This window comes from Ranitomeya variabilis, chromosome 6 (assembly GCF_051348905.1).
Source record: "Ranitomeya variabilis isolate aRanVar5 chromosome 6, aRanVar5.hap1, whole genome shotgun sequence".
NCBI lineage: Eukaryota > Metazoa > Chordata > Amphibia > Anura > Dendrobatidae > Ranitomeya > Ranitomeya variabilis.
In genome coordinates this window covers 320,778,891-320,839,838 of record NC_135237.1, presented here as the reverse complement: position 1 = coordinate 320,839,838, position 60,948 = coordinate 320,778,891, and the positions used below count along the sequence as shown (strand labels likewise).

The 60,948-nt window shown below is 40.9% G+C and overlaps 1 protein-coding gene across 1 annotated transcript; it reads right to left on the bottom strand.

The window, feature by feature from the left end:
• Positions 1 to 5,502: 5,502 nt before the first annotated feature.
• Positions 5,503 to 54,154, bottom strand: SERPINB5 (serpin family B member 5). Its single transcript, XM_077269760.1, has 7 exons — positions 54,015 to 54,154; positions 49,187 to 49,357; positions 29,981 to 30,118; positions 19,094 to 19,211; positions 16,516 to 16,658; positions 10,832 to 10,999; positions 5,503 to 6,058 (listed from the first exon to the last, which is right to left on the bottom strand). The coding sequence occupies exons 2-7, from the start codon at positions 49,352 to 49,354 to the stop codon at positions 5,654 to 5,656; spliced, it is 1,140 nt and encodes a 379-aa protein (XP_077125875.1). The 5' UTR covers positions 49,355 to 49,357; positions 54,015 to 54,154; the 3' UTR covers positions 5,503 to 5,653.
• Positions 54,155 to 60,948: the final 6,794 nt, after the last annotated feature.

Genomic DNA, 60,948 nt, shown 5'->3' with positions numbered 1-60,948 from the left:
ATCTCCAGACTGGATTGGGGACTTTTTTACAGCATTCCAGTATTCTGTAAAAAGGCCCTAATGATGAGTATATGGGAAAAACCTTCCACAGGTTTCCTTTAAACATGGTGTCTTGGTAGATTTCAACACTTTCGTCATAGGCATAAAAGCAGGTTGTTCCCAATCAGATTACTTATTACCTTGATGCCAATAATAAACATAATCAATTCTCTTAGTGACATAGATCAATATCCAGTTTCCTGTACATGTTCTTTTATAGATGAGAAGGTCTGATATGCCATTCAGCTATACAGCCTCGTTGTTTTATTAGAGATAGTCATACTACTTGTCTGAATTAGCTGTTGCTCAATAAATGTAACTAAATTTAGAGCTTAATGTTGTTTATGTGATGAGTAATTCCTTGTTTTGTAATGCTACTTTAAAAAAGAACAGGGTAGATTCCGTGGGAAATAATGCATACAAAATTATTCCAGAGAATTAAATGGGTTTAAACATTACAGTAAAGATATTAGTAAGATCAATATATTTATTGCGATTACTTTTTCTTTAGAGTATGGATGCCAGAATCCCAGTCACCAAGAAAATGTAGCAGTGTCATGTAGTGCAGCAGTTCTTTTAGAGAACGTATTCTTGCGGAGCAAAAAATAAGCCTAAGTCCAACTCTGTTTATGGAAAAATAAAAAACAAAATGGGTCTAGGAATATAAAAAAATCTCCCCCAAAAGATTTTTATATTTTTATCATATTGACCTGATGGATAAAGTTATCAAATTAGTTAAATAGAGAACAGTGTTTAAAAAAATCCAGAGTTGTTATTTCTTTTGTAAATTCCACCTTCAAAAAAGTGCTAAAAAAGCAATCAAAAAGTCATATGTATCAGTAAATGGTACCACTGAAACTTACGTTTTATCCCGCAAACATTAAGTCATCATACACTCCATTGACAGAAATATTTAAAACATATGGCTCTCAGAACATGGCAACATAAAGATAAATAATTCTTAATTAGTCCTTAATTAGTGATGAGTGAACCCATCGATGTTTGGGTTTGCCGGGTTAGGCCAGATGTTTTAAAAAGCATGGTTCTGGACCTGAACAGGACCCCAGACACCCAACCCCATATATGTCAATGGAGACTCAAATTTCAATGCTGTAAAATGGTCAGAGTAAGGGTTAGGAGGCTGCCAAAGGAAGAAAAATTGGGGTAAAAGCAGTACAATTGCCTTGCAAAAAAATGTGGATAGGAAAATGACTTAAAGGGGTTACTTCACCATAGCAATCATGGTAATATACGAAGTAAAAGAATAACATAAAAATGTTAACAGTGGCCCCACAGGGACCGAGTCATTCCAGTTAAAAATCTCACCCACAGAGCATGGGGGAGAGTATTTTCACACAAGCAGCTTACAAACTTCACACTCAGACCATGGGGCACAGTACCCCCATAGAAGCTGATTCAAATTTAACCCACAAAGCATGGGAAACAATACCCCCACATAAGATTAGACTAACTTTCAGCCACAGCGCATGGGGCGTGATACCCCAAATGTTCAAACAGTTACTCTACAGTACAGAGTGTATTGCAAATGCATCTGTAGAAAACATAGTACGTCCCGAATCCCGAAGAGTTTACCTTGAAAATAATACTGTTCGAAGCAATCAACTAGGCCTGAATTAGGGCCTTTAGCACCAGTCTGGTTTAGACGAATATGCAAACTTTTTTGGATGGGGTCCTTAAAATTTAACCCACAGATCATGGTGCACAGTATCTCTGCAGAAAAAGTTTAAAAAATTCAGCCTCAGAGCATGGGGAACAATACCCCCACAGAAGATTTTTTAAAATTTAACCCAAAGAGCATTGGTCACAATACCCCCATAGACACTGATTCACACTTCACCCCAAGAGGCAATGAAATTTTGTGCTGGAAAACGGTGCTAGTAAGGGGAAGAATGAGGCAAAGGGAAGCAAAATGAGGGTACAATTGTCCTATAAATAAATGTGGATAGGGAAAATTGCTTAAAGGGGTTCTGCTGTGAGGGAGTGGATGAAGGTTTTTGCATCCCTCTAAAAATGGGAATAGCATCTTAAAGTAAAGTAAAATAAAAAACCTTGAACCAGGAGGCCGAGGTCCAAGTGGAGATGTATGTGTAAGAGATGAAGTAGAGTAGGTAGCCAACACAGTTTTTTTTGTTATTTTTCTCTTTTTATTGTATATTTTTAACTTTTTAAGGGGATTTAATGGAAATTACACAGAATAAAATATAAAACCAAACAATTATATTTAACCAGGAGGCCGCGGTTCATTTAAGCATGAGGTACACATTGTGATGTGGGTATAACAGTTGTGAGGCAGTGACAGGTGTTATATGCGAGGGTCGCTATGTGTCCCCCAGGATGCGTACAGAAGTGTTTTGAGGCGGCGGGAGTGCATTGCAGTCACAGGCATAGCTGTGATTGCAATGCAAAATAAAAGTAAGTGTTGGTCTTGGGCAAGCTATTTGTCCAAAGCAGATTTAAGAAAACCTGCCATGGGCTTTTATTTTTGAAGCGAGCTGCATGATGGTAGTGGGGCGGTCTGCTTCCTCCCGGGTAGGTCTTCCATGTGGCCTATGGCCACAGGTTCCCTGTAAAACCTTTGCCTCTGCCTAGTTGTTCCACTGAGACCCTGCTGTCAATTGGGTAAGCCATTGGCAGTTTTTCTACCAGTGTTTACTTGTATCCAAACATTTTTCGATCCCACGCCTGTGATGGAAGTAATGAGGGTACGTTGTTCTTATTGCGGGGATGCTGCAGGGTGGTCACCCAGTAATCTCCACTGGTAACAATACGGGCAAATCGGAGGTTTTTGTGCATGCCTTACAGCATGTATTGACTTATGTGTGCCCGGCTCCCCAGGGGCAACAGCAAGCTGTCCTAGGTGGGAGGTATATCTTCTGGGTACTCTGTATCCTCCCAGCCACGCTCCAGTGATGCCTGTGGGCTGATCTGAGCTCCACTCTGCTGTGAACACGGTTGTTCCTCTACCTCCTCCTCATCATCATCCTCCTCCCAAACTGTCCCCTGCCTGCACAGTCAGGTACCTGGCTGATGTTGGAACAGTAAGCAACCCTCTGAGGAGGATGTTAATCTTAGGTCATTAGAAGAATGGAGGGAGGGTACGGTTAGGGTGGTAGACTGAGATGAGGGAGGAGATGTAGAGTGGTGATGTAGCATGGAGCGCTTTGTGGATGAGATTGATAGGTTTATATTGAACTCTGTACAGGATGGGCAACCGGTGCAACAACTGGCACAGGTTAGAGGCATCGGTGTAACGGTTGGCAAGGAATATAATCCTGGTTGCTGCATTCAGAACGGACTGGAGAGGGTAGAGTTTAGTAAGAGGAAGACCAATTAGTAGAGAGTAGCAATAGTCCAGACGAGAATAGGAAAGAGCAACAGTAAGAGTTTTTGCATAGTCGAAAGTAAGAAAAAAACTAATTCTAGAAATATTTTTGAGGTGTAGATGATATGAGCAAGTGAGTGATCGGAAATAGGGAGTGAATGAAAGATCTGAAATGAGTATGAACCCAAGACAGCGGGCATGTTGCTGGGTAGTAATGGTAGAACCTTCATAAATTACACTGAATTTTCCAAGTTTTTATAAAAAATTTAATTTTCATTTACTTTAATTATATATATTTTTAAAATTACATTTTTAAATTTTGCCTTATATATGAGTCATTATACAGGAAAAAATGTCTTAGGTGTGTCTGTGGGAGGAAGAAAAGATCTCTGGTGTTAGCAATCTCAGCCAGAAGCTGAGAAGGAGAGGACTATAATCTGAACAGGTGAGCCCGTCATGGTGTTTGTTGCCTGCTGGTGAATGAACTGTTTATTTTTTTCTATTTATTTTTTCTATTATACATTTGTGCCCAGAAGAGTCTGTTTTGTTTTGTAACCACTCAAGATTTATGAAAGTAATAAAACTTCACATGTTTGGACCAGACTGCATTGCCTGTGTGAACATTTACAGCTGCTAAAGAGCTTGAAATCCTTATAATACGTGCAATTTTCTTCCTGTATATTATATATTTATTAACTTATTATTAATTTATTATCGATGCATGAAAGTATTGGCATGAATTATAATAATTCCACTCAGATACGATATTTTTTGCATCACGTGCCTATGGAATTTTAATTAATTTTAATTTACGCAAATTCTATACTCTTTCTTCAAAAAAATATTTGTGCGGCAAATTGTAAGTTCAACCTCTGGGTTTAACACTCATAAGAAGGTAATAATAATTTCTCAATAGTGTATTTTGCTTGTACTCTAACAGGTTGAATGACAAAAATTATGACTGAACGATAAAAAGAATTAAGCCGTGAACCTACCGTATTTTTCCGACCATAAGACGCACTTTTTTTCCTCCAAATTTGGGAGGAAAGTGTGGGTGCGTCTTATGGTAGGGATGTAGCATGTGGGGAGGGGGTCAGCAGCGAGTGGGATCCCACTTCAGGAGGCAGAAAAATGTCCCTGCTGCCCAGAATCAGCCCTGGGGAAACCACATGGTCCCGATAATTAAGTGCAGTGAATATTCATTAGCTGCTTCCCCGCCCACCTATCAGCTGAGCTGTGAGCCAGGAGCAGCAAATGAATACTGCACTTAAGCAGGGACACACATGGTTTCCTCAGGGCTGGATTCCTGCAGCAGCTGGGGAGATCTGTGTGTCCGGGGGAGGAGGAGTCAGCAGCAGGGGGCCAAGGGAGAGGAGATTGCTGCATACCTGCCTGGGCTGGATGCTGAGTGCTGTGCACAAGGAGGACCTGTGTGATGTCAGAAGTGGGCGGGCTGGAGCATCACATGGCAGCTCAGAGCCCTCCCTCTTCTTGTCATCATCACAGGTCCTTCAGACTCCCCACTAGAATCTGCAGGCTTCCTCTTATAACCTGTGCTGTGGAAAAGCAACAAGAGGGAGCGCTCTGTGTGTGCAGTCATGGGATGCTTTTACCTCACCACAGTGGCTGGCTGGCTGGCACAATTAAGAGGTTAGTCTTTACAACACACAATAAAGCACTCTGCCACTCCTTTGGTGAACTATAACTCCCAGCATGTCATAGGATATGCAGGACATGCTGGGAGTTATAGTTCTCCCATGGGATTTTAAAGCAGCACTCTAGTGTTATTTTGCAGTGCTGGAGTGGTGCTTTCAATATAAGCCCTGTGCCCCCATTCTTATACTCACCCTCCAGCATCTTCATATAGTACTTCACAGACACAACACTGGTCCCGCAGCTTCCAACATAATAACATACTATTATATATAATAACACCACATATAATAGTATGTTATTTATGTTATTAAATATTTTACCACATTTTGTTGCTTCAAATATTTTTTTCCCTATTTTCCACCTCTAAAACCTGGGTGCGCCTTATAGTCCGGTGCGTCTTATAGTCCGAAAAATACGGGTATGTATTTTTAGTGATGGATGCAAAGAAAAACAGGCACTTTCAATTTATTACTGTATTTGTTGTTTAATGAAGAACAGCACCAATGGTTACGTGAGCAAAATATCTAGATGCATGCATATATGAATATATGACCTGCAGGTTAGTAAATGAAAAGAAAAAATACTAAAAGGCACAATCTTGTATCATCGTATTAATTAAGATAAAACTGTAGGGCCTGTATACCGGCCATAAAGGAGATTACTCTGTGTTTTGTTGTGTTTTACAGTGAAAAGGAAAGGATGGTTAACATTAAATTCTGTTTTGGTCATTAGGACTCTCTCTCGTATCACATCCGCTGCTTCAGTGCCATCCTCTCCTATGTCTATGCAAGCTTCATAAATTGCTTCTGACACAGATAGACCCTTCTTCTCTGACAATCCAGAAAAATCAGCCACCTCTTCGTTGAATGCATCATTCATGCCCAGGCTTTTCAGATTGTCCTTTAAGTTATAACGGCTTAATATCTTGAATTTAGGCAAACTCAACTTTACTTTACTGTTGGCCATCATGCTTGGGTTAGTCCAGTTGACGTAATTCTCATAAGTCAGTTCCTTTTCCAACTAAAAGTAAAAAACGCAATATAACATACTTTCAGCCATGCATAAAAAAATTTGCAATTTATCTTCTTATTATTCTTTACAATTAGAAATCCTGAAACTAAGGCCGGCATCACACTAGCGAGTTTTACGGACGTATGAGCGCATAAACTACGTCCGTAAAATACGCATTGCACACGGCCCAATGAATCTCTATGTCCCAGCTCCTATCTGCCGTATATTACGCATCCATAATATACGGTCTTGTACGGCCGTAGAAAATCGCAGCATGCTGCGTTTGTCACCGTAGTGCGCAAAAAAATCGCCAATGAAAGTCTATGGGGGCGAGAAAAATATGGATTACACACGGACCATGCGTGTGACTTGCAAGAAATACGCACCGGTGTTAGAGAAAAGCCGGTAATTCAATTGCCGGCTTTTCATTTCTCCTTCACAAACCCGACAGGATATGAGACATGGTTTACATACAGTAAACCATCTCATATCCCTTTTTTTTTGCATATTCCACACTACTAATGTTAGTAGTGTGTATGTGCAAAATTTTGGCGCTGTAGCTTGTAAAATAAAGGGTTAAATGGCGGAAAAAATTGGCGTGGGCTCCCGCGCAATTTTCTCCGCCAGAGTGGTAAAGCCAGTGACTGAGGGCAGATATTAATAGCCTAGAGAGGGTCCATGGTTATTGGCCCCCCCTGGCTACAAACATCTGCCCCCAGCCACCCCAGAAAAGGCACATCTGGAAGATGCGCCTATTCTGGCACTTGGCCACTCTCTTCCCACTCCCGTGTAGCAGTGGGATATGGGGTAATGAAGGGTTAATGTCACCTTGCTATTGTAAGGTGACATTAAGCCAGGTTAATAATGGAGAGGCGTCAATTATGACACCTATCCATTATTAATCCAATAGTACGAAATGGTTAATAAAACACACACACATTATTACAAAGTATTTTAATGAAATAAAGACACAGGTTGTTGTAATATTTTATTAGACTCTTAATCCACCTGAAGACCATCGTCCTGAAACAAAGTTAAAAAAGCAAACAATATTCCATACCTTCCGTCGTTATGTCCCACAATGTAAATCCATCTGAAGGGGTTAAATCATTTTACAGCCAGGAGCTGTGCTAATGCACTTGCTCCTGCCTGTAAAACCCGGGTACTGAATGTAAAGCAGGGTGATCTGTAGTTACCTTGAGTTGCGGTGATGTGCCCTCTGCTGGATGTCCTCATGAACTGGAGCCTTGGAAAAGTTCCCACGCTCGAGTTCATATGAGGACATCCAGTAGAGGGCGCCTCACCGCAACTCAAGGTAACTACAGGTCACCCCGCTTTCCATTCAGTACCCGGGGTTTTACAGGCAGGAGCGAGTGCATTAGCAAAGCTCCTGGCTGTAAAATGATTTAACCCCTTCAGATGGATTTACATCGTGGGACATAACGACCGAAGGTATGGAATATTGTTGTTTGTTTTTTTAACTTTGTTTCAGGACGATGGTCTTCAGGTGGATTAAGAGTCTAATAAAATATTACAACAACCTGTGTCTTTATTTCATTAAAATACTTTGTAATAATGTGTGTGTTTTATTAACCATTTAGTACTATTGGATTACTAATGGATAGGTGTCATAATTGACGCCTCTCCATTATTAATCTGGCTTAATGTCACCTTACAATAGCAAGGTGACATTAACCCTTCATTACCCCATATCTTGTAGATTGTGAGCCTTCACGGGCAGGGTCCTCTCTCCTACTGTACCAGTTATGACTTGTATTGTTCAAGATTATTGTACTTGTTTTTATTATGTATACCCCTCCTCACTTTTAAAGCGCCATGGAATAAATGGCGCTATAACAATAAATAATAATAATAATAATAATAATAATAATATCCCACTGCTACACAGGAGTGGGAAGAGAGTGACCAAGTGCCAGAATAGGCGCATCTTCCAGATGTGCCTTTTCTGGGGTGGCTGGGGGCAGATGTTTGTAGCCAGGGGGGGGGCAATAACCACAGACCCTCTCTAGGCTATTAATATCTGCCCTCAGTCACTGGCTTTACCATTCTTGCGGAGAAAATTGCGCGGGAGCCCACGCCAATTTTTTCCGCCATTTAACCCTTTATTTTACAAGCTAGAGTGCCCACATTTTGCACATACACACTACTAACATTAGTAGTGTGGAATATGCAAAAAAAAAGGGATATGAGATGGTTTACTGTATGTAAACCATGTCTCATATCCTGTCGGGTTTGTGAAGGAGAAAGAAAAGCCGGCAATTGAATTACCGGCTTTTCACATATCTCACGCTGAATTAAATATAAATACAGAATATATATATATGTTTGTCTCAATGACATATATATATACTGTATATACATACTGTAGATATGTTTTAACAAACATTTGAGCACATAGATCCATTAGATGTCGGTTTTGCAAGCCTGCAAGAAAATATCGCAGTACGGATGCCATACGGATTACATACGGAGGATGCCATGCGCAAAATACGCTGACACACCCTGCCTACGGATGACATACGGATCACTATTTTGGGAACATTTCTGCGTATTACGGCCGTAAAATACGGACCGTATTTACATACGCTGAGTGTGACGCCGGCCTAAGACTGTAGTGAAGCAATTACTTTTGTTGAATCAATTTCACCCTTCAAATTAGTTTATTAGGCGCTAAGTGTCTTTTAAATTTGCTTTAATAATGTGTATTTCCAATCCAACTTCCTCCTTTACAATTTTATCTCATATTTGTATCACAATATTGCTTTGTCATATATAAAGGCAATGACATTTTTTTATGAAGATATCATGACATGACAAATATGCAAGAGGAAGCATCCGATTTCTATAAGGAGCCCAACTGCTGTCCCTATATGGCTAGATTCATCCACATTGATTACATTTGGTGTATACAATGGCAAAAATGGGAGGTTAAGTACTACTGGCCATGCGTATTACCTTACTGCAAACCTGGCAAACATTTAGTAAAGGAAATCTGTCAGTAGGATCAACCCTCCTAAGCTGTTTATATGCGCATGCAGGACTTAGGAAGCTGAATAAAATGATTTCTTGATGTCTAGGATCTGATATCTTATTCCAGAGAAACCTACATTTTTCTTATATCTAAATGAGCTGTTCAGGACTATGAGCAGGACACAGATCACCCAGAGAAACTGCTTCCAGAGCTTAATTTTAATAAAAGAGGGAGTTATCAGTGTGAGCCCTGGAACTAACACAGTACAGGAGAGCTGAACTTTTTCTCCTTGCAAATGCATTTGCTGCAGCTTTCACCACTCTGCTGTATTGTACCACTGGCTACCTGTGAGAAAGCTGAAGCTGAGAGGAACCTGCAGATGTGTAGGTTATAATTGAAACAGCTCTGCAGCGAGATCAGGAGAGCAGAGAGCAGCCATTACAAATCACACCCCTTTTAATATAAACTAAGCTCTGGAGGCAGATCCTCAAGGACATCATTTTCCACCGATTGATCTTGACAGCACATTTACATGTAAGAATTTATTTATTTATTTTTTCTGGAATAAGACATCGGATCACAGATATCAGGGTATAATTTTATTCAGCTTCCTATGACCTACATGCCCATATAGACGACTTAGAAGGGTTGATCCTATGAACAAATTCCCTTCAATTGTGCTACCACCCTAGACTAACAGGAAAACTGTCATTAACTTTTCCACTACCTTATATACCAGGAAAATAGCCAATAACCCCACTCTTACCTCAGCTGGTGGTATGAAGCCATAACTTGTTAAGGTAATCTGCACTTTTTTTTACATCTATTCTAGTCAAAAATAGTGATTGATGTCTACCCTGAGGAGAAAAGTTCCATAACATTTTCTTAATGACTCTTCCACTTATCATTTGCTCAGGGGTCTTTCTATAGATGAAGTGCAATCCATGTTGAGTCACCTTATGGCATGATGTCCTCCGTTAGCTAAATTATCTATAAACAGCTGTGCATGTTGCAGAATGCTGTCATTGTAAGACAATTGTCGGGGATGTCTCATCCCTACCGATCTGGTATTGATGACTTATCATAAGGGTGGGTCATCAATATTAAAGTACTGAACAAGCCCTTTAATACTGCTATATATTTTTGATTGTTGAAACACTACAAAGAAAAGCAAGCCAAGGCTCGTCGTCTGTCATAGAGTTTCTGTTTGTGGTACAGACAAGCCATACACAATTTGTTTGCATTACTTTAGCATTTTCAAGGGGCTTGATAAAAAGCCTTTGCAATTGTCTAATCATTTTATGGATAGCAAATCAGTTGTGGACCCCAAAAAAGATATTTTTTTCACTTCCAAATGAGAGGCCATTACAGTGTGACAGACAATCTGGTGGGGGTGCAGATATATATATAAAAAGGGAGTGGGATAGGGATTGGTTGAATGTGGGGTGAAAGGGTAAGACTGAGCTTGGAAAAGTAGGAAGGAAACTTTGCAATTTACATAATTTCAAAGTAACACCATTTGAATTTCAATAGAAAAGGGAAGGGCAGAAAGCTGAATAGAAAACATTTGAATAATTCATGTAGGTTAAGGTTATGTGAGGATATAAGAGATGAAGTGGAATTTTTGAAATTAACTACTGATTCATTGCCATTATACATGAAATCATAAGATATCTACTAAATATATTTTACTTTTAAAATAATAATATAGTTTATACTGAGAAGTCAATATATTTTTTTACTTTACTGTATTTCCTGTGATAATAATGTATCCTACATTATAAGGTTACCTTTTCGAGTCCAGTAGAGTCATCTTCAATGCTTTTTGGCATTATAATGAGCATACTCATTTGCTTGCCTGCAAATGGGATATCCAGGATCATCAGATTCTGTTCATTCACTGTTCTAATGCCAAGTCGGGCCTCTAGCTGCATCATTTGAACTGGTTTAGTTTCAGTCTAAATAAGCAAAGTGACAAGTTTGCTGATTCTTTTATGATTCTAATCAATGATTATTATTACACTTTATTTACTAAGTGAAAACACAATACAGAGTACATTAGATTACATTAGTGTGTGTAGATCCGCTTGAAGCACATACGACGTCTAAATGGTTATATTTTACAAGGCTCCTGCTTCAACCAATGATCATGCAGTCTCCCATTATACTAAAACTGGCCATACACATCGCATAGAGGTCAGACAAATTTTCATTCAGGCAGACAGCTATGTCTACCAATTCCCCCATACATATGAGCACTCAGCTTGGCCACAACAGATGTACAGTATGAGGACCCAGCAATGCATATCTTATAAAGAAGGCTTTTAGAAGATGGCAAAGTCAGAAAAACTACCTGGAATACAGTGACACCTACTGGTATCATCCTCAAAGGGCTTTTCTGGAACTGACAAAAATTAAGCTAAGTGCAGGAAATAGCATATCACTACAAAAGAGTAAATACTTGCCAGATGAATCTTATGTATCTTTTATTTCATCTCTTTTGTGCTCTCAGCCTGTCTCTGTTACTTCCCTGCAGGGTTCACATATTGTCTACCCAGGCAAATGTGGTCGAAAATCAGTTACTTAATACTGTGGTAGGTGCCGTGAGACTGCTGATGACATTTATTTGCTTTAAATATATGAAAACTTGGCATTCAAATGTGATCAGTAGAGATGAAATTTTATTTGTGCCAATTTGCAGACAATAAAACGGCATTTCGGTCTACAACTTGTCCTTCATCACGCCGCTAGATTGAGGAATACCTGCTTAAACAGTGCAAGGCAGAGCTATAGGGTATCCACTGCTATACAGGATGAGCGCTCACATTTCAGTTTGTAGTTGGTTTCTCTTGCGCCTCTATTTTCATTCAGAATTTGTTAATTTTGTTCTTTATTTCCACTTCTAATAGCAGGGTCCTCAAAGGAATTCATTAGCTGCTCAATTTTTCCTGGCAGTATATTTCCTATCTCATAATGCTCTAGTTTAAAGCTTCCATGATAAGTGTAGCAATGCATCTACCAAATATGTGTTTTCCTGTTTTTGTAAGATCCAACCCATCTCTACCAAAGAGTCCATCACACAGGTAATTCACTCCATGGTCAAGAAACCCAAAATGTTGGTCACAGCACCATCGACGTGGCCAGTTGTTCACCTATAGAATCCTGTTCTATCTCCTTGGTCTATGTCCATCCACTGGGAGGATGGATGGGTAGTCAACGTGCCTTCCTAGTTCCTTCACTTTTTGGCCTACGTCTTCAAGGTGTCTATATATAGTTTCCAGGTCCTTTTTTTTTTGCTATGTTAATTATTACTACGTGTATTAGTAGACCTAGGCGGGTGTCTGTAGCACTGAAGAGTATTGATACCTTATCAGACCCACCTTTGATTTGGGCACCTGGAAGACAGCACACTTCTCATGAGGTAATGTTCGATTGGCAGATAGCAGCTTCTGTTCCTTTCTGTTTTGGCTCATTTTCTTCCTTCAAGAGGTTTCTGATTTCTTACTGGAGTGTTCTTTGTGGTCAAAGCACTTTTTTTTATGTATATCTTCATAGTTGTCCTGTGTGAGAGCCTGGTAGCAGTTTTTCAGTGGCATGGGTGCTGACTGCCTCCTCATCCTCATGCTTCTTTGGGTCACATGCTTCCATTTCTCTTCTTCTGCAGGTACATTGAAAGGTGCTTATCTTCGAACATTCAGAATAGTTATTTCTACTCTGTCATTAGCTTCTGCAAGAACACTGAAAAGTTCTTCTCTTTCAACATTTGGAAGATATTCTTCTGCTCTGTCAAGGAAATCCTCATGTTCTTTGATGGACTTCAACGTAGCTATTCTCTCCTGAAAACTTTGCACCTTTGTTGTAGCTGGGTTGTAGATGAGTCAGTAGCGTAGCTACTGGGGGGGCAGAGGGGGCCATTGCCCCAGGCCCAGTCACCTGAAGGGGCCCACCGGGAGATCCACTGCCGAGTCTGAGGTGTCAGGGAGAGAGCAGCACAATGCCGGCTGCAGAGCCTCCCTCCGTGCAGAGTGCATGTGGTCTCACCCGAGGAATCTCTTCCTGGCTGGCAGCAGCAGCTGCAGTTACTTTCTGGCTGTGCAGTGTGTGCACGCTGGGTTTGGCTGAGTCACGCAGGGTCCTACTGCCCTCCCCGCATCTATCTGGACACTTCCTGGTTCTCCTCACTGTCTGCCTGAAAACTTCATCAGTAAGTGGGGATGGAATTTATTAGAGTAATTCGATTTAGGCATATCATGGTCACTGTGGGGGTGAATGTGAGAGGATTGTGGTATTGTAGGGGCTGAAGTGGGAGAGGAGGACAGGGCACTGTGGGGTAAATGTGAAACGATGGAGGTTATTGTGGATGTGCAGGGGGACAGGGCACTGTGGGGGTGAAAGAGAGGATGGTGGTATTGTGGGAGGGGGACAGGGTACTGGGGGGTGAATGGGAGAGTTTGAGGGTATTGTGAGGGCTGATGTGGGTGAGGGGGCACTGGGGGGCTGATTATTATTATACTGTTTAATGTTATGAGATATTCACTCCATCATATGTGAGGGTATGTGTCCTCGAGCTGTATTGGCAGTGCTTTGGACGCAGCAGATACCCCGCTCCGCCCAAAGCGCTGCCCCCTGTTGTACGCGCGGTGATTCCGCATATATTCATTGAACACAGGTGGAATCACCGCATCCTATTCATAGACCGTTTTATTTATCTTGTGGAGACGGAGCATCTCCACAAGATAAATAGACATGCTGTTGCCTAGAAAGACGCGCCACATGTCCGGTTACGCAGGTCTGCCACCTGCGTCTATGTATGCATAGTGGAGATGGGATTTCATAAAATCCTCTCCACTATGCTGTACCATCTGGAAGCTGTGGTTTGGACACTGCGGATGTACATAGCGTCCAATCCCCAGCAAAAACCCAAGCAATACGCCCCTTGGAAACATGCCCTAATAGTTGCTGTCTTGGGGGCTGGAGATGGGGAGGTCGGGGGCTTTTAATTATTGTGAGCTGGGTCTTTTATAAGTATTAGTTAAACAAGCATAGCAAAGAAGGTTAATATTACTATAACAAGCATAAGTATTAACATAAGGGCGCAGACAGACACTGTATAACTTATGCGACGATCGCATTGAAATCCTCGGACTGGCCCTGACACCTCTCCTGACATAAGCTTGACAGAACGATAGATTACTATGCAACTGTCAGCCTCAGGTCAGGAGAGCCGACGGTCAGTCCGAGGATTGCGATGCGATCCTCACATGAGAAATACGTCCGTCTGTCTGCCCCCTAACAAGTATAACAATACAGTAACCACGGGCTGCATTCTATGTTATAAGAATACATTGCTTATAATTAAATTATTAAAGGGAACCTGTCACCCTCCAAAGGGTCTACTAAGGTAATAGAGCCAGCCACCTTCAGCAGCACTAAGGCTGCATTCTGTGAAGGTGGCTCTTATGTTTTTGATCCCTAATAACACTGAAATATTCACTTTTATAAATTGCGTGCCATACCTGTATTGAGTCTGGGGGTACGTCTTTTGTCCCCGGACACAACCGCCTCTCAGCCGTCCATCATCCCACCGTGCTCCGATGCCTGGGCTCTCATTTTTCAGGCATGCGCCGTGTGCGCTGCCCTGGAACTCACATCAGCTGATGCACTGATATCGCACCTGTGTGTAGCGGAGGACCGAGATCCCGTCCAGCAGTGTGTTATGATTTATTCACACTGCGGGGCTGGGAATCTGGCACTGTGCGATCTACTTACATCACTTGATATAAGTTCCAGGGCAGCGCGCACTGCGCATTCCCGAGAAATAATTGTAGAGCGCCGGTGAGGGCACAAGACAGAAAGGAGGCGGTGCTCGGTGGGATGATGAACGGCTGCGAGGTGGCTGAGTCAGGGGGAGAAAATGTACCCCCCGGACTCAATACTGGTATGGCGCACAATTTATAAAAGTGAATATTTCAGTGTTATTAGGGATAAAAAACATAAGAGCCGCCTTCACAGAATGCAGCCTTAGTGCTGAAGAAGGTGGCTCTTTTACCTTAATAGGCCAAATCATGATGGGGTGCACCTGCCGTCATGAGACCCCAAGACCACTGGTGTGATCAGGCGGTCATGCGACCACGTTTGCTATTTGCAAACAAGTTTGACTTCTCTCAATAGAAGAAAATCGTCACATGACCTCCTGCTCTCATGAGCGATGCTGGGGCCATTATTACTGTACATAGGGGGACTCCTAAATATTAGGTAGGCACTTACGAAGCATTGAAGCCTAACTACTGGGTGGCAGATAGTGCTGTAGCGGCTGTCAGTCTGTCCCTGGGCATCAGTTACAGCCACCACTCTCTATACACAGAGCGGTGACTGAAAAATGTTGAAGTAATAGTATACACAGTTTGTCAGTCTGGGCCAGGTGGAAAAGATGGGAAAAGTAAATGGATCCACCGGAAAGAACGTCCTCTGTAAGTCACCATCTATAACTGTACTGTGATCTCTCTATGTCATGCAGGACTGGTATCTACCACTATATGGTATTACCGTATGGCGGTAATATCAGTGCTGTTTTTGTATAGAGATTTAGTTTCAATAACAGTGCGGTCATCTCCTGAGGTTCCCCTATACCCACCGTAGTTACAATCATGGTTACCTGGCTAAGGGCCACATGTGGACATAGACAGAAAAGGGCCCATGTGCAAGAACAATATATGGGCCCTTTGTAGCCCAAGAACTTCTAAAAATACAAAATTGCATCTTATTTAGAGGTAGAAATGGGCCCCCTTAACTCTTGGGCCCATGTGCTGCCACATACGTAGTTTGCACAAATGATATGTCCGCCTGTTAGGGGCCCACTCACATGTTTCGCCCCCCCCCCCCCGAGCTGAACCCCTAGCTACGCCACTGAGATGAGTATACCCCTTTAAAGTCTATGGTTGTGACCTGCATAATCCATGGTCTACGACAATGTTCATAACCCTATCTGACACTATCATGGTGAGTCTGTAGTTGCAATATGAGTCTATGACAGTATTAACAATTTAACATGCAATGATGCACTTTGACACCTTCAACTTCAATGGCTTGCCATTATTGTTGACATGTATCCCTAGCCTAAAAAAATAAAAAATCAATGCTCTGACAATCATGACTTCAGACAATGAAACAATCTATTTGAAAGGGTGCACTGCAGATAGCAGCAGCTGCTGATGGGTTTAGGTCATGGTGTATTGCCTAGACTATATATAATTTTTATCCAATTCCCAGCTGAGAGCAGAGCTGAATATGCACCTTGCCACTGAATGTAAAAATAGTTGTTTAATTCACTGCAAGCAAATAATGGTGTGAGGGACTGAAATGCAAAGTCAAATAGAAATTTGTGTAGCGCTCAATCATACAATTAATGCACTTTATTTTAAGAGAAAATAGAAAACCTATTAAAGTTTTAGAAAAATTAATATAATGTTCATACCTTGGTTACATGGAATTCGCCTTCTTTTGTTTCGGATTCATTGAATTTATATAACCAGCATCCTTTGTAGTATGCAGCCCCCAACAGTACCATAGTGGTATTTTCATTCAAAAGTCCCTCGGTCAACACATTTTCCCCATTGTCTGTAGAAATAGAACATAAAAACAAAGATAAAATTGAAAAGGTATTCTCAAGTTTCAATGTAATCCTCCTGACCACAGGATAGGGGCAGGGATAGCAATCGGTGTGACCATGACCATGTCCGTGGAGGAGGGGGGCCTGTCAGGGTCAGCATTATTTTCAACTAGGGGTACGTACTTGGATGCAATTCCTATTGAATCTACTGCAGAGCAGAGAGCCTCTGGCTCCCAACTTTTCACTTACTCTTACTCTACAGTTCAGAAGCCTGCAGCTGCAGAGCAAGCAAGCATAATGACATGACATGCCACCTGCCATCATTATGTCAGTGTGAGGAACACTGGGGGAACAGACTGTTGTGGCACTTATAGATCAGGCGTCTCAGCCTGGTAAATGGGCCATACATAGAAAAAATTTGAGTATGAAGGGCTGCATTATTTGTGGGAGAAAATGACAATTTCCATGATACCATTATTTTTCTATATGACTTTTTCATCATAATTTATTTTTCATTTTAGCCATTTTTTATACTTTTTAATGCAATTTATCACTGGCACTTGCAAGCCGCTTTCTCCCTCTGGACATCCTACTGCCTCTGATGGCCTTCTACTGTAGAAATTGAATGAGGGTCACATGATGCCTCTGTGGATATGGTGGAAGAGGAGAAGAAATGCTAGCACAGGCTTCCAGCATCCATTGTTTCAGATGCTGGGGTCATCTGAAGGCAACTGTCTATTCTGTGAAGATACGAGATGTGCAGCATCTGAAACAACAGATACTGGAAGCCTGTGCTAGCATTTCTTCTGCGATGTTGCCATCAGTGTGTCAAGAGTGGGAGAAGAGGGTTGCATTGACAATCCAACACAATGGGCAGCACTTTGAACACATTTTATAAGTGGTCATAAACTTGTAAATAACTCATGAAATAATAAAGTTACGTTAAAACGAAGCACATCATTGTTTTTCTTGTGAAATTCTTGAGACGTTTGATGTGTTACATAACCCTCTTCCCATTGGAAAAAATAAAGTTGGATCCAAAATTGCCGACTTCAAAATGGCCACCATGGTCACCACCCATCTTGAAAAGTTCCCCCCCTCCCATATACTAATGTGCCACAGGATGTCATCGCATGAAGATGGGAGGCGCCGGACCCGGACCTGCAACACCCATCGGACCCGACCGCCCCTGGGTAAGTATAATCTAACTTGTTTTTCTTATCTTTCACGTTACAATGGGGGCTTATCTTGGGGGGCATCAGAATGCTGTAGATAAGCCCCTGATGGCGGTGGCCGCAGTTTATAGGGCCAAAATGAGGTGACAGATTCCCTTAAAGAAGACATGTTTCTAGGTCAAGAATGGCCAGTTTTTACTATTATTTTATTTCCGCTTCTCTCCTGAGTAGTTTGGGAGTTTTATTGTTTTTTTCCTTAAAATGACAATGCAGTTTAATGCTAATGTTTTTGATCTCTATCGATGGGGAGTTACATAGGAATTAACACAGTTGAGCAACCTGAAGTCGCGCTCCAAGAGATTTCTGTGAGACACACCAATTGATAAACACCATAAAAATTGTGAAAAAAAATTAATAAACATACTGGAAAAGTATATCAGATTAGAAGAAAAAAAAAAGAAAATGCAATACTCACGGGAGCAGCAGGAATAAAAGCACCAAAATCTTTTGACCTAGTGACATGGCCTCTTTAAATACAATGCCGAAGGGTATGCAGCTCTCTAGCTGTTGGTATGAATGGCAGTTATTGGTAAGAAATGTATCCAAATGCTAACAGCCCCCAAGAAGGGAGAGAAACCAGCACCTTCTCCAGAAGGAGAGGAATTTTACCGCATTCAGAAAAACGCTTTTTTTTTTTATTGACAGACACCACAATGGGACTGTGATAGACTCCATTGGAAATTACTAGGGTCAGACCCTGACGGCATCTCTCATATAACACACTTGGCAAAATGTCATGGCTTCCCTTATAAGGAGAGGTCAGGATGCACATGTGATCATCGCCTTATCAGTGCATATAACCTATATTTTTTGCTCTCTACTCAAGTATCAAATAGTAAGACACCACTGTCACCAAATTGCCTACTGTCTAATTATAATGAGATTATTTTGCTGACCATGTCTCAGTCTGCACAATAAAACTGAAAAATATCCTTTATACAAAAACCTGACTTGATTCAAATATCCTTTTCTGATACTTTACTCTTAATGTGTCCTTCTAGAACTGCTCTTTTACTTTGTACCAGGATGTGTTCAGTATTAATTTGTCCTCCGACCACTTAGCACAATACAGTGACACATATTTTCTTTTTGGCATAGATCTGAATTTTAGTTTTACTGAATGGAGAGTCAGGACAAAAAATGTGCAGCAAAGAATGAGATGATAAAAACCCAACTTATTAATGTCAATATGAAAAGAGGAAACCTACCAGCAGTGAGGTCTTTTACAGATGTATTTATCTGATTTCTGGCTTCTTCTGCTCGGCTTTTAATGTCAATTATTTCTAGTTCGGATGGATATGGTTTCTTTGTCGAATTTATAAATTCCTAGGGAAGAAAACAGTATTTCTATAATATTTAATCTTTTTATGATACGTTTAAAATCTTGACACACAACTCTACAAATTTTAAAGGGCTTATTGATGACAGAAGAAAGGGTATTTTCTTAGATTGGAGAGCACAATAAAGAGGTTTTCAAATGAATGGTCATTTGGTATAATAAATCATCAACATCAGATTAGTGGTGGTTCCAATATGGTCACTCGATCAAATATTAAAGGGACCACTACCACTATCATTTTAACCCTTTCATGAAAAATGTACAAAGTTGTGCGGTGTAAACAACAAAAGGGAAACATCTATGGGTAGATGTTTCCCTTTTGTTGTTTACACTGCACAACTTTGTACATTTTTCATCAAAGGGTTAAAATGATTTGCGTAAAACAATGTACACTGACAAAATCAATAGAAAGCCAAATGTATCTATATTCTTTTAACTGTAATAGAAATGATATTTCTTAATTTTAAACAGTTTAAGGCTTCTTTTACACTTGCCGTGTTTTTTGCGGCCCATTATTGCGGGCCTTTTTTGTGGGCCGTATCGCTGCAATTTTCAAGGTCTGCCGCAATAAGGGACTGCAAAAAACTTGCGGATCGTCGTTTCTCAGGATTCCAATACTATGGAAATAGTATCGTAAAAAAAAAACTGCATTCTGCAAAACCGGAAGTCATGATGTACCGCAAAAACAAGTGCAGCGCCCCAGAGTCCTGGTCGTTGCAGTAATGTAGTAATGTAGTTCTTCCACCAGGGGAGTGATATTACGTCTGATGGCAATAAAGGAGATCTTCCTACCAGGTATCACAAACCATACACCACACTTCACACTCCAGACCACCAGGGAGAGCCTTGCTCCTATCTACTAGGGCACTCCTCACAGAAGGGTAAAACTGGTGGGCTGGATAGAAAGTTAGAGAGAAGCTGACTGGGCTTGGCCCAGGCAACACCTGTCAGGAAGACAGGGGGAAAGGAAGAACATCGGAGCTGCAGACAGAGGGTCCCTGTCAAGGGTGGGATCCTGACAGAGGCCTAGCAAGACAGAAAGATACGGAGCTGCACCTGCCCCACGTGCGGCAGCATCCTAAGAAAGGACACAAAGAGAATTGTGTTGTAGAGGGTGAGACACAAAGTCATAGCACAAGGAGATAACACCAGAAGGAGTTCTGCCCTGTATAGGCTGCCTCCTTCTGAGGCGTGTAGCCGGTGGCCGGAACACCGAGGGAGTAATAGTCTCTATGCTTTACTTCAAAGACGAGCAGGACAGTCAATTCCAAGTTGGCTGCCTGACCTTAATACCTAAGAAGACACGGTGGCAACATGTGGGGGTCGGGGTGTCTCTAGGGTCCCTATAAACAATCCTCAGGCCATCAGTCATATGGGTTTGTCCTATCAACACCATCTGGGGGACAGAGAGGAAGAAATAACATTTAGAACATCTACAAGAGCTGTGAGGACCTTACCGAGAAGCTCAGCAGGGAGGTACTACAACACACAGGTGCTAGAAGGAAGTCTACTGATTTCAACCTGGATAAGGGGACTCTGGATTTGCCTTCAGACCGGCTGGACTCTGCCTACCCTGTGGTCTGTACCCTGGACTGTGGATGCTGAAGTCTTCAGTAAAAGGTAAAGAGACTGCAACCTTGTGTCCTCGTTATTCCCTGCGCCTTACATCATCCACCATCTCCATCTACACTTCTGGGAAGCCCTGGGGATACACTTCACCTGTGGGAAGGTATACCATCTAGCTGCCATCACATCACCCCAGCGGACCCCTAAGCAGTGTCGGTCACCCTCACCAAATACCACAGGTGGCATCACGAACAATATCCCTTTAAAGACCTTTCCCTTTCAATACGGACGTCCCTAGGGCCACGGACCTGGTCAGCCACCGTAACATCCCCCAAACCGAAGGACCTGGTACTGAGTACCCCATTGCCCTACTCTGGGGGCGATCCATCTTGGCGTCACGAACAGGATCTACTTAAGCCTGAAAATCGGGTCATGTGTGCCTAAGAACTGTGCCAGAACTGTATTGGAACTGTGATTTGCTTAAAGACTGTGTATTGCCATTTGCCGCCAAAATTCCTGCCAAAACAGCCGCCATTACAGCACCACGAGGAGCGCAGACGAAGAAGAAGGGCGTGGAGTTGTGGGCGTGAACGAACTGAGAAGCGCGAAAACAATGGATGCCCAGCGCCCAGTCCAAATATCTCTGTACCTTGAGGACGTGTCCGTCAGCAGCCGAGATCCACCTCCTGATCCTCAATGGCGGGCGGAGACAACAAAAATGAAACTGCCCCAGAAGGAGAGAGTGGGAAAAAGACCAGGAAGGAGCGAGCCACGTGGAGGACGCCATGGCCAGCCGCCCGGAGCCAGAGCGTGGGGTCGGAGCAGAGGACTCCCCCAGCCACCTGGAGAGACACCATGGCCAGGCATCACCCGTTGGCCCTGACTTCCTGCAGGCCAGCATGGAAGAGCTCAGTGACCAACTCCTGCGGGCGCAGCTGAGCACTGAGGCCGGGTGGAAGAAGACCTTCATCGGGAGCCTCACCAGACGTCTGTTGGCAGCCTCGTCTGGTCCGGAGCAAGAAAGAAGTTCCAGCGCTCTGAAGCCAGAAAGGAAGGCCCTGCCTGAAAGCGAGATGCTGCAAACAGAGATGACAACGCCGCAGGACAAGGCCCTGCAACCAGCGTTCCAGACCCCAGCGGAGACGGAGCAGACCGGCACCGGAGGAACCGCATCTGAAGCAGGTATGAAGAACGACCCTGCCTTGATGACCGACACCACTCCAGCGACTGCTCGTGCCACCGCTATTGACTCCGTTCCAGTGACTGATCTTGCAGCAGCCGCTCCCTCTGCTGTAGCAAATGCCCATACTCAAGCTACGCAGACCTCCATCGCTGCGCATGATATGACAATCCACGAAAGACAAACCAATGGTGTTTATCTGGCACTGGGTGTAACCCTGGATTCCACCCTTCCCAGGCCAAAAAGGGTTATGTGCCAGGTAAAGCCCTTGCAGTTAATTAAATAAACCTCAAAACACTGAATGTAAATAGTTAACTGTTCTTTCTTTGCCGCTTGAACCCGTCTAGGGTTAACTTTTAAAGGGATCCCCTGTTTAAAGGGATCCTATGTTTTTGCACAAGTTTTTCTACTTTTACCAAAGAACTGCACAATCATGAACTGTGCATGATCACAAACTGTGCTTGTAAATAGTTTGCACCTTCTTAAAGGTTCTCTCTATTGGTTTTACATAGGAGGCTTTTACAGAGACTGCCTCTTAACAGAAACTGCTGTTAATTATGCTGTAAAAATAACTGCTTTGCTTTGCAGACCTGAATAAAAACCTGTTGGTGTGGCAGAACTCCGGGTCAGGATTACACATCTTGTAGCCCACCCAAGACCAACGTTCGGGGGTTCGTAACGGGTCCCTCATATCATATCACGTCATGTTGCCTTTAAGTAAACTTGAATACGAATGATGTGATTACTTTGCACTACCTCTGAAAAGACTTGGGTTTCCTCTTAAAGGGGATGTTTATTTGTTGCACTTTGCTCAAGAGTGATAATGTTGTCTTAGATAGTTAGATAGTAATAATGTTTATACATAGCTGATAGTATGTAGTTAAGAATAGGAAATGTTAGATGATGTACTTTAAATAAAATTGAGGATAAAGAAATTGGAAGACACAGTGAACCCGTAGGAAGGGGGGGGGGGGTGAAACCTGTTTTGCATTTCAATAGAGTGAACCCATAGGGGTTAGAGAGTCCGCTAGTGAGCCTTAGGAAATTAGTTAAAAGACTTTGCACTAAGAGAAGAATAACGGTTTTATGCTTTAATAAAGAAAATGTTAACTTATTGTTTTGAAATTGCACGTAGTAGTTAATAGATAGTATACCTATACGGGTAATAGTATTTCATAGTTAGTTAGCGCATCCATAATTAGTCATCTACAGAAGTAAGCTGGCAATGTAAATATGTTTTTGTTTTGCAACGTTCAAGTGTCCTCATCTGCCATAAAGGGAAGCATTGTTATATTAATTTGTTTCATAGCATTCCAAAAATTTTGCATGTCTTTTGTTATAACCTGTAATTGTTGTTTTCTTTTCCCAGTCCAGGAGTACTGGATTTAATGGGGGGGAGTGCAGCGCCGCAGAGTCCTAGTCATTGCAGTAATGTCGTTCTTCCACCAGGGGGAGTGATATTACATCTGATGGCAATAAAGGAGATCTTCCTACCAGGTATCACAAACCATACACCACACTTCACACTCCAGACCACCAGGGGGAGCCTTGCTCCTATCTTCTAGGGCACTCCTCACAGAAGGGTAAAACTGGTGGGCTGGATAGAAAGTTAGAGAGAAGCTGACTGGGCTTGGCCCAGGCAACACCTGTCAGGCAGACAGGGGGAAAGGAGGAACATCGGAGCTGCAGACAGAGGGTCCCTGTCAGGGGTGGGATCCTGACAGAGGCCTAGCAAGACAGAAAGATACGGAGCTGCGCCTGCCCCACGTGCGGCAGCATCCTAAGAAAGGACACGAAGAGAATTGTGTTGCAGAGGGTGAGACACGAAGTCATAGCACAAGGAGATAACACCAGAAGGAGTTCTGCCCTGTATAGGCTGCCTCCTTCTGAGGCGTGTAGCCGGTGGCTGGAACACCGAGGGAGTAATAGTCTCTATGCTTTACTTCAAAGACCGGCAGGACAGTCAATTCCAAGTTGGCTGCCCGACCTTAATACCTAAGAAGACACAGTGGCAACTTGTCGGGGTCGGGGCGTCTCTAGGGTCCCTATAAACAAGCCTCAGGCCATCAGTCATACGGGTTTGTCCTATCCACACCATCTGGGGGACAGAGAGGAAGAAATAACATCTAGAACATCTAACAAGAATTGTGAGGACCTTACCAAGAAGTTCAGTAGGGAGGTACTACAACACACAGGCGCTAGAAGGAACGCTACTGATTTCCACCTGGATAAGGGGACTCTGGATTTGCCTTCAGACCGGCTGGACTCTGCCTACCCTGTGGTCTGTACCCTGGACTGTGGATGCTGAAGTCTTCAGTAAAAGGTAAAGAGACTGCAACCTTGTGTCCTCGTTATTCCCTGCACCTTACATCATCCACCATCTCCATCTACACTTCTGGGAAGCCCTGGGGATACACTTCACCTGTGGGAAGGTATACCATCTAGCTGCCATCACATCACCCCAGCGGACCCCTAAGCAGTGTTGGTCACCCTGACCGAATACCACAGGTGGCGTCACGAACAATATCCCTTTAAAGACCTTTCCCTTTCAATACGGACGTCCCTAGGGCCACGGACCTGGTCAGCCACCATGACATCCCCCGAACCGAAGGACCTGTACCGAGTACCCCATTGCCCTACTCTGGGGGTGATCCACAAACTTCCGTTGTTTTTGTGACCCCATTATTTTTCAATGGGGGCCGTGTCCATAAGCTGGGAAAAAGATTGAGCAGGGTCAATCTTTTTTTAATGCCGTAAATATGGCCCTCATGGCCATACGGCACACCTTGAAATTATTGCGGCCTGTTTTTGCGGCCCTATAGAATTCTACAGGGTCTGCAAAAACGGGCCGCAAAACAACGGCAAGTGTAAAAGCAGCCTTAGGCCATATTCAGACATGGCAGAGCACTGGCAGATTATGACCCCCATTCATTATTTGTCAAGTCATTTTTTTCTCTGGCATGCTTTTTTATACTAGTAGATTTTGTGCAATATTCTTTAAAATAGGGGAACAATGTTTGATGAATTGGTGCAGATTCAAAGATGCTTATTTTTTTTGCTTTATTGTGCCTTTTTAGAGTAAAAAGTCACATGATCCCTCCAATAAACTTTAAGATGTTGCAAGTTAGTCTCCTACTGTGCAAAAAAAATCGATAGGTTTTGTATTCCAGTGAGGTATTAAAGTACAATTGTGACAAAAATGATTATATTTGAAAAGAATAATTTTTAGAATTGAGAGTCCTCAGTGGTTGATAGATACCTATTAATGGCTAACTGAAAAGATGGTAACAAATTGCAAGCTTTCGAGACTACTCAGGCCTCTTCATCAGGCATAGACTAATACAACATCTGAAGAATCTCATATTTATACACAACACAGCACGAACTGTCATTATGGGAGAGTGATAAACAGTTGTATCCATAAATATTGGCACAGTTCATAGATAAAAAGTAAATGTTTTATTGTCCTCTGATTGGGGTCTGGTTCTGTGTTATGATGCCCCATAAGGTCTGAAGTGAACATTCCTTAATTGATCTAAAAAGACATAAATCCATGCGACACATTCATTCCTGCACTAAGTGTGTCAAAGGTTGTCATAAATTTATACTCCCAAATTCTCCTGTATCTCTGAGATTTGAAGCTGTCTTTCAATACAAGTAATCTCAGGTCCATGGTGCTATGATCAGGCATACAAAAATGTTTGGCCACAGGTAGATCCATTCAAATTTCTCTTATTGTGTGGCGGTGAGAATTTATCCTTGTTCTCAGTTGTTGCCCTGACTCCCCAACATACAGACCCTCAGCTGGACATTTGGTACATATAATTAGGTACATCACATTAGATGTGATGCAGCTGAAAGTACATGGGATCTTGTAACCACTGAGGACTCTCAATTCAAAATATTATTCTATCCACTGGCTAACACGGTATAAAGATATATATCTTTTCTGTATATATGAAAAGTCGCAAATGATCAGTGAATTAGGCTAATGTATCCAGATAATATGAACTATTCCATGATGACAAAACCAAGGAAACCTAATAAAGGGCTCACTCACACTAGTGTATAAATCAAACAAGTACAATCCAAAAAAAAAAATCAGATTGCACTCGGACCAATGCTATGCAAATCTGCTTATTTTTATCTCAGTTGTATTAGGCATAACAAAAAAATTGCAGATCTGCACGGCCTCATTGAATAACTATGGTCAAAGAGCAATCCGATTTTTTATCAGATTACACTCGTCCAATTATATGCTCGTGTGAGCGAACCCTTAGAACCATTTTTACTCAAAAAAACAAGATGCAAAAGCCATGATGAATCTGCTCCTATGTTTCAATTTTTCTCATATACTTGATAAGGGCTCGCTCCAACTTGCAATTAAATCAGACGAATGCAATCTGATTGGAAATCGGATTGCATTTGTACTAATTTAATCTTATGCATCTGTTCTCAATAGCGTCTTTTTTTTCTACTCCGATCGGATCGCGATAGGACAGGGAAAAAAAGTGCAGACTTATATCGGTGCATGCGATTTGAATTTGGCATGCAATTGCAGCATGTTGTGTTTTTTTTCCGGTCCTATCGGAGAAGAAAAAAAAAACGCCATTGGGAACAGAAGCATAGGATTAAATTGGTATGAATGCAATCCAATTTTTAATCGCAAGTGGGAGGGAGCCCTTAGACTGAAAATACATTCTCTTTTCTTAAAATAATCACTCAAATTTATGTTACACAGCAGATATTTTAAAAAAAAATCCTTGGCTGTTTTTTTTTAAGCCACTAGGTGGTGTTTCCAGTACAGATAAATTGGAGCCGTAACAGCTGAATAAAGAATAACTCCATTGTGGCAACAGGAAACAACGGTTTAAAAATATGTTGGCAGTGCTCTGAAAAGAAATAAAATAATATTGACAAATCACATATGTTCCGAAAATGTTAGAAAGGGCCACCACATAATAAGATCCGTAAGAAAAATAGTGGCAAATATCTATACTAAATCCTGAAATCACAATGCAAATACCAATTAATAATGGTGTAGTGTGAGGAGTCCAATATATTAAAAATATAAATGCTTAAAGGGGTTAATCGTGATTGGGGGGGGACTATTTGCTATGTGGCTAAGAACTTACAGGCAGGTATTTGCTAACTACTTGCTTGTTTTGCCCTGCGATGATCTTTTCTAGCTTAGAGCGGCCACAGACCACCCCTGCTGGCAGGTCTGCTGCTTCCGGTAACATCGCATCGTCAGAGCAACTTCTTCTTGTCACAACACAGCTGTCGGGTGACCCTGGACCAGGGGCTCCTTCCCTGTCCTTAACACTAGGGGGCTCTCTAGCTCGCCCTATTACTCAAGGAAACTTCTGAAGGTGAAGATGCCGGGGTCTCCACCCTTGCCTTATCTCCTGAGTCAGCTATCCATCTGTTCTCTTCCCCCACCCAGGGGAAGAGAACACAAACAAGGGTTAACAGAAAACTCTAGGCATACAGGAGACCTGTGGAAGCGCTGACGTAAGCGCGAAACGGCCGTCGTCACATCCTGCTCACCTCCCTTCCTGTTCCACTGCCCTGGCCATGAATGAGATGTTTCTACTGAGGCTTCAATAAAGATTTTGCACCACACCTGGACCGGTGAGTGTCGCCGTATTTTTCTTCATATTCCTGGATGCTTCTTTCTTCTTTTCATATGAGCACCTCTACCGTGTTGTCAGTTCCATGCTCACTACCGGAGGGACCGTAATCAGTCATTGATCCAGCAGCAGCGGTGCGGCTGCATTTTCTCTTCATGGTATGGATACAAAATATTCACTCACATATACAGAGGAATGCACCAGGGAGTGAGGGTTGGGGAATAAACCAAAATAGAGAAGGATAAGGAATTACCACACATACAAACTACAGATAACTCCTCCAAAACTCCTTTGCATATGAAAACCTCTCCCTCCTGAAGCCATGCAGCGAATGCTAGCTCTGATAAGGATTTGCATCAGAGCCTAGATTATAAAGGGGAAATAAGTGGCTAACTGAGCTCAGAGGTTTCCAACATGGCCAATTAACCACTGTTCTGTCAGAAGGAATAAACACCATTAAAATGAAGGAGAAATGCTCCTTCTCAGTGCCAGAGTAGGAGCAATCAAACATTGCAGTCTTCTGGCTCCACACTGATCTGGTAACCCTGTGAGACTTCTCTTCCACTCTGCTTTGTCGATGAAGCGTCACTGCTAATATCATGCTAATTCACAGCTGGCTCCCCACGGCCTAACTACAGGAAGCCAGCTGTCATTCGGCATGACATCGGCAGTGATGTCTGCCAATAGAGCAGACCTGTTATGGACTGACCTGGTTTGGAGTGGTGATATTGCAACCACTAGGGGCAGCACCTGCAGGTATCAAAGTCAGGGAAGCCAGAGGTCAATATCAAGAGCAGCAATGTCGTTTGAAGAAGCAGCAGGAGTAATGAAGCTTAACTAGGGGCCTGTAGCTCAATAATCACGTAAGGAAGGAGAGCAAGGCTAGGATTAAATACGGTGAGCAATCAGGATGAGCCAATCAGGAACTCAGGGTGGTGATCAACAGGAACTTGGGGTGGAGACCATCAGCAACAACATAGGTACAAGTATTTGGATAAGCACGGACTGCCGTCTGGTGCACAGGTCCTGCTGGATTCAAATCCAGACAAGACCGGAAGAGATCTGTTGACATGAGGTCAAGGAAGCTAAACAATGACAGACTGGAAAAGATCATCACAGCACAGAATAGTCAGGTAGTTAGCCTGACAGTAGGTTCTTGGCCTCATAGCAAAAAAGGAACAAAACAAAAAAGGACTATATTTAGGTCTGGGATACCTGAGACACATTAAAGCTTTACTAACCGTTTTTCATTATTTAGCTCCAGCTCCAGTGCAGAGCAATGCAGTGATTTGTATACACTTGGATGGACTACAGCTGCCACGTAATAATTAAAGGGACACTCTCAGCACAAATTGTTCAAACCAAGCAAAGGCATTCAGTGCACCCTTAGAACCCTTAGTGATCCCACCTACTTTTTTCCATGTATCACTGCCTTAATCTGGCTTTATAAAGCCAGAGCTGTCAATCAAAACAGGTGGGTTGCAGAAATAGATGAAAGATAAGTAGGTGGGAAGGTGCACTGAACAGTGTGGCCATGGCAAGGAAACACCAAGTGCCTTTACTTGGTTTGAGCAGTCATTTTATGCTGACAGACTCCCTTTAAAATAAATCAGTAGTGCTACAAATAGTCATAGTATACTCCCAGCCCAAATCATACAAGGTGTCAATGTAGTCCAGCAGAAGATACAGTGCGACATCTGGTGGTCAAATATTAATATTACAAGCAAATACAATGTTACAGGATGGGATTTATACCACATGGATATTGCACCAATGCCAATCAAAAGTCTTAGTGAGAAAAAAAAAGTAAATAACTGGCAAAACGCACATGTGAATAGAAGCAAAACATACTCCTGACCCATGAATACCTCCAGATGAAGGCTTTTCTATGACAACTAACTGGCAGGACTGGACTGACTTGTGCTACCAGATATAAGCACTTCCAGATACACTGAGCTTAAAGGGGACATTAAACTTGTGCAGCTGACCAGTACTGTATTAAGATTTTCACTCCACGAATTTGATAACACTGACCTAGTCGAGGGATAGGTCATGAATTTTTCAGTCCCAAATAACGCTTTAAAGAGAAGATTTTGATAACATAATGTTAGAACAAATATGTTTATACAAAAAGGGCTTCTTCATTTTGGAAAAGCCTTTTTAGATAAATGAAAAGGATCTGCTGGTCGAAGGGCGGCTAGTAGGAATTACACAGCATCGATTGAAATCAGCCCACATGTTCCAGCTTGTGTAGCACATCTGTGCTCTGGCTAGTAGAGTGGGGGACCCTCGTAAGGCAACTGGATAGTGGCTGTTAGAACAAAACCCTTCCCTCTACATTAGTCATATGAACATTTGGATAAACACGTGTACTCACTTTAGTGGCGCTGAAGCAACTGTCCACATAGAGACGCTTGACTATTTTTAAAGAGGATGAAGCACCAATTCTATTAATGTCTGACGTCAGCGTTTGAAATCCAAAGTCATAATCCTTGACATTTTCAAAGTGAAGAACCTGTTAAGAAGAAATGTAAAATAATTTATTTTTCATATTAATTCACACAAGTAAATGCAGCACAAACATTAATATATCTCTAAAGGGATCCATTATGTTTGGCATCACCTATTGAGTATCCCTCTTATGCTTTCTCAAGTATTGAACTTTAAATTAATCTTGTATTTTTGACAGCAAGCAATGATCAAGGTTCTATATGTATTTAAAGCACCACTCCAGCATTTTTTTCAGCGCTGGAGGGGTGCTTTAAATCTAAGCCCACTGCCCCTTGTCATATACTCACCCCCCAATATCTTCACTTTTTTTCAGTGCCACTCCTATTCCCCCGTGCCATCTTGTGACAGCAGGTTCTGACTGGCTGGAAGTCAGAAGCTGCGTCACAGGAACTCAGTACATTTCTACGAATGCCAGAAGGAGGCCTTCATAGACTTATATTGAAAAGTAACCTCTTGCGACTTCCGTGAAACACTGAAGCTACGAGCAGGTCACTTTTTGTCAGAGTCCGATGAGAGCGGCACTGGAAATGGATGAAGTCGGGTCAGGTGAGTATCAGACAGGGTGCAGAGGACTTACATTTAAAGCACCACTCTAGCGGTGCAATAAAAATAAATGCTGGAGTGATGCTTTAAGCAAAGTTGCATGCAAAAACTATGGTGTTTGTTCTGGCATCTAATTTAAACATAAATTCTTCAAAGTGGACAGCACAGAGACCAGTGGGGTATATTTGTCAATAGTGTGTAAATTTAATGCCACCATACACATTGGATGACTGTTGGGTGAACCATCGCTTGACAGATTGTTCAGCCACCAGCCATCCCAGTCAACTCTGCCATTCACAGGAGTGCTTGGTCGGCTGAGATCTCCTGTATGCTTTAAGAGGAAGCCAACCCCAGACATGTCTGAAGTCATCTTATTTCCAGGAGAACAAAGCAATCGGCAGTAAGAAATCGAACATGCATGATCAATATCTTTCCCAACAATCAGTTGTATTGGGCCCCCAACATACATTAGGCTAGCGGCCAAATCCATGTATAACTACAGGCTCACCCAACATTAGTCTAAAGTGTATAAAGGCCTTTAGATAGTGTAAACTCTGATGAAACAGTCTAAAAATATGCGTCAGATTTATCATATTTGTTTTATGCTGTTTGATAAATTTCATCTTTAAACTGTCCAGTTTCAGTTCCCCTATACTAACAGCTTATTAGATAGCTTACTCTGTGTAAAAACAATTGCATTAAAATGTTGTCACAGTTTTAAGCTATGCCCATTTTTACATTCCACCTCCTTTTGACATATCTGCACCCCTTGTGACTATTACTGCCAATTGCGTTTCTGCCCTCACGGTACCCCTTTCTGTATTGGGAAAGGATAAGGTGGCAGGCATTTTGTGGTGTAGCATTGTGGTTGACGGTGGCTGGAAGGTAATGAATGTAAGGATACGTGGCAGCTATTTTTCAATGCAGCATCTTGAAGATACATTTTATGTAGGCTTTTTGCATGGCAGTGAAACTGTCAATGATGCACAAACACTGCTTGATATTGAACTCTACAGTTAATTATATAAATACCACAATTTCCAAATTCATTGCTGTGACTGCCATTCGTCACACAATACTTGTGTCTACCTCCTTAGATCAGTCATATTAACAAACCGGAGAACCAAAGGAAGTTAATTATATTCTAGATGGAGGCCCGATGCTATCGCATCGGGAGGGTGGTAATGTCATGATGGGCAGGCTTTGCAGCGTTGAGAATCTCTCCCTCATGTGCTCACCCACCTATCCACTCTCTCTTTCCTCATGTGCTGACTTCTCCCGTCTGTGCTCTCTTCTTTGACCTGTCTGCCCCATGTGCTATCCCCCTTGTCTGCTGTCTCTCTCCTTCCTGTGCTGTGTTCTCCCCTCATGTGCTGTCCCGCAAGAGCTCAGTCTCTCTCACCCCTGTGCGCTTTCTCTCTCCCCTATCTGCTGTTTTCTCCTCTCATGTCATCTCTTCTTTGACCTATGTACCCCATGTGGTCTCATACACAGTCAGACACAATTTTTAAAATTAACTTTCATTCGTGGGAAAACCGCTTTAATGTGACCGACTTCCTCTACCTGTAGACACGTCACAAATCTGCCGCCGGGATCAGCCGAATGATTCACTACGCCTGCGCGTAATTCACGCAGGTGCAGTAAATCAGACCGCAGCCATCTTTGTGCAGACAGATAGCGGTGGTCACATTAAAACTGAGCATGCGCTACTCCTGTACAAAGATGGCGGTGGTCAGTGAATCATTTGGCTGATCCTGGCGATGGTATGTTCGCAACGGTGTTCCGCTGGTGGTACCACACAATAGGCTGCGTACGGCGTTGCAGTGTGTGTGTGTGTATGGTGCGTACGGCGTATATAGTGTGGGTGTGTGTGTGTGGTGCGTACGGCGTATACAGTGTGTGTGTGTGTGCGTGCGTGTGTGTGGTGCGACGGTGTTCCACTGGTGATACTGCGCAAAAGGTTGGTACTACCAGCAGTTTCCATATTGAGACACCCATCACTTGGGTACCCTAATATGGTGGTCGGTGAACTTCCGCCACTTGGAATTCTGGGATCCGGACACATCGGGACTGAGCAGGATGTGAAGACATTACAAGGTAAGTATATATTATCATGTGCATGTGTGTCTGTATGTACAATGGTAATGGGGGTATATGTATTGACATATAAGAGATGAGATAAAGTAAAAATAAAGGTGGCTATGTGCTTTAACCCTAGAATGCATACCTGGGGCCTCGCAGGCCTGCCAGGTTACTTGTTTTCTATTTTCTGTAAAAGTACTTTAGTTAGAATTTTGAAAATCTAGGTAATCCTCAGGTATATAGTTGTTAGTAATTTCCAGTTATTCATATATTTTTATGTTACAGACATTTCGGTATAACAACCTTTTTTTGGGACTACCCCATATTCACGCACCTGGGGCCTTTTAGGCCTGTACTAGGTTCACATGTAATACTCAGTCTTTTTGTCTGTATTGTTGCTGGGGAAGAACTTTTATGACTCTGCTATTGCTGGGAAGAGTGTGGATTCTGCATGACAACTTGGTCATGTGATCTTGGAAGAAGGCTCCCTCACAAAGTCATGTGTCTCTGACCTCATCGCAGATCTTTTTGTCCTAATTGCTGGAGAGACTTTGGAGGAAGAAGTCAGCTTTCTTTTGTCTGGAAATAGAAACTTTCTGAGCTCCAAAACTAGAGGCTTCTACTGCACTACAAGAAAGTGATCTGTGGAAGGTAAGAGGAGGGGGGCTGCACTTTACCCGCTTTATATCGCTTGGTGTGCTGGGACCCTAACAAAGAGTCTTATCACATACTGTTTACAGTGCACAAGCCTGATTGTAATATTTTTTTTTTTCTTTTTAGTTTACTGACATCTAAAATTACAATGGCACAGTCTACTTCCAGGGGATTGGCTGACCATGAAATCGAGGAGATTGTTTTCAATAGTGATGAAGAAAGTGAAATTTCTTTGTCCGATGAAGAGTACATGCCACCAGCTAATGTATCAACTGCATCGTCCAGCGATTCTTCAGATGATGAAGAAGTAGTGGATCCAGCAGAACGTTCAAATAGAACATCTAAAATGAATATTTTTTGGAACAGTACTGCTGCGGCTCCTGCACGTACCCCATCACATAACATTATTAGAGTTGCTCAAGGAGCTGTCGGAATTCCCCAATTCATGTCCAAAAGAGATGTTTTCTGTAAATTTGTTTCGGATGATATTGCAGATGAGGTAGTTTTGTGAACTAACGTAGAAGGAAAACGTATCGCGTCAGGAAGAAAGAAAACATGGAAAAATATAACTAAAGAGGAACGATATGCTTATATTGGCCTTACTCTTCTGGCAGGGTCGACAAAGTCATACGTTGTTCCAATCAGAGAGTTATTTCAGGACCCATTTACAGATCCACACTACAAAGCTATTATGTCCATCAATAGAATTGAGGGTATTCGGAGATGCCTTCGCTTTGATGAAAAGAGAACTCGCCCTATGAGGTTGGCAACCGATAAATTAGCCCCTATTAGCTATATCTGGAATCTTTTTATCAAGAACTGTACAAAGCTTTACCATTCCAGTGATAATGTGACAGTGGACGAGCAACTTCTTGCCTTTAGGGGACGTTGCAAATTCATTCAGTATATGCCCAGTAAGCCAGCTAAGTATGGCATAAAAATTTTCTCGATGTGCGATTCAGCAAGCTATTATGGGATGAATGGTCTGATTTACTGTGGCAAAGAAGCTGATGCTCCAGTCCAGAAAGACCTATGTTCCGACATAGTAAAAACACTTGCTCTACCAATTTTCAATTCAGGAAAAAATATTACAATGGATAATTACTTTACCAATTTTGAAATGGCCAACTTTTTGCTTCAAAAGCAACTTACACTTGTTGGTACTATGAGGCCAAACAGCCGCGAAATTCCTCCAATCATGAAGCACAATGCACAGCGAACAATCTACGAGAGTGTATTCAGTTTCTGCAATCAAGCACAATGGTGTCTTATAAAGCCAAGAAAGAAAAATCCGTGATATTACTGAGTACATTGCATCATGATGGAAGTATTGACACCAATGACAGGAAAAAAAACCCTGAAATCATACTGCATTATAATAAGACAAAAGGAGGTGTCGACAAGATGGACGAAATGATTGGAGAGTATTCGTGCAAAAGGCAGACTAAACGTTGGCCTGTTTCCCTTTTTTCCAATATCCTTGATGTGTCAGCCCTCAATAGCTACATTGTTTATTGTCAAACTAATCCAGAATTCCATGCCAACAGGAAAGATAAGAGACGTCTATTATTGACAGAACTTTGTTATGAACTTTTGATGCCTACTATGATGGAGAGAAGCAGCATGATATGCTTATCAAGGCAAATTACGGAGGCAATGATCTGATGTGGAATACGCTTTCTGGAACATCCAGAGCAAAGAGAAAAAAAAAGAAAGCGCTGCTATATTTGTCCAGCAAAGAAGGAAAGAAAATCGGAGCGTTTCTGTTCTACTTGCGGACAAAATGTATGCAAGGAACATTCAGCCGAAAAAATAATATGTGAGAATTGTTGGGGGAATATGTAAAGTTACAAATAAATATTCCTGCATCAAGTTTGCTACAACCAAAAAATGTTTTCATAAAAAAATTGCATATAGAATACCTATATTTGGCGTGCCCGTTTACTTACTTTTTTGTTGTTTTATGCACATAATTATGTTTTGAAATATACACATCTTAGGCTGTGTTCCCAGTAGCACTGGGGTTCGCCAGAAGGGGATCCATAATGGATCTGACCTCCTGGTAACTCCAGCTAAGGCTGCCGGAATGGTGGGATTCTGCCAGCCTTAGCTGGGGTCACCAGGAGGTCAGATCCATTACGGATCCCCTCCTGGCAGACCCCAGCGCTAGTTGGAATGCATCCTTACCTTGCAATTGTAAAATAAATTTTGAAAAGTATTTTTATTTGAGTTATTCCGTGTTATTTGCACACAGGCCTAAAAGGCCCCAGGTGCGTGAATATGGGGTAGTCCCCAAAAAAAGGTTGTTATACCGAAATGCCTATAACATAAAAATATATGAACAACTGAAAATTACTAACAACTATATACCTGAGGATTACCTAGAGTTTCAAAATTCTAACTAAAGTAATTTTACAGAAAATAGAAAACAAGTAACCTGGCATTCCTGCGAGGCCCCAGGTATGCGTCCGCCAGCCTTAGCTGGGGTCACCAGGAGGTCAGATCCATTATGGAATCCCGTCCTGGCGGACCCCTGCGCTAGTGGGAATGCATCCTTACTTTGCAATAAACTTATTTGTATAAGTATTTTTATTTGAGTTATTCCATGATAATTGTAAACAGGCCTAAAAGGCCCCAGGTGCGTGAATGTGTAGATTTCTATGGGTATGCGTTCTAGGGTTAAAGAGGAACCATAAATGCCCATATCTCTTTAATAGGAGAAACCTTTCATGGAGGTCTGGGCCAGTTATCCAAAAAAAGAGAAAGCCAATGATTAGTTGTTTATAGTAAATCAATTAATTTAAGGGTTTTCTTAATGTTGGCTTTGTGTATGATTAGTAATTTATTGCACTGTATTACCTTCTACCCTACTATGATAGAAAGTCTCAGAGAGTGGGCAAAACTCTAAACCCATACCCCTGCTGCTAATTTGGCTTCTTTCATAGTATGGTTTTGGAATCACGCAGGGGTCATGAACACGAATAAGTGCAAAACGTGGGTGGCGAGACAGGGACAAGCAGACATCAGCAACAGTGCATGTATTTGATTACACTTTACTTTTTTGTTGTTAAACAGACAGCTCACCTTATGGGGAACTATTCAGACAGTGAGGAAAATAAGTATTTGATACACTGCCAATTATGCAAGTTTTCCCACCTACAAAGAATGAAGAGGTCTGTAATTTTTATCGTAGGTACACTTAAACTGTGAGAGAAAGAATCTAAAAATAAAAACAGAAAATCATATTGCATGATTTTTAAATAATTAAATTGAATTTTATTGCATGAAATACGTATTTGATCACCTACCAACCAGCAAGAATTCTGGCTCTCAGAGACCTGTTAATTTTTCTTTAAGAAGTCCTCCTACTCTGCACTCATTACCTGTATTAATTGCACCTGTTTTAACTCGCTGTCTACACACTCAATCAATCACATTCCAACCTCTCCACCAAGGCCAAGACCAAAGAGCTGTCTAAGGACACCAGGGGCAAAATTGAAGACCTGAACAAGGCTGGGATGAACTACAAAACAATAGGCAAGCAGACTAGTGAGAAGGAAACAACTGTTGGCACAATTATTAGAAAATGGAAGATACACAAGGTGACTGTCAATCCTCCTCGGTTTGGGAATCCATGCAAGATCTTGGCTCTTGGGGTAAGCATAATTCTGAGAAAGGTCAGGAATCAGCCCAGAACTACATAGGAGGACCTGGATAATGACATGAAGAGGGCTGGAACCAAAGTCTCAAACATTACCATTAGTAACACACTACGCCATCATGTATTAACCCCTGTTCACGCCAGCACATGTCCAGGTACGTTCCAAGTTTGCCAGTGACCATCTGGATGCCACAGAAGGCATGGGAGAAGTTTTTGTGGTCAGATGAGACCAAAACAGAACTTTTTGACATTAGCTCCACTCGCCGTGTTTGGAGGAAGAAGGATGAGTACAACTCCAAGAACACCATCCCAACTGTGAAGCTTGGTGGGGGAAACATCATACATGGATGACGTCATGCATTGCAAGATTTTGTTCAACAACCTCCTTCCCTCAGTAAGAGCATTCAAGATGGGTCATGGCTTCATCTTCTAGCACGCCAGTCTCCAGACCTGCACCCAATAGAAAATCTTTGGAGGAAGCTAAAACCCAATGTTGTCCAGCAACAGCCCGAAACCTGAAAGATCTGGAAAAGGTCTATATGAGGAGTGGGTCAAAATCCCTTCTGCAATTTGTGCAAACTTGGTCAAGAAGTACAGGAAACATCTGACCTCTGTAATTGCAAACAACGGTTTCTTTAAAAAATATTAGATTCTGTTTTTCTATTGTATCAAATACTTATTTCATGCAATAAATTAATTATGTAAAAATCATACAGCTGGATTTTCTGGATATTCTTAAGATTCTATCTTTCACAGTTGAAGTGTACCTACGTTAAAAATTACAGTCCTCTCCATTTTTTTTTAAGTTGGAAAACTTGCAAAATCCGCAATGTAGCAAATAATTATTTTCCCCACTGTATATCCCTCTATATTGTAGCATTTACTGTCTTGTGCTGTATACTTTAACCGCTTTCCGATATGTGGCGTAATAGTACGTCCATGTCTGCCTCCCCCTGTTTGCACCTTTCTGGGCACATAACAGCTGATCTATACAGCTGACGTGCCTGCAACAGCCGCGGGTGGAATTGCCATCCACCCACAGCTGTTAACTAGCTAAATGTCGCTGTCAATCTCTGACAGCAGCATTTGACTTGCTCTTACAGGAGGTGCGTCGCTAATCCCACCCATCGGTGACCACATCACATGATCGTGAGTCACCAATGGGTCAGCATGACAACCAGAGGTCTGCGGCAGACCTCTATGGTTGTCATTGCCAGATTGCTATGAGCGCCACCTCATGGTCGGCGCTCATAGCAAGTGAGCATTTCTGCTACATACAGGCGATCTGATCATGTTGTTTAGCAGATGCGGTCAAAGTATTGCAGCTTCTAGACTCCCATGGAGACTATTGAAGCATGTAAAAAGTAAAATAAAATGTTTTCAAAAATATAAAAAATATATAAAAGTTAAAATCACCCCTCTTTCGCCCCATTCAAAATAAAACAATAAAAAAATCAAATATACATATACTGTAAATGGTATTGCCAAATTCAGAATTGCACGATCTATCAATTATAAAAAAAAAAATTAACCCGATTGCATAATGAGAAAAAAATTCAAAGCGCCAGACTCCGCTACATTGCAATAAAATTCAATAACGGGCAATCAAAAGATCGGATCTACACCAAAATGGTCAAAAATGTCAGCTCAGCACACAAAAAAATAAGCCCTCATCCAACCCCAGATCATGGAAAATGGAGACACTACAAGTCTCTGAAAATGGCACCATTTTTTTTACAACAATTTTTTTTTTCACCACTTAAACAAAAAAGAACCTAGACATGTTTGGTGTCTGTGAACTCGTAATGACCTGGAGAATCAAAATGGCAGGTCAGTTTTAGCATTTAGTGCACATGGTAAAAAAAAGCAAAGAACAACTGTGGAATTGCACTTGTTTTGCAATTTCACTGCACTCTGAATTTTTTCCTGTTTTCCAGTAGTCGATATGTTAAAACCAATGGTCATATACGTATAAGGGGGCACCACGGTCTACAAAGTGAGATCATAACCCTGATGGGTTCATGGTATAGTATGTGAACGGCTTTATACAGGGCACCCTGCACTTTGCTTGCATTCAGCCCATGTGGGGATGTGAATCAGGAGAATCACTCCTGTGCACACCCATTTGGGTTATCCCGATATCAAGGGTTGTGTTATTGGTTGGATTGACAAGGATAATGTGAATATTTATTAGGGTATGTCTTGTTAGGACTGTTTTTCACTCTGTCCACCCTTAGGGATTTATCCATGGGTTTGCCCTGTTACATCTCTAGTGCATATATAGTGGTGTCCATATAGGCACCCTTTGATAGGGGTTGGCCTGATCTTTCTCTGGCGCAGGTGTTAGCCTTATTATGGGCTGTGTTTATAAGGAACAAGTATGTTACCTTTTTTAAATGTTTTTAATTGTGTGTTTTTTCTAAATGCATGTTTCATGTTTGTTAATATTTACTAATAAAAGCTGTGTTCATATCTTGTTTAAATCCATTGTGTGGTGATCCCCATTTATGACCTTCGCTTTGCTTCTTGTTTCTTGTTAAAACCAATGGTGTCGTTCAAAAGTACAACTTGTCCTGCAAAAAACAACCCTCACATCGCCATATTGACAAAAAAACTAAAAAAGTTATGGCTCTGGGAACAAGTTGAGCAAAAAATGGAAATTCAAAAACGGAAATACCCCTGGTCATTAAGGGGTTAATAACTGAATTTGCTTGTGCTGGTTTATTTAAGTAGTGCTTACCTTCACATAGTGCAGCATCTTGCTTTTATCTATAATTTCATTAATAATATTTTATATATTGTTTATTATATGGAGTAATATACAACTTGGTCACAATATACTCTGTTTTATTACGCCCTATTGATTTCTAATAGTCCTCATGCTGTTAGTGTTTGAGCCCTGGTTACTCTTAAGGCCCCGTCTCACACAGCGACGCTGCAGCGATACAGACAACGATGCTGATTGCTGCAGCGTCGCTGTGTGGTCGCTGTGTGGTCGCTGGGGAGCTGTCACACAGACAGCTCTCTCCAGCGACCAACGATCAGGGGAACGACTTCGGCATCGTTGAAACTGTCTTCAACGATGCCGAAGTCCCCCTGCAGCACCCGGGTAACCAGGGTAAACATCGGGTTACTAAGCGCAGGGCCGCGCTTAGTAACCCGATGTTTACCCTGGTTACCAGCGTAAATGTAAAAAAAAACAAACAGTACATACTCACCATCTGTTGCCTGTCAGGTCCCTTGGCGTCTGCTTCCTGCTCTGACTGAGCCGCCGTACAGTGAGAGCAGAGCGCAGCGGTGACGTCACTGCTGTGCTCTCACTTTACGGCGGCAGTCAGAGCAGGAAGCAGACGGCAAGGGACCTGACAGACATCAGATGGTGAGTATGTACTGTTTGTTTTTTTTTACATTTACGCTGGTAACCAGGGTAAACATCGGGTTACTAAGCGCGGCCCTGCGCTTAGTAACCCGATGTTTACCCTGGTTACCAGTGAAGACATCGCTGGATCGGTGTCACACACACCGATTCAGCGATGTCAGCGGGACCTCAACGACCAAAAAAAGGTCCAGGCCATTCCGACACGACCAGCGATCTCGCAGCAGGGGCCTGATCGCTGGTACGTGTCACACATAGCGAGATCGCTACTGAGGTCGCTGTTGCGTCACAAAACTTGTGACTCAGCAGCGATCTCGCTAGCGATCTCGCTATGTGAGACGGGGCCTTTATGGTGTATCTGTGAAATTCTTGTGTTGTACATTTCTGTAGAAGCATTGTGGGTGAGTATTCCTGAAATGTAATAGGCAGAGAGGGCAGAAAATCCACGTTGTAAGGGAAGAGTCAGATGTCCATTTAGCTTGGACGGGAATTGCTGTCAGCTCTCCTGATCCGAGGGTGACAGCATGTAATACCTGCATGCAGCTATCACGCTCGGTTCAGGAGAGCCGCCGTCCGGTCAGAGCATTACGTTGCGATCCCAATCTGAGTTATACAACTCTCTGACGCTTCCCTAAAATGACTGGCACCGTGGAATTGAAATCGACAAGATGCAACAGAAAAGTTGAAATTTGCGATAAATCCACACCATTTCCATAGAATAATCCACAATGCTATCCACAACATTTGATAGAACAAGTTGTTCCACTAAAAATCATTAGGGCAAATAGTCTCAGACTTGCTTTACTATTATAGTTACCATTTAAATGTAAAAATATAGGTTGCAGTCACTTGCAATTTACGTATGAGTCTATGTTGATAAAGTTACATGTTACTTAACACCAAAAATCACATTACATCACAAGTTATAACTTGACTCTACTGACAACTAATAAATGCTATGTTGTAAAGCAAATGAAGGATCTTCGGATCACAGTGTTGCAAATGCGTTGCATTTAATCCGGCATTTAGCAGACATTATGAAAGTCAAAGTCAGAAAAAAAGGCACAAAATAAAGAGTGTAAGGTATAAATTGCTGTAAAAGCATATTCATCTGAAAAAGTATGTCTGATGGCTAAACAAAGTTCATTTTCATATGTGTCTTGTAATTAAACTGTCTTCTCAGTCATTTCACGCATATTGTATAACAATATTTAAATTTGAATTACATCAGCATAGAGGTTATATAAAACATTAACTGCATTCTCCAAAGGCTGCTCAAGCCACGAGAGACAGCTAATATGGTGTTCATGTGACTTTACTATTTATTTGCCTTCTTTGTAGTCTAGTTACAGCTCTTTAGCCATTGGGACTCCTGCGATGAAGAACAAAGAAATAATTGAAACTATAAGTATACGAGAAAATGTTTGTTTTTTATGGCTATATTCCCAGGGCGGTTATCAAACACACAAATCCTGCACAACCCTTTTAATGACTCTGGATGTATATGTTTATCCTGAAAGTCTAATCCAATTATATTTGAATGTGATTGCCTCCCTTTATTAATCTGTATGTTCACATTAAAAACAGATGGCATTATACCAAAGATATTGCAGGATAAGGTGAATAAAGTAATGATGAACACAGATAAAACAGTTAACAGATAATGCTGTCATTTGTGAGACACAGCCATATTGAGGTGAAGGATAAGAGTAAAGATACACAAAGGCATACGGCTATGCTCACATCACGTTTTATCCTCTTGTCAGGAGCTCTGTAGGGGATTATCTCTGAAGGGATTTGGGCGTATGATATCTGACTTTGATACCTGATTTTGAAACCTGGTAATTGTTACATTGAGCATTCAGCAACACATCTTTCAGTTTTGGGATCACGTTATATTTTAGTCACTCATCAGTGCACAGGGGATTACGTCTGAAGCCCTGAAAAATGAGATTCAGGCGCATGCGCTGCCAGGGCTATTGACTTAATGATGAAGATGGATTCACTGAAAACTGTGTCAGACATTATTTGACCAAATTTGGTGCCTGTCTGAAATAGGTGGATACTTCCAAAAATAATGTCTGACAGAGCATAAAGTAACTCCATCTGCATCATTAAAGTCAATGGCCTCATCAGTGCATACATCATCTCATTTTTCAGAGCTTCAGAAATAATCCCCTATGTTCTGGCCAGTGAATAAAACATGATGTGAATCTGGCCTAAAACTGAAGGATATGTTGTAGAATACTCTGTCCGAGTCAGATATCAAAGTCTGATACCAGAGTCAGGTGTCAAGTTGAAGAATTTGCATTAAATGTACATTACTCTGATAGTTGACTCCGACATCTGAGAATGTCCTAACATTGTGATGTGAGTGTCAAGTATCAGAATAATGTAAATTTGATATAAATTCCTCACCCTAACTCCTGACATTTGATACTTGACTGGCATCTGACATTTTAAGGATGTCTCAATATGACACTTTGATGTCACAATAATATATAAAAGTCAGATGTCCGAGTCAGGTGTCGGTCATGTGCCCAATATTAAGTGTATGGTGAAGAATTTATAGAACAAATTGTACATTATTCTGATATTTGGCCATGTCATCAGCAATGAGAAGACTATGTATTGAGGTCTAAACAATGCATCAGGAATTAAATTACTTAAACCATGGAGTAAATTTATTAAATTAAATGTACACATCAAATTGACCCAGAATTCTAATGGAAATGCCATGTGCCACATTTATTAAGGGTTTTGGGAACATTTTTGGACCTCATTAAACACTTTTATACAATGTCTATGAAAGGAGGTGTAGCTAACTAAGTTTATAATGTACTCCAAGTTTATTCAAGTGTGCTCCAGGAGTGGCATAAAAAACAGCATGAGCCGCTGAGATGAATTTAGTGCATTTTAAGACTAGTCCAGGAATTGTTAATCTTCTCCACATGTGTCCCATTTTCTTGGATAGTGAAGCAGGGCCCAGACAAAAGGTTTTTGTACAGTAGTTGCTCCACACCCTAGAGGAGAATGGCTGTTACACAGACCAGTGAAAAGGATGTGATAAAAGATACTCCCTACCATATTCTGTAATTAATGATAGGCACTCGCTTCAAGTGCTTCCTTTCAGTGTTAGAAGAGGTGCCAGCTTGCAGATGTAGGAGCAAATTGTTGTAGCACAGCCACAAAAGTCAGTTTTAACACTGACAGCTATGAACATGATCAGGCTCCATGAGTTAGAGCAGATGAGGGAATGAACCTCACAGTGCAGAGCAGCAGCTCCACAGGTACTGGGTGTTACCAAATACGCATTTACGTCACTTTAACTATATGGAGGTGCTCCCCTCCCTGGTTAAGTTTCATTGTCTTTCTTCTGGAGTGCACTGCTGCTATGCCTCCTGGCTTCCTGCTTATTGTGGGGCAGTGCACTCCCAAGGATTGACAGTTGGGAGCAGCGGCATGGTTTCACCACAGGCCTTAATTCCCTGGTCTATTATTCTGCAATCAGAGGTAGCTTTTAGTGATGAGCGAGTATACCCGTTGCTTCAGAGATTTCGTTTTCATCGCCGCAGCTGAATGATTTACAGCTGCTAGCCAGCCTGAGTACATATGGGGGTTGCCTGGTTGCTAGGGAATCCCCACATGTAATCAAGCTGGCTAGTAGCTGTAAATCATTCAGCTGCAGCAATGAAAACTAAATCTCCGAATACTAACAAATACTCGGAGACCACCCGAGCATACTTGGGAAAACCCAAGCAATGAGTATACTCGCTCATCACTAGTAGTTTTGCCTCCACGGCACCAGAGGATGGGACCTGAAGCTTGCCAGATTCAGAGAGCTGGTCAGCTTCCGAGGCGCACTTACAAGCTGTATAGGAGGCAGCATATATGCTTGCTCTCCTTGCCTAGAACCCTGACCACCTCTATCTACCTCAGCAGAATTGGAGGATAAAGTAAGTAACAAGCAGTACATGATAAAATTACAAATACTTACATTATTTAGAATAGAGAGATAATTTGGGGCGTTACTGATTTTTACAACCACTTTACCACCAATTTTTCAGATTCCATTTCCCAATGCAAGTACAGACTTTTGTACATTATCTTCCCTCCAACTTACAGCCTGCTGACAAGGTCAGTAAAGCCTCATTCACATATCCATGTTACACGTACTTGTTATATCCATTTTTTTCACGGATACAACTTGTCCATGTATTTTCACACACCGTGTGTCCATGCAAAAATTAACTATTACAGCTTCTCCTATTCACATCAATGTTAATCATAGACAACACACCGATTGTACTAAGATGTCATCCATCTGATGTCGATAATTTTCATGGACCCCTAGATTTGTATTGTATCTGTGTACTACTGTGTGCAGTCTGTTCTTAACATTGCAAAGGAGAGGAGAAAATTTGCAATTTATTTATCCATTCATGAAAAACACTTATGGCAAAAACAGATACACGGACCATACACTGATGATACACTGATGGTAAAATGGACACACTGGTGACTACAGTACCATTTTTTTCACGAACGTGATTAAACATGAACGTGTGAATGGGGGCTTAGTGTTTGTTTGATTCTAATGCATCGTGTCTCGAAGTGTGGAGTATACAGTGGGAATCAGTTATGTACAATGAGTATATGCATGGCAAGTTTGAACATGTCAGGATTGTGTACACAGGTCAGTGTGTAAAATCTGTATAATCGTGTGCAGAGTGTGCATGGACAGTATGCATATACGCAGAATGTGCATATTGGCGTGTAGTGTGTTTAGGAGTGTATGCTTTTATCTAATGTGTGCACACAGATGTGCATAGTTTGTGTGAAGCATATGTAGATATGCGGAGTGTGTGACTAGAGTATATGCAGATGTGCAGAGTGTGTATACAGGTGTGTCTGAAAGGTGTTTAATTCTTTATGTCATTTAATATTAGCTGTCGGATGAATGATTCAACATTTGCCAGCTATCATACTGCGATTTAGGAAAGGAAGAGTGCTTTTTGAGGCCATTTCCTGGGGCACTTAAACATCTTGTCATCATCACTGTGGTGAAAGTCCACGCCATTGTCAGCAGTGGATATAAGCGCAATGTTAAGGTACCTTCACACTAAACAACTTTCCAATGAGAACGACGACGATCCGTGACGTTGCAGCGTCCTGGATAGCGATCTCATTGTGTTTGACACGCAGCAGCGATCTGGATCCCGCTGTGATATCGCTGGTCGGAGCTAGAAGTCTGGAACTTTATTTGGTCGCTAGATCGGCGTGTATCGTCATGTTTGACAGCAAAAGCAACGATGTCAGCAATGTTTTTACATGGAGCGTGAACGATAAGTGAGTCGCCGTTACGTCACTGGATCGCTCCTGCATCGTTCTGGAGCTGCTGTGTTTGACGTCTCTACAGCGACCTAACAGCGACGCTCCAGCGATCTAGTTTAGGTCGGATTGTTGTCTATATCGCTGGAGCATCGCTTAGTGTAACGGTACCTTTAGTCAGTGACCATATGAAGTGGCTGGGCTTTATAGGTCAGAGCTTCTTCTTGCTGGGTACTTAAAGGAGTGGTGTTTGGGCTGTGTGGATCAAGGGGAAGCTGCTCAGACTGCGGATGGAGGGGATCAGACTGTGGAGGGGAGGCATTTAGGAGCCACCCAGCACAAACACTGCTCCCCTACTTTACTTTGAATTGTAAAAGATGAAATTTACTCTGAAAATCCTCAAGATAAATTTAAATGCTATGAATGGCAAATTATATTGCACTGTACACTGAGTAATTCTTATTTTTTGTTTTTATTTTATATTGACACGTTGCACAAAGTTGATGATACCCGTTTTAGTGTAAGAACCAGTAGTTGGCCTTGGCTTTTGGCTGCCATCCCACATATAGACCTGCTATTTCTAGCATACTTCATCAATATATATTTACTTATAGGAACATTGTTTTTTAACACATCCAATTGTGGAACGTATTATTTTTCCAAGATGTATTGATTAAAATTACCATAAAAGCTAATAAGATGCCAAAAGAAAGGAGCACCGAAAAATGAGTTAAGCCCTTAAACATAAAGACTTTAAAACAAATGCATACATATAAGGAAACCATTGAAAAATATATAGTGTACATACACATCACTTTAGCAATTGCAGCTACATTTTTACAATTCTGAATAATAAAACTGAACAATTGATCAGAATTATGACTGTTGAAATTTCTGCATGTCAGGTTTAGGCCTCAATTAGACAGCCATGTTTGTTCATATACACCCAAAAAATTGATAAGTGTCATCAGTGTTTTGAATCTAAATGTCATCAGTGTTTGGTCCATGTAGCAGTTTTTACCATCAGTGTTTCTTCAGTGATTTTTCCATATGGAAAAATACATAAATGATAAAGCTTCTCCTATTCATTGTAATGTTAATCATAGACAACACAGGGATTGTACAAATATATCATCCATGTGCTGTCCGCAATTTTCATGGACCCTTAAACTTGCATTGGTACTTTTTATCCCTGATGCTGGTAAAAACAGACATGTCTCTGTGATTGTTAGGCGGACACATGGTTAGCAAAAAAACAAACAAATGTGAACAGCCCCATAGGCTACAATGGGCACGTGTTCTGTCCAAGGAGCTCACAGATAGAGCAGCTATATAAAAAACAGATGTCTGAATGAAGCCTAAACGTATGTTGATGACAGAGTGAATGATGAATGAGAAAAACAAGAAAACTAGTAATAAATTAGAACATAAGTAATATAATCTGTACAACAAACATATCATAACATGAGGTGAGGGAAAAATTTATTTCTAATAATCCTTTTGTTATGACTTCAGCCTACATGGGTTTTCCAACAATTTAGATTTATCACCTAGGAGTACTAGAACAGGGGTATAAAGTTATCACATCGAATAGAATGGTGGTCTAGCATGTGTCTTGCTGCACCATTTAGTGTCTACATGGCTAATAAAAAATCAGTACAGCCCTCTTAATGAGTAGATGGCATTTGGGACCCCCATTCTAGTGATCATGGGGATCCCAACTGTTGGACCCCCAATGATTAGGCATTTGTCACCTACAGTGCTCAGCATTATTGAGTACATGCCCTTTGAAAAGTACAATGTTAAACAATTTCTCCCAGAGTACAAGAACAATTTACAAACTTTTGACAAGAACATTTTTTAGCCTATAATATGAAAGTAAGGTTAATAATATAACTTTTATTGCAAAATACTCAGTTTTACTCTAATTAGTTAATACAAAAATAAATATATTCCACATTAATAACATTAATAACTGCTACATGTAGTATTTTGCATGACCTCCATAATTATAAGGAAAGCACCAAGTCTTCCAGGCATTGAATGAATAAAGTGGCAACATATTGCAACATCTTTTTTCATTCTTCAGGAACAATTTATTTTAGAGTTTGGATGTTGGATTGAGAGTGTTGCTCAATTTGCTTCTTGAAAATTCTCTATAGGTGTTGGGTTCAGATCAGGAGACATACTTGGCCAGCGAATCACTTTCACACTGTTCTACTACCAAAATGCAATGCTGCCTGTAGATGTGTGTTATGGAACATTGTCCTGTTGTAAAAGTGTATGTCTACCATGTTTCACAGTAGGCACAATGCAGTTTTTTGTACTCCTAACCTTTGCAATGCCATACAGTTTTGAAGCAATAAGTTCCAAAAAGATTTATCTTGTTCTCAGCACTATAGAATATAGAGTCCTGTAGTTTTCATATTTTTTGCTTTTTGTGCATGGCCTTTAGAAAAGGCTTCCCTCTGCAGTGTACCCCATACTGTGTGTCACAGGAAACACTCAATTCAGTTTGGCTTTCTACTTCTTTAGCTAACTGCAGTGAACTTGTTTGTCAATTTTTAGCAACACATTGCAACATGTATTTAGAAAAATTAATTTAGAAAATGCATGGTGCCTAAAGTGAAACATGTTGGTGGCAGTGTTCATATGTTGAGCTGCATGTTGTGCTGCTGGTGTCGGGTAGCTACATCTCATTGATGGTATCATGAATTCACAGATGTACTGCTCTATACTAAAAGATAAGATGCTACCATCACTCTGTGTCCTTGGCAAATTTTCACATTTCCAACTTTACAATGGTACAAAACACATCTGTTGCATTCCTGAAGAACAGGGTGAAAGCGAATCATTGACCAAATTTGTATTTTGATTTGAAACCAAATGAATTATCTATGGGGTATTCTGAAGAGACAAGTTGAGCATCACTCTCCATCCACCATACAGGCTTCAAAGGAGGATGTTCTTGATGAAAGGATGTTACCATATGTCACCAACTTGTTCATTCGATGCCTAGAAAACTTGGTGCTGTTCTTAAAAATCATGCAGTTCATGCAAAATACTACATGTAGATGTTTTTGATATGAGATGTATTCACTTTTGCATCAACTAATTTGAGTAATGCTGAAGATTTTGTAATGAAAGTTATATTATTGACCCTACATTTATGTTATGGTTTGAATAAAATGTTCTCTGAAACTCTGTCTTGTGAAAATTTTGGAAATTGTTCTTGTGGACTGTGAGATGATTAAAATCTTACTTTTCAAAGGGGGTGTACTCATTTATGCTAAGCACAAGCAGAACAATGATAAATGTATATTTTGGTAAACAGCACTGGTTTTGAGCCCATCATGCAGTCAATTATAAAACTCATAATAAATACTCCATACAAAGAGACATGTACAATAATTGGTTTCACGTACCTTTTCTATTTCTGTTGCAGTATTTCCTTTTGCTCCTTTTAAAGCTAAAGCCAAAGTAGATGAAATACATAATGGCGAGAAAATGAAGTTTTCAGTCTTACACTTTTCATTTAACTTGTGAAAAATGTCTACGGCCAAGGCTGCATTTGCTAGGCGAAAAGCATCCATTATCTGAAACACAAAATAGTGCATGAAACTATTGATAATATATACAGTAGTAAAGCATTATAATTAGTTATCTGATATGAGCAATTTATGGAATATCCTTAGGACCATTACCAAACAGACCAAAAAGGAATAACTTGATTTAACTTGAGCGCATGGGTGAGGTGAGGTGCATATGCAGAGTGAGCGCTTTACAGTCATGTCTATTTGAGTTACAGAAAACAAAGAAAATGTCCATATCTACATGCAACCAATGATATTAGTCACCTCTCATGGTGAAATAGCAAAATCACCTCCAGGCAATGATATCCTATGGATATGCTATCTCAGATGCAAATTCCTGTTTACGATACGATGCCGGTGTGCTGAAAAAGTATCTATTGTAATGTAGAAGTTTTAATGAATTCCTTAGCATTTACAATATTTTCAAAGTGAAAAAAAACAGCACTTTGTCACATCCAGCATGGCCATGTCTATGAGGCATAGTCACTATCTTTTGATAAAGTTCATAAGTCTAGGACAGATTGTAGAGGTCTCCTTTCCCATAAATGTGGCACACCCATATGAGTAATTGTACTTTCCCTCGAATATTGAACATAGCTCAAGTATTATAACTCCTGGCACTACTGTTTCATTGCAGATTAAAGAGGACATTTCACCAAATTTTGCATGTTGAATGGAACACATGATGTATTAGTGGCCACTGAGCGAAATAGCACATTTATTTATTTATTCCGCCTCTCCAATGCAGAGATATTAGCATTCAAAGTATTTAGCAAAAAATAAGTTCACTTTTCTAAAATCCAAGTGTCTGTTATCAGAGAGTTTCAGTCTACTCCCAGCCCTTTCTAATCATTCACAATGTTACCCCAAGAGATCAGGGCTGACTGACCCTATATAATACATCACACACTGAGAAACCTGCTCTAAGTTATTGTGAGGATTTGTTTTTCTTTCTCCAGTGTGTTGCTGCTTGCTTATGATTGGTCACTGTCATACATGGAGAAAAAGTCAGATTACACCTACTTGGACTTAACAAAAGCTAACTCATTATGTGCCAAATAATTTGATTGCTAATATCTCTGCAATGGAAAGGCATCTTATGTTCAGTTCAACATAAAAAATACCTTTGATCAAAGCATTTTTAATGAAATACCATTATGTAGTCAAGATTTATATAGAAATTAATCATGAAGTGTGATAATTGTGGAAAGAGCCTAAAATTATTTTAGAAAATTCAGACAATGGGAACATTTACAAAACAGCATGTAGATGTTGTCTTTATGATACTATGCAATAGTTGTGTAAATGCATATACAAAAATATGCTATTATTTTATTTTACAGAGCTATGCATCAGAGAAAATATATTTGCAGGAAATACATAGGTTAGACTTTTGAAGACTAGAGTACAGTTATTTTTCTCTGAAGTCCCCTTCAGATCACTTAGGACATTTAGAAGAATGATTTTCCAGAGATGATAAAGTTAGTTTTACAATGTTTCATGTGTCATATTAATAGTAAAGCATCGTGAGATCATTCATGTATGTGGTTGCCTTTCATTAAAGGTACTGGGCTTACTCATAAGTTTGTCAAAGTATACTGCCATGTGTAAAGAGAAGTATTGAAACATCCTCCAAGATCAACTGCTCGAAACAATAATGGAGCAATTTGAAAGCCATCAGATTGAGATACAGTGGTCAATCCTCAAAAAGTGAGCGTGCAAACAAAAAAAAATAAAAAAATAAAATAAAAATGTTGTAAACTCCGAGCACAGATTAGGCAAAAATTCATGGTTATTAGTCAGGATTTGGCCCAGAAACCGATATCCAGAATGTCAGAGATAAATGCAGCAGACTTGAAAAATAAAGGTCAACATTTTAAATATTGAGTTTAAAAATTGATATATTTGACAATAAAAGTTTGAACACTTTTGAAATTCTTACAATTGTAATTAAGTAACCATAGAAACAGCTGACAAAAAGATGTAAAAACACTGGAGCAGTAAATGTGAAAAACAAAATTTGTGTCAGTCTCAAACTTTTGGCCACGACTATCTAGTTTCTTATCTGATTGGCTTGTTCTCCAATAAACAGCTCTTGATGTCTTAATATTGTAATTCAGCTGCTAGTAATGCTTCTCTGCCTATATTGCTGACTCTACAGTTATTGACCTAATTTTTCCACTCTAACCAGTTGTTCAAAAATGTCAGCCAAACTTTAGTTTTCCATTTTGTTTAAGTGTGCAATAAAAGGTTTAATTAACTTTTAAATGGCCGACTGACATGTAGATTCTCACCAACCTTACCATGCTCCTCTTTACCCTGCCTTTGCTTAGATATATAGCAGCTTTTAACTTTTTCTTAAATGGGTTGTTTTATCAAGTTATGGATGAACGTTCCCTGCTTTAATCCTTCTCAGTTTTCCAGAATATGAAGCATATAATCCCCATATAGTCCCCTATATAAATAAAATATAAATGAAATAATTTGAAAAGCTAAATACTCTCTTCCCAGACAGGTGCCTTTCCAGCAATGTCAGCTGTGTCTCAAGGAATTCATGTCCTGAGTCACCCGCGGCCAGCTGATACTGCTGTGCACGACATTGCATTTTGCCAGCCAGGCCCAAGAGGACACAGGGATGTTGTGGTTTTCCTGTTTTTAAATGGTTTTACTTATCGTGTGTCCTGTTTTGATGAAAATAAAATTATCACTTACCTCTACCTACCAGGTATGCGCATCCTATATGCAGTGGTCTTCTCTCTCCCCTTTTCTTTGACTTCTAGGCACTCATGTGACATTGTTAGGCTACGTTCACATTTGCGTTGTGCGCCGCAGCGTCGGCGCCGCAACGCACAACGCAAACAAAAACGCAGCAAAACGCATGCACAACGCTGCGTTTTGCGCCGCATGCGTCCTTTTTTTATTGATTTTGGACGCAGCAAAAATGCAACTTGCTGCGCCCTCTGCGCCCGGACGCGGGCTCCGCAGGGACGCATGCGGCGCAAAACGCAAGTGCGACGCATGTCCATGCGCCCCCATGTTAAATATAGGGGCGCATGACGCATGCGGCGACGCTGCGGCGCCGACCGCAAATGTGAACGTAGCCTTACACATGAACATTGCAGCCTATTAGCAGCTGCTGACAGTCTGAAGCTTTCACAGTCCCATCAGAATTCCATCTGATGGAAGGCTGCAACCTTTCTTCCATTGCTGATACACTGCAGCACTCACATCACTTAACAATATCACTTGCTGAGAAACAACAGCACTGACATTGCTGAAATGGTGCTGGTCTGGGAGGTGAGTATATATTGCTTCAGAAATGGGAGACTATAGCACTTAAAGGGAATCAGTCACCAGGTTTTTGCTAACTCATCTGAGAGCTGCATGATGTAGGAAGAGAACCTGAATCCAACACTGTATCACTTAGTTTACTGGGTGCAGCGGTTCTGACAGAGATCTTACATGTAGCATGCAGCAGAGCTGAGAGAGCTAACTCCGCCTGTACCAGGCTCTTTATGTACATTGTCTATAGATCTTGAGTTGATTATCAGAGCAGGGGGCGAAGTCAGGTTAGCATGCATGGGTTGCTGCATCTGTTGTAGTCTAACACTGATAATCACCAGGTGATAAAACCTTCAGTGTAAGTAAACAGCACACAGCCTGATATGTGACACATAATTGAAATCTGTGTTTTAACTTCCTACCTCATGCTATCTTCAGAATACATAGAAAAAACCTACTGACAGATTCCCTATTAACAAGGGGTTGGCTAATGGTGGAAAATCTCTTTAAATATATTAATCACTAGTTAGGTAAAACTTGCTAAGTTTGCAAACACAATACAAAGAAATAAAGTCAATTCCTTTATCCATATTTGTTTCAGTGGTCCTGTCACAAAGAAGTATGGATCTCTTACATGCAGCCTGACAGTCCTACTTTCCGTGGTGCTTCAGGCAGGGCAAAGATTCTGGAATGTGTTTCTATAGAGTGAGATAAATAGGGTGAAGCAAGATAACCACTAGTACGACTTGTGTCATTTTGTTTGGGACAAGAACAGTGCATCCACAATCTTTTAGATTTTTATTGAGATTGCACCATATTATTGGAAAAAATGTAACATAAATATTCTGGTTTGTAAAGCACAATTCTTTGTTACGCTGGCATATATTCCTGGTTTATCATACCAAGGAAACATGATTTTATATCACTCAGGACTCAAGATACTTAATGAACATCTGCAAAACTTAGTAGCTGGATACATCAATTTCAGGGATGCTCCCTGTAGATTTTAGTTAATGATTAATTCAAGCTAGTTGTCTGCAGTCTTTATAATCCAGTTTTACATATTGCGTAAAGGTGGATGAACTATATGAAAAATTTGCATATTGTTATATGTTCACAACCTCATAGAGTTAGTTCTTAATATGAAGTGTTAAGAAGTAAAATCAATTGCATCTGTAAAATGAGGAAGTTATGAAAGAACATTTTATGCGCCTTCATCATCCATTCAAAAGTTCATTTACTTGTCACTGCAATTTTTGTTAATATAGCACTGATGCTCTTTGTGTATGTCCGCGCGTATATATATATATATACATATATATATATATATTTTTACATTGACATATGAATATAAACATATATATTGAAGATAGCTTACCTGACTTTATTCAATTGAGAGTAATCTCCAGAAAGAGCTTTGTAGTCCTGCTGCTGCCCTGAAGAGCTGGATAATCTGTACTTTTCCTTGAACACAGGGTGCACACCCACTAACATAAGCGAAGGCATGTATGAGTCAGTTCTCTTCCCTCACTAAAAAAATGATAAGTATTGGCAGCATTTACTAAATGGACTGGGGCAGTTACTCATTGAGGCTGCAGTGCTACAAAGAGAAACATGCTTCTGCAAGAATATTGCTGCCTGGCAGTTCTCTTGTGCAATTCAACATTCTGCAAGCATTCATTCAATTAGGAGAATAATTTCACTACTATATAATAAAAGGTGCATTATGTAATCCTTTTTTTTTGGAGTGGGGGGTTCCAAAATTACACTAGAAGTAGGAAAGGGCTTGAATTCTAAAGGCTTTAAAGTAAAAGAAAATTAAGCAACTCTATAAAAATGTAAAGTGTTTAAAAATATACCATTTTATGTATGTAGTTAGGACCAGAAACATATGGACAATGACCAAATCTTCAGGATTTTCCCTCAGCATGCCATTGTTTTAGATTTGAAGTGAAGCAACTGAGATGCAATTTAAGTGTTGACTTTTAGGTTTAATTAAACGGGTTGAACAAAAATATCCTTTGAAACGTTTAGGAATTGCACCCCTTTTTTTTATAAAGCCTCCTCATTTCAACAGCTCAAAAGTGATTGGACAAATTTAATTTACCATAAATAAAATGTTCATTTCTAATACATTGCAGAGAATCCTTTGCAGGCAATGACTGCCGAAAGTCTGGAAGCCATGGACGTCACCAAACGCCAGGTTTGTAAGGCTTAGCCAGGAATTTACTGCAGCTGACGTAATTTGTTGCTTTCTGCCTTAAGTTTTGTCTCAAGCACATGAAATACATGCTTGATGGGGTTGAGATCTGGTGATTGACTTGGTTATTGGGTTTCTGTCACAGTATGTTTTGGGTCATTGTCCATCCATACTGTGAAGCGCCGTCCAATCTACCTTCCTGCATTTCGTTAAATCTGAACAGAAAGTGTAGCCCTGTTCATTTCAGAATTCATGCAGATGCTTCTGTCTTAAGTCACAGCATCATTAAACACTAGTGACCCAGTGCCATTGAAAGTCATGCATGCCCATGCCATCACACTACCTCCACCATGTTTTACAGAGGATGTGGTGTGCTTTGGTTTATGAGTCACTGTAAGCCTTCCCCATCATTCGGGTACAAGCTGATCTTAGTTTCATCTGTCTAAAGAATGCTTTTCCAGAACTGGGCTGGATTCTTTGGAGTTTTTTTGTCAAAGACTAATCTGGCCTATTTTTAAGGCTGATTATGATTTGCACCTTTGAACCCTCTGTATTTCCTCCCATGAAGTCTACTCTTTATGGTAAACTTAGATACTGAAACACCTACTCCTGGAGAGAGTTTTTCAATTAGGTGGATGTTATGAAGGGGTTTTTCTTGATCATGAAAAAGGATTCTGCAATCATCCATCACTGTTGTCTTCTGTGGATGTCCAGGCCTTTTGAATTCTCATATCACCAATGCACTCTGTTTTTTGGCTCAATATAGCAAATTGTTGATTTGACCACTCCTAACATTTCTGCTATTTCTCTGATGAAGTTCTTCCTTTTTTCCACCTAATGAAGGTTCAGAGCTTCTTTGACTGCATGTTGTGGGTTCATAGCAACAGTTTTCAAATGCAAATGTCACACCTGGAATCAGCTCCAGACTTTTTACCTCTTAATTGATGATATAATGATGAGGTAATAGCCCATGCCTCCTATTAAAGAGTTTTGAGATAATTGTCCAATTACTTTTGGTCCCTTTAAAAAGAGGTCATAACTGTATATTATAGCTTATTTGCAAACATTAGCATTTGATGCTAAGGGTACAGGTTGCTAACAAATCCTTTCAATAATCTGAACTTGCAGTCATATTACTTTCATTTACCTCCTTGACTGCCAGTAAGCGAATAAGAAAAATAGGGAGCAGATGAAGGAGAATATGGCAGCAAAATCAGTTGTATAAAAAGGTCTTCTAGTAAGTAAATACTAAGACACAAGCTCTGCAAAAGAACCACAGATATAAAAAGATACATATTTTGTGACTTTTTATTATTTTTTTATTTTAGATTTTTCAGTGTCTTGAAAAAGTATTCATGCTCCTTCAACTTTTCAATTTTTTTTCATATTGCACCCGCAAACTTAATTGGATTTTATTGGGATTTTATGTGATATACTGTACCAACACAAAGTAGCAAGCATTTGTGAAGTGTAAAGGAAATGATACATGATTTTCTAATGTAAAAAAATAAATAAATCTGAAAATTGTGACATGCATTTGTACTCAGCATTGCTGTGGTTTGATACCCCTAAGTAAATTCCTGAGCTACCAATTGCATCCATAACTCACATTATAGTAAACTTAAGTCCACCTGTGTGTAATTTATTCTCAGAACAACTATAGCTGTTCTGCGAAGGCATCAGAGATTTTTTTGATATCAGTAGGCATCAAACAAAATCATGAATGCTAAGGAAGACATCAGACAGGTCAGTGATAAAGTTGTGAACAGTGATGCGTGATTAGGTTCTAAAAACGGCTTGAACTCTGAGCATCTCAGAAATTTATGGCACAACTGTTAGCTACCAAGACACCAAGAGAAGCTTGTGCCTCTTAAGGAATGAGCTGCTTCTGACTCTAGTAAGCCCCGTCATCAAGACCGGCCTGAACAACACTGGTATTGATAAATCTGGGTCATTGCTTAATAGCCACCAGGGGCTGACCTGCATTGGAAACAAGTCGGAGAGGTGGGTCCCTGATGTCTTCTCTGCCCTGAAGTGAAAAGATACTATGACAACAAAGATGAAAACAATTCAATCATGACTGTTCTCATGAGATGATGTAGCAGAGCGGGTGTGCCTATGAAATGACTAACTCTGCGGCTGGCACTGTAATGATGAATTCATATCCGCCCGATTAATTCAGTCTGATGGTCTAGATGAATTGCGATCATTATATAACCTTATGTAGCTAGTGTGGTCTACTCTGTCTAATGCAAGATATGTAGTTCAATACGACTTAATCATTTCGCCTTTAGTTGTCACAAATTATTAGCCTATACCATTGTTAAAAAAAGGTGATCCATGTTTGCGAACTACAGTTTCCTGGAATATAGTTCCTAGGACTGTATAAGGAGTAGAGTAATTTTATATTGCTTAAAGTTTTTAGACAAAATAATTCCCAAATTTGAGGAAGGAGGGTAGAGAAGAATTAAAGAATGTTTTTACACTTCTGTATGTTACACTGGGAATAGGTGTTTTTTATAGTCTTTTAAAATTAATACATTTTTAAGGAAATATATGTTCACAAATGCTAATTACGCCCCTGGCTTATTTAATAATTTACACTAAAGAATTAAAGAATGCTTTACTTACTCCAAGCAGATTTTAGGTAGGGGGCTCCCAGGGTTTGCAAATATTTCTCAAAGTTTTATCCTCAATATATTCCAGTCATCATATTATATAGCACTGTGCACTTACATATGCTCATGTTGCCTTTATATTAAGCTAAATCTTTTTTTTTCTCTGCTTTATATAAAAACAAGAAGTATCCTGTCCCTGCGGAAATCATTCCTCTCTTCAACTCCTGATCCAGCTGTTCTGCCCTTCCCACCTGACATTGACTTTTGCAGTGTTTTATGAGTCATACAGGCAAAATTTACATAGAGTTTAGAAAGATTTGACTTGTCAGTTTTTAAATGCAAATGTAGAAAGCAATTGGATGAGTTTTAGACCAGGTTCTGAAGGTCATTGTAATAACTGAGCCAGTCAGTTCAGCAAATTGTGGTCTTTACTGGGTCCATGTGCAGTTTCTTTTTAACTATCAATGAGTGAGTAATCAATTAGTGGATCGATCCACTGTGTCAAAATTCCTAAAATTCACAGGTTCCGACGAATTTGATAAATTTGTGATTCGATCCAAATGAATTGCAAAAAACAAAATGCCCAGTGCCATTTCACACTTTGCTGAAGACTGCATCAGCCAGAGAGCAGGCTCATAACATTAAGCGTGGACCTACTTGTCATATTGATAAAAACGCTGTTTTATCTGCTGCAAATTTAACATTGTTCTGAAAGATGAGCTTTGGATAACCCAGCCCACACCACTGATTGACACCTTACTGCCCATGTACAAAGTACACAGAAAGTTGACAATGAGTAGTTAAGGTTGGGTTATACCGAGTTCATGAATATGCTTGATGACATGGCAACAGGTTTATTGGTCCTCTATTGATAATCTCCTGCTGATAAAAAAGTGATTCTATCAAAACTACGTTAAGCGGCCCAGCAAGCGATACACTGCTGGAATCCGGGTCTCTGTTTCTACATTATATTGTCCCATACATTTCTACTATATTATCCCATATTAGGCAGTAAAAACCTGGTAACAGATCCCCTTTAACTGTACAGGTGTGTTTCGGCAAGAGATGGTACAAATTCGCATGACCTGATTCAACTGCCAGGTCAGGACATAAGCAGTGAGAACCGTCTTTTACGTGTATGTGTCCACATCTTTTTTTTTAATTAACTGGTCTGCCGCAATGTCATTGTTGTACTGTAGTGCTTATGTGCTGTTGTGCAGAGCCAGCTACTCAAAAGAAGAGCTCTGGACACATCAGGTAAGAAGCTGTTCTCAAGGCTCATGACCAGCAGCCAGCTATCTGCTTTTGTACTAATCAAATTCTTAACTTATCAAATTAGTGGTGGTGTAGTCGCTACTGTATGACCTTTTTGAGTGTTCTGACTTTCATGAAATGATAGCGTGTGCTGTGCTCAACTTCACTGGAAGCTATTATTTTTGCAGAAAAGGGCTTTGCTCTAACTTGCATGAAAATGAAGGCTGCGCTCTCACCTTGTCTGTGAGCTCCAAAATACAATGCACCACAGAAGCAGAAACTATGGACAGGAACAATACATTTTAATGGCTACTGGGTGAATGTTTTGAGCGGTTGTATGCACTACCACAACTGGAAAAGGTAGTTGTACATGTCGCAACTGCCTAGTGGTGGCTATCTATCTTCACCTACACTTTTTCTGGATCGTAGAAAATAGACATGACCTCATCATCAACAACCACAGGTCATGGTGTTGATTCCACACATTGCCTTCATTTTTTCGCTCATGCAAGCTAAAGCACTGACCAGTGGATTAAAAGCTTTAAGGAGGTTGTCCACCATTTTTTCATTGATTTCCTATTGTTGGGATAGGTCATCAGTGTCTGATCGGTCAGGGTCCGACACTCCACCCCTGCCTATCAGCTGTCCATTGTCATAATCGGTGGCCACTGGCCAGACCTGCTTGATTACGGAGCTGCTCAGTCTTGGTGGTGGCAGGGTGATACATATCCACCTGCTACTGATTTGAATAGGACTCAGATATGCAGAAATCACTCCCAGAAGACGGCACAGCTCCACAGTTGAGCAGTTCTGGCAAACGGTCATCGTCGCCAACAGTGAGATCAGCTGGTTGGCAGGCGTGCCTGTGAAGATCTGAAGTTGTGGGTTGCAATAGTCACCTAGGTAGGCTAACATTGCAACTATTTTTTGTTCCTTACATCCATGGTTTTACAAAAAATCCAGGTAGATGGCCAAAATACATTGCCCCCTGTCCACAAGACATCCTCTCCAAGGCCGATTGTCCCACTACCCCCGTACCAGGTGATAGTCACTGTCTCCCAACTTTTGGTTGGCCCACAGATTTCGTATCTCCCACCAGTATAGTCTGTAGTCAAAGTCCAGGCTCCTCCAGACAACAAATAACACAACTGATGTCCGTGTATCCAGGACCAACAATCCTTAAGAAAGTTTGTGGAATCCAGATCCGTCAACCATAGCAGGGGGATCCAGCCCAGCTGGCAACTGATCTCCAAAACTCCATAGGCCAACCATCCCTCTTAAACATTTGCTTTTTGCTCAAAGAATGAAGAATGTTCCAGAAGCCCATGACCTAGAACTGTTAGAATCACTGTAGTGATGGCTCCTCTGGGTCTACTATCCCCATCCACATTCGTGAGGCTAAACTGACAAGCAAGCAAATCTCTAATAAAATACAACAATATCTACATAACTAGTGCACCATGCTGAAAAAAATCTGCACCCCGTAGAGCCGTGGACTATTGGTTCAATATTCCTTAGTCCATAGCCAGGACCTCACAGTGCGGACCTCGATGATCAGACATTGATGACCTATCCTAAGGATAGGTTATCAATGAAAAAGTAGTGGGCAGCCTCTTTAAACCGTTGGGGACAAAAGTCATAAGGTGGACAAATTGCTGCTATGCAAATTTTACGCTGTCTGGCTCCATGTCAGCAGCACATAGTAAATGACAATTCATGGAACATTCTGGCTGCCTTACGGTAGGGCAAAGTAATGCATGCTCCCTGCATGACATACATTCTGGGATATAACTGTGCTAAATTATACTCCCTTGAGGAAGGTGGTCACTATGGTAGGTGTCTGCTCATCTCAACTGTTATTATATGGCAAAGCATGCCCTACTGGCTTTACAAAAACAGAACGGTCTGCCAGACCACCCAACGATTTGCTATGCCATATCTCACTGCAATATAATGCTGCATATGTGGAAGTGTCTGTATAAGCAGAGTAAAGTGGTGATGGGCTTTGTTGTGCAGTAACCAAACTGAAGCGTGGGATACTTTGAGATTCATCATTGACAGCCGATGAGAGACATGTTTTGACAACGAGATCCCAACAAAGAGCCTACAGAATTTGTTATTAGGGACAACTATGGAATCAATAATATAATACCACTCAAACTTATCTTGGGAAAAACAAAAAGCTGAATACAAGACGGTATGAAGACCAGAAACTTGTTCATTGTTCATCACAACACTGT

Coding starts and splice junctions, on each gene's coding strand:
- SERPINB5 (XM_077269760.1), bottom strand. CDS start 49,354: ATGGATGCTTTTCGCCTAGCAAATGCAGCCTTGGCCGTAGACATTTTT. Junction 30,119..49,186: donor CTGCAACAGAAATAGAAAAG/GTACGTGAAACC, acceptor TCTTCTTAACAG/GTTCTTCACTTTGAAAATGT. Junction 16,659..19,093: donor TGTAAAAGACCTCACTGCTG/GTAGGTTTCCTC, acceptor CTATTTCTACAG/ACAATGGGGAAAATGTGTTG.